Source organism: Aquarana catesbeiana, linkage group LG01, assembly GCF_042186555.1.
Source record: "Aquarana catesbeiana isolate 2022-GZ linkage group LG01, ASM4218655v1, whole genome shotgun sequence".
NCBI classification, from domain to species: domain Eukaryota; kingdom Metazoa; phylum Chordata; class Amphibia; order Anura; family Ranidae; genus Aquarana; species Aquarana catesbeiana.
The window spans coordinates 716,718,722-716,790,810 of NC_133324.1; positions in this window are offsets into that span (position 1 = coordinate 716,718,722).

A 72,089-nucleotide genomic window follows, 5' to 3' on the forward strand; every position below is an offset into this window, starting at 1 on the left:
CACTACTTTAACTGGCAATTGCGCAACATTCAACATTCAACATTCAACATTGTACACAAATTAAATTTATATAATTTTTTCACACAAATATAGCTTTCTTTTGATGGTATTTGTTCACCACTGGCTTTTGTATTTCTTATCACATAAACGAAAAAGCCCAAAATTTTGAAAAAAAAAAAAAACAATATTTTTTACTTTCTGCTATAAAACATATTCAATTAAATCAAATTTCTTCTTAAATTTAGGCCAACATGTATTCTGCTACAAGTCTTTGGTAAAAAAAATCCCAAAAGTGTATATTGATGGGTTTGCGTGAAAGTTATAGCAACTACAAACAATGGTATCCAATATACTGGAATTTTAAAAAAATTTCTTTATTTTATATAGTTGTGGTGGCAATCAGCGACTTATAGTGGAACTTTGATAGTGCACCAACCAATCTGACACTAACTGACACTCTGTGGGAACTTACTAACTGCCACTGATATCAACAGTGACACTAATACAGTGATCAGTGCTAATAATATACACTGCACTGCACTAATTACACTGGCTGGCAAGGGGTTAACATCTAGGGGAAATTAAAGGGTTAATTGTGTGCTTAACAATGTGTAATTTGTGTAATATGTCCTGCTTTTTGCTACAGATCGATTTGTTTATTTTCCCTGCTTTGTAGGGAAAAGAAACAAAGGGATAGTACCCTCCTGTTTGTCACCACAGGGCTCTGGCCTGTAATTCTACACAGCAGATCAGCAGGTCCCAGCCATGAATCATTCACTGAGATCTGCTGACTAGGGATGGGCCAACGGTTCGGCCCGAGCATAAGTTCGGGCCAAACTTTGGTTTGTTCGGATGTTCTGTGAACACCGAACAATATGCGGTATTTGGGGCAAATTCGAAAGCCGCCGGAACACTGTTAAAGTCTATGGGACATTAACATGAAAAATCAAAAGTGTCCATTTTAAAGGCTTATATGCAAGTTATTGTCATAAAAAGTGTTTGGGGACCTGGGTCCTGGCTCAGGGGACATGTTATAATGACATTTTTTTTTTTTTAAATGGACGTTTTTTCGGGAGCAGTGATATTTTTAATGCTTAAAGTGACACAATAAAAATGAAATATTCCTTTAAATATTGTGCCTGGGGGCTGTCTAAAGTATGCCTTTTTCCCATGTTTAGAACAGTACCACAGCAAAATGACATTTCTAAAGGAAAAATTGTCATGTAAAACTGATTACGGCTGTAATAAATTGTCAGGTCTCGGCAATATAGATAAAACTCATTGAAAAACAGAACATGGGACCCCCCCCCCCGTTCATTACCAGGCCCTTTGGGTCTGGTATGAATATTAATAGGAACCCCAAACCAAAATAAATGTAAAAAAAAAGAATTGCATGGGGGTCCCCCTAAAATCCATACTAGGCCCTTCAGGTATGATATGGAAATTAAGGGGAACCCTGCGCCAAATTTTTTTTTAAAAATAGCGTAGGGGTGCCCCAAAAATCCAAAGCAGACCTTATGGGTCTGGTATGGATTTTAAGGGGAACCCTGCACCAAAATGTAAAAAAAATGGTGTAGGGGTCCCCCTCAAAATTCATACCAGACCCTTATCCGAGCACGCAACTGGCAGGCCGCAGGAAAAGAGGGGGGGCGAGAGAGAGCGCTGCCCCTCCTGAACCATACCAGGCCACATGCCCTCAACATGGGGATGGTGCTTTGGGGTAGCCCCCCAAAGCACCTTGTCCCCATGTTGATGGGGACAAGGGCCTGATCCCCACATTTCTTGCCTGGTGGTTGTGGAGGTCTGCGGGCAGGGGGCTTATCGGAATCTTGAAGCCCCCTTTAACAAGGGGACCCCAGATCATGGCCTCACCCCTGTGTGAAATGGTAACGGGGTACAAGTACCCCTACCATTTCACAAAAAAAGTGTCAAAATGTTAAAAACAACAAGACACAGTCCTATTAAAAAAAAAATGTCCTACGATGTCTATTCATCTTCTTCACGCTGTGATGGACTGTAAAACAGGTGACCCCGCCCCCCTCTGACGCCACAGGGAAGCCGTGGGAAAGTGGCATCAGAGGGGGCGGGGTCACCCAGAGACGTCACTGGGTGTCCCTGCCCTTGGTTATATAAGAACTGTCAAAGGCGCTGAAGTGTCACACGGCATGAGCCTCCCATTGAGGTGGATCGGTCTTGGATTTTTTTTTCTTTTTCGGTCCGTCGCAGGGAGATAGAAGGAGATGAATGGACATCGTGGGACATTTTTTTTTTAATAAAGGACCTGTCCCCAAGCTGTGTCTTGTCGTTTTTAACATTTTGACACTTTTTTTGTGAAATGATAGAGGTACATTTGTACCCCGTTACCATTTCACAAGGGGGAGGCCAGGATCTGGGGGTCCCCTTGTTAAAGGGGGCTTCCAGACTCTGATAAGCTCCCTGCCCGCAGACCCCCACAGCCACCGGGAAAGGGTTGTGGGGATGGGGCCCTTGTCCCAATCAACATGGGGACAAGGTGCTTTGGGGGCTACCCCAAAGCACCCTCCCTATGTTGAGGGCATGTGGCCTGGTACGGTTCAGGAGGGGGGCACTCTCTTGTCCCCCCTCTTTTCCTGTGGTCTGCCAGGTTGCGTGCTCGGATAAGGGTCTGGTATGGATTTTGGGGGGGGCCCCATGCAATGTTTTTTAATTTTAGCGCAGGGTTTCCCTTAAAATTCATACCAGGTCTGAAGGGTCTGGTATGGATTTTGGGGGGACCCCTACACCATTTAAAAAAAAATTGGCGCAGGGTTCCCCTTAACCACTTCAGCCCCAGAAGAATTTACCCCCTTCTTGACCAGAGCACTTTTTGCGATTCGGCACTGCGTCGCTTTAACTAATAATTGCGTGGTCGTGCGACGTGGCTCCCAAACAAAATTGACGTCCTTTTTTTCCCACAAATAGAGCTTTCTTTTGGTGGTATTTTATCGCCTCCGTGGTTTTTATTTTTTGCGCTTTAAACAAAAATAGAGCGACAATTTTTAACAAAAACGCATTATTTTTTACTTTTTGCTATAATAAATATCCCCCAAAAATATATAAAAAAAACAATTCTTTTCCTCAGTTTAGGCCGATACATATTCTTCTACTTATTTAAAAAAAATAAGCGATTATTGATCAGTTTGCGCAAAAGTTATAGCGTTTACAAAATAGGGGATAGTTTTATGGCATTTTTATTAATATTTTTTTTTTTTTTTAAATGGCGGTGATCAGCGATTTTTATCGTGACTGCGACATTATGGCGGACACATCAGACATTTTTGACACATTTTTGGGACCATTGTCATTTACACAGCAATCAGTGCTATAAAAATGCACTGATTCCTGTGTAAATGACACTGGCAGTGAAGGGGTTAACCACTAGGTGGCAGTGTAGGGGTTAAGTGTGTCCTAGGGGCATGTTTCTAACTGTCAGGGGGATGGGCTGTGTGTGTGACATCACTGATCTCTGCTCCGATGACAGGGAGAGGAGATCGAGTGACACTGTCACTAAGCAGAACGGGGAGATGCTGTTTACATCAGCATCTCCCCGTTCTTCCTTCCCGTGAGGCGATCGCGGGTATCCCCGCAGCGATTGAGCCCGCGGGACCCGCAACCCGACTTACAGAGCTTGCCGCGGGCGCGCACATGCGCCCGCTGGCCGCCTCTTAAAGGGTACGTGGTTTTGCCTGTACGAGCCCTTCTGCCACAGTATATCTGCGTGAGGCGGTCGGCAAGCGGTTAATTTCCATATCAGATCCAAAGTGCCTTGTATGGATTAGGGGGGCCCCCATGCAATTTTTTGAAAAGAATTTGGTTCGGGGTCCCCCTTAATATTCATACCAGACCCGAAGGGCCTGGTAATGGACTGGGGGGGGATTCCATGCTCTTTTTTTCAATGAGTTTTATCTATATTGCCGAGACCCAAAAGTTCATTATAGCCGTGATCAGGAAAAACAGTGACACGGGAAAAATGCGCCACTTTACAGGCATAATATAAACACTCCCCAGGTACAATATTTAAAGGAATATTTCATTTTTATTGTTTCACTTTAAGCATTAAAAAAATCACTGCTCCCGAAAAAGCGTCTTTTTAAAAAAAAAAAAAAAATGCATTGATACATGTCCCCTGGGGTAGGACCCGGGTCCCCAAACACTATTTATGACAATAACTTGCATATAAGCCTTTAAAATGAGCACTTTTGATTATTCATGTTTGTGTCCCATAGACTTTAATGGTGTTCATGTGTTCTGCCGAAATTTTTGCCTGTTTGGTATGTTCTGATGCGAATCAAACTGGGGGGTGTTCGGCTCATCCCTACTGCTGACAAGCTCCTGCTGTACCAAATCACAGGTGAGCAGGCGGGCTGAGTCGTGTGCGTGCGCCCTAAACCTGGAAACAGGCTGCAATGTACGTCGCTGTGCCTGTAGGAACCACCCCATCACAATATATATGTACTGCAGCGGGTCGGCAAGCGGATAATGATTACAGAGTTGCATTCATTTGTTCTTTTTATATCTGCCTAGAGTTCAACTTTTTAAAAAAAATATATATATATCTCTTGTGTCAGAAATAATTCTGTAATATTTCATTCAACATTGTATGTTGGAGAATATGGTAAATGTAATTTCAATGTAATTATTTTATTACATCTGTTTGGTATCACTTTGAATATTCATTAATGTTAAATATTAATTTAAGTAATAAGACAATGCTGGAACTAATTTTACACCACTGGACAATATTGCATATAATTGCATTATTAATAATTGCGTGTAATATCCTCAAGGAATAGAATTGGAATGTAGATATTTTTGTTTAACATTTATTAAGCAGAGGCAAGATATTAAATAAAATAAGATGAAAGGAGTTGCTCTTATTTTTTGCCTTGGTAAGAATTGTTAACTATTTTGCAATAGGTTATAAGTAGAGGTCATTAAAGGCAAACTTACAGAAGTTATTAGTGTCACTGAAAGATGCTCTATTTATTTCTAATTAACATTTTGTTGTAAATGGCACTGGTTTGTAACCCACAAAAATAATTTTCATAGCTAATTGAAACACAAAAATCAGTTTTTTGGAAGTTAAAATGTTCATTTTATAACTGCTAAATGTTTCCCTTTTCTATGCAGCCAATATATTTTCTGTTACAGAGTATATATGTATCGTAGCTGATTAAAAGTGTAAAATACAAAACATTTATTTTTTATTTTTACATGGAGTAGTTATGTGCTTGAACCCTGTCAGGTTTTTACTGTGGCCAGTGCCCTCACAGTATAGAGATTTCCTGTCACTTCCTGTTTCATTCCTAGGACAGGAAGTGAAGGCAAACAGTACACGGACAGCAAATACAAAGGTTTTAAGCCTTCCCTGCTCCATTCAATACAAAACAAACAATGTTTGTGCTACATATAAACTTTAACTACTTCCCGCCCGCCGTATAGTAAATTGACGGCGGGCAGGATGCAGTCTCGTTCTGGGACAATGTCATATGACGACACCCCAGAATGGCCACTCTTGCGTGCCCACTGGTGCACGCAGCATGGTGATCATGGCTATGCCATGTTCCTAGAACACGGCGTGACCCCAATCTCAGTTAAGAGCCGATTACGTGGCTCTTTACCCATGTGAAGATGCTTCTGATTGGCTCACCTCGCTTCACACTCTGTCAGTGTGAGCTGAGAAGAGCCGATAAAGGGCACTTCTTTGTTTACGTGTGACCAGCTGTGATTGGACACAGCCGGTCACACATAAACAAAGAAGTGCCCTTTATTGGCTCTTCTCACCTCACACTGACAGAGTGTGAAGCGAGGTGAGCCAATCAGAAGCATCTTTACGCAGGGGAGACATGTATAGGTAATCAGGGTACCGATCATCAGTGCCCGATTACAGTACAGCCCCATCAGTGCCCATCAGTGACACCAGTCAGTGCCCATCAGTGACACCAATCAGTGCCCATCAGTGCTGCCAGTCAGTGCTGCCTTTCAGTGCCCATCAATGCCTAGTTATCAGTGCTGCCCATCAATCCCCATCAGCGCCATCTATCAGTGCTGCCCATCAGTGCCGCCCATCAGTGCTGCCTATCCATGCTGCCTATCAATGCCCACCAGTGCCACCTATCAGTGCCCATCAGTGCCACCTATTAGTGCTCATCAGTGCCACCTATCAGTTCCCATCAGTGCTACCTATCAGTGCTCATCTGTGCCAACTATCAGTGCCCATCAGTGCAGCATATTATTGCCTCCTCATCAGTGCCACCTAATCAGTGCTCTCAGTGCCGCCTCAGGGGTGTCCATAAGTGCTGCCTTATCAGCGCACATCAATGAAGGAGAAAAAATACTTATTTACAAAATTTACTGACAGAGACAAACTTTTTTTTTTTTTTTTTTTAATTTTCTGACTTTTTTCTTTTTATTTAGCAAAGAATAAAAACCCAGCAGTGAAATAAATATGACCAAAAGAAAGCTCTATTTGTGTGAAAAAAAATTAATTTGGGTACAGTGAGTGGCGGCCCGTACATAGTGGGCACACGGCCGCCGCCCCCCCAACCCCCTTTGCCGCCCTCCCTATCCATGTGCCTGGCCCCTTTCAGGACGCCGGACACATGAATTACTATGGCGGGGATAGGTGGGGGTGCGTATTTTGAAGTACGTGTTAGAGCCAGAGGCTCTAATAGGCTTCAAAATAGGGTGGGCTCGGGGCACAAAGCACTGCGTCCCGATCCCACCCTGTTGTGTGATGATAGCGAATGCATTTTCACTATTTTCACACAAACATTCCTCCCCGCCAATCAGGAGGCAGGTCTGTAAGACCTGTTTCCCGATTGGCCATCTGTATACCCTGATCTGTATACCCTAATCTGTGAGGCTGTGCTGTATACCCTGATCTGTATACCCTAATCTGTGAGGCTGTGCTGTATACCCTGAGCTGTAAGGCTGTGCTGTATACCCTTAACTGCGAGGCTGAGCTGTATACCCTGATCTGTGAGGCTGAGCTGTATATCCTGAGCTGTATACCCTGAGCTGTATACCCTGATCTGTGAGGCTGAGCTGTATACCCTGATCTGTGAGGCTGAGCTATATACTCTGTCCTGTGATGCTGAGCAATATACTCTGTCCTTTGATGCTGGGGCTGTATACTCTGTCCTGTGCTGCTGGGGCTGTATACTCCTGACACTATGGGTGGAAGCAAGTGAAATTCAGGGGACAGATTGGGTGGATAATATAAGGGGTCGGGCTTATGAGAAGTGGGAGGGGTCAAAAAGGAAGGGCGGTATAGATACCAGTCAGTGGATTGTGTTTTGTTACAGTGGTGTGAGCTAAAGTTCTCAAAGGCAAAAATAAGGACCTAGAAATAGCAACAGATATATGTTTTTATGCTAATTGTAGCATGCTCAATAATAAGTAATTAATAACATTTACAAAAATGTATTTCCTCCCACAAAAATCACAGTACTCCCCTGACAATACCTTCATCTGCTTTTTTTTTTTTTTCAGAAGGCAGGAGTAGGGATGAGCCGAACACCCACCTGTTCAGTTCGCAGCAAAACATGCGAACAGGCAAAAAATTTGGCAGAACACACGAACACCGTTAAAGTCTATGGGGCACGAACATGAATAATCAAAAGTGCTAATTTTAAAGGCTTATATGCAAGTTATTGTCATAAAAAGTGTTTGGGGACCCGGGTCCTGCTCCAGGGGACATGTATCAATGCAAATTTTTTTTTTTAAATTGGACGTTTTTCGGGAGCAGTGATTTTTTTTTAAATTTAAAGTGAAACAATAAAAATGAAATATTCCTTTAAATATCGTGCCTGGGGGGTGTCTATAGTATGCCTGTAAAGTGGTGCATTTTTCCCGTGTTTACAATAGTACCACAGCAAAAGGAAAAATTGTCATTTAAAACTGATCGCGGCTGTAATGAATTGTCGGGTCTCGGCAATACAGATAAAACTCATTGAGAAAAAAAGCATAGGATCCCCCCTAGTCCATTACCAGGCCCTTTGAGTCTGTAATGAATATTAAGGGGAACCCCGAGCCAAAATTTTAAAAAACTGCGTGGGGGGCCACCTAAAATCCATGCCAGGCCCTTCAGGTTTGATATACAAATTAAGGGGAATCCTGCGCCAAATTTTTTTTAAAAAATGGCGTAGAGGTCCCCCCAAAATCCATACCAGACCCTTATCCGAGCACGCAACCTGGTAGGCTGCAGGAAAGAGGGGGGATGAGAGAGCGCCCCCCCTAATGAACCATACCAGGCCACATGCCCTCAACATGGGGAGGGTGCTTTGGAGTAGCCCCCCAAGCACCTTGTCCCCATGTTGATGGAGACAAGGGCCCTTTGGTTGTGGGGGGTATGCGGGCAGGGGGCTTATCAGAATCTGGAAGCCCCCTTTAACAAGGGGACCCCCAGATCCCGGCCTCCCCCCCTGTGTGAATTGGTACCGGGGTACAAAAAATGTCAAAATGGTAAAAAAGACAAGAGACAGCTCGGGACAAGTCCTTTATTAAAAAATAAAATAATAAAAATGTCCCCCGATGTAAGTTCATGCTGCCTGATGGACCAAAAAAGAAATTTAAAAAAAAATTCAAGCGATCTGCCTCCATGTGAGGCTCTCGCCGACTGACGCGTCTTCGCTGTGACAGCTCTTATATAACTGAGGGCGGGGCCACCCAGCTTCCCCATGGGTTCCCCATGGCATCAGAGGGGGCGGGGCCACCCGGCTTCCCCATGGCTTCCCCATGGCGGGGTCAACTGTTTACATCAACGGGTGGCCCCACCCCCTCTGACGCCATGGGGAAGCCATGGGGAAGCCCCTGTGGCATCAGAGGGGGCGGGGTCACCCGGTTACCTCACCGGGTGGCCCTGCCCCCTCTGACACCATGGGGAAGCCCCCGTGGCATCAGAGGGGGCAGGGTCATCTGGTTACATCACCGGGTGGCCCCGCCCTCAGTTTTATAAGAGCTGTCACAGCAAAGACGCGTCAGTCGGCGGGAGCCTCCCATGGATGCGGGTCGGTTGTGGCTTCCTTTTTCTTCTTTTTTCTTTTTTTTTCTTCTTTATTTCTTTTTCTACCCAAAAGCACCCTCCCTATGTTGAAGGCATGTGGCCTGGTACGGTTCAGGAGGGGGGGCTCTCTCTTGTTCCCCCCTCATTTCCTGCAGCCTGCCAGGTTGCGTGCTCAGATAAGGGTCTGGTATGTTTTTTTGGGGGGACCCCTACACCATATTTTTTTTTAATTTTGGCGCAGGGTTCCCTTTAAAATCCATACCAGACCCTTCAGGTCTGGTATGGATTTTGGGGGGACCCCTACGCCACTTTTTAAAAAAAATTTGGCGCAGGGTTCCCCTAAATTTCCATATCAGACCCAAAGAGCCTGGTATGGATTTTAGGTGGACCCCCACATAATTTTTTTTATTTTGGTTCAGGGTTCCCCTTAATATTCATACCAGACCCAAAGGGCCTGGTAATGGACTAGGGGGGGATCCCATGCTCTTCTTTTCAGTGAGTTTTATCTATATTGCTGAGACCCAACAATTCATTACAGCCGCGATCAGTTTTAAATGACTTTTTAGAAATGTCATTTTGCTGTGGTACTGTTCTAAACACGGAAAAACTGCACCACTTTACAGGCATACTATTAACACCCCCCAGGCACAATATTTAAAGGAATATTTCATTTTTATTGTTTCACTTTAACCACTTGCCGACCGCCTCACGCAGATATACTGCGGCAGAATGGCACGGGCAGGCAAAGTAACGTATGGGTACGATACTTACCTCCCGCGGGCAGGGGGTCAGGAGCTTTTTTGCCTGTGAGTCTCACTAGTGTACCACTAAATTTAGAGCCCAAAATGGCAAATCGAAGGTACACTAGTGAAGAGGCCTACACATTTCTGAGTATGACAGATAGTGAAGAGGAAGTCACTCATCTGTCAGATTCAGGCTCAGAATACGATCCTGTAGAGGACAGTGGTCCATGACAGATAGCTCTGACGACAGGGTTGTGGTCCCTGCCAAGGTCAGGCGTACCAGACCCTGATCTTCTTCTGCTCTTGTTGAGGTGCAAGAATCACAGGTCCCTCGTATGGAGCAGAGCAGTACTAGCGCCGCTATTCCTTCTGGTGAACTGGCAAGCACCAGCGGCCTAGTACACCCTGGTGTACATCCAGCACTGCAGTAACACTTGGTGATGTCCCATAAGTGCAGTTCAAGCTGGCGAGGTGGCAAGCACAAGTAGTTTCCCGCTGCCACCAAGAAGACGAATACAGGCCCGTCGTGCCCATAGTGCCCTTCCTGCTGCATTCGCCAATCCTAATTGGGAACCCACCACTTCTGCAGCACCCGTACTTCCCCCATTCACTGGCCAACCCGGCATTCAGGTGGAAACAGTTGATTTTATGTCACTTGATTTTTATTTGCTGTTTTTCACCGAAGAGCTCTATAGATCTATTGTGGACCAAAGCAATTTGAATGCTGGTCAACACATCACCACTATTCCCCAGTCCTCCCTTGCCAGAGATTGGAAACCAATTACGGTTTCCGAATTTAAGATCTTTCCGGGCCTTTCCCTCAACATGGGCATAACTAAAAAGAGTGAGTTGCGGTCATATTGGTCCACTGACCCATTTCACCATATGCCCTTGTTCTCTGCCTCCATGACCAGGGCACGATACAAGCAGATTTTGCGGTTCATGCACTTCAACAACAATGAACTCTGTCGTCCTCGTGGAGACCCTGGATACGATCGGTTCTACAAAATTCGGCCCCTCGTAAACCACTTCAACCAACGTTTTGCAGACTTGTTTACTCCACATCAAGTTGTCTGCGTTGATGAGTCCCTGATTAAGTTTTCTGGCCGCTTGTCATTCAAACAGTACTTTCCCAGCAAGCGTGCCAGATATGGGGTCAAGATGTATAAGCTCTGTGACAGGGCCACAGGCTATACATGTAGTTTTATGGTTTACGAGGGCAAAGATAGTCACGTAGAGCAGACAAACTGCCCTGACTACATAGGAAGCGCTGGCAAGATTGTGTGGGACTTGGTGTCACCCTTATTCAGAAAGGGGTACCACTTGTACGTGGACAATTATTACACGAGAGTGCCACTTTTTAGTCACCTTTTTGATCAACAGATTGGAGCATGTGGCACCGTGCGAAGTAATCACCGGGGCTTTCCCCAGCAGCTTGTAGATTCCCATCTTAGGCCGGGGGAGAGAGCCTGCTATGAAGTGAAGGGATGATAAGAATGTTTTCGTTCTTACCTCCCTTCATGCAGACATGACGGTCCAAATTCCTGCAGCGACTGGTGTTATGAAGAAACCCCTCTGTGTCCACGAATATAACCTTAACATGGGAGGGGTGGACCTCAACGACCAGTTGTTGGCGCCATACCTAGTTGCCCATAAGGACAGACGCTGGTACAAAAAAGTGTCTGTTTATTTATTTCAATTGGCTTTGCTGAACGCTCATGTGTTATACAGAGCTTCAGGATGGACTGGATCCTTCCTTAAATTCCAGAAAGAGATCGTCAGAGCCCTTTTGTTTCCAGACGGTGCTCCACCTCACCTTCCCCAAACAAATGCAGTAAGCCGACTGCATGAGAGGCATTTTCCGTATGTCCTCCCGAGTACCCCTACCCAACGAGCCCCCCAAAGAAGATGTCGTGTCTGCAGCAAGCACGGATATAGGCGTGACACCTGGTATTATTGTCCCTCCTGTCCTGACAATCCTGGTCTTTGCATTGGTGAATGTTTTGAATGCTACCATTCACTAGTTGAGAATTAGCGTAGGGTACAGCACTGCACAGACTAGGCACACTAACACAGGGTATCCCAAGATGCCATCGCATTTTGAGAGACCCGAACCTGGTACCAGTTACAAAAGTTATAGTTACAAAAAAAAGTGTAAAAAAAAAAAAGTAAAAAAAAATAAAAACTCAAAAAAATATATAAAATAAAAAAAACAAAAATAGTTGTTGTTTTATTGTTCTCTCTCTCTATATTCTCTCTCTATTGTTTTGCTCTTTTTTACTGTATTCTATTCTGCAATGTTTTATTGTTATTATGTTTTACCATGTTTGCTTTTCAGATATGCAATTTTTTTATACTTTACTGTTTACTGTGTTTTATTGTTAACCATTTTTTTGTTTTCAGGTACACCATTCAGCTGCAGAGCGGATTTATTTATCTTGACAGCAACAGCGTTTGTCCCCACGATACATAAAGCTGTGACTCCAGCGCTGTCGGAAGTGATTTCACCAGCACAGTTACATACTTCAGCATATATGCCGAAGCGTGGGGGCAGCAGAGGGTGAAGGAGCGATTTGCTCCTACCTTTTGCGGGAGGATGCCCCCATGCTTCAGCATATATATATTTTAGGCACAGATTGTGTTAAATGTTTTATTTTTTGCTATGTTCTTTTTGTATTTTCTTTGCATGTATGGTAAGTCTTATTGTTATACTGTAATGTTGCTTTGTTTTATTGTTAACCATCATTTGCTTAGCAGGTAGGCCATTCAGTTGCAGCGTGGATTTATTTATCTTGACAGCAACAGCGTTTGCTCCCACAATACATAAAGCCGTGACTCCAGCGCTGTCGGAGGTGATTTCACCACCACAGTTACATACTTCAGCATATATGCCGAAGCATGGGGGTAGCAGAGGGCGGAGGAGCGATTTGCTCCTAACTTTTGCGGGAGGATGCCCCCATGCTTCGGCATATATATACGGTGCATGTATGCCCATCATTAGAAGTGGGTGGATGAAGGGAGGTATTCTAATGGTGGGCATACCCACCGATCAATCTCTTTTTTTCGTTCAGCCCACAGGCTGCATGAAAAAAAAGTTTACAATATATGCCCAACAAGGACCACCAACGTACTGGTATGTTGCTGGACTTTGAGTGGTTATACCTGAATGATGCCTGCAGGTTTAGGTATCATCTTGGTATCATTCTTTTCAGCCAGCGGTCGACTTTCATGTAAAAGCAATCCTAGCAGCTAATTAGCCTCTAGACTGCTTTTACAAGCAGTGGGAGGGAATGCCCCCCCACTGTCTTCCATGTTTTTCTCTGGCTCTCCTGTCCCAACAGGGAACCTGAGAATGCAGCCGGTGATTCAGCCAGCTGACCTTAGAGCTGATCAGAGACCAGAGTGGCTCCAAACATCTCTATGGCCTAAGAAACCGGAAGCTACGAGCATTTCATGACTTAGATTTCGCCAGATGTAAACAGCGCCATTGGGAATTTGGGAAAGCCTTTTTATCACATCGATCTTGGTGTGGTCAGATGCTTTGAGGGCAGAGGAGAGATCTAGGTTCTAATAGACCTCAATTTTTTCAAAAAAGAGTACCTGTCACTACCTATTGCTATCATAGGGGATATTTACATTCCCTGAGATAACAATAAAAATGATTAAAAAAAAATGAAAGGAACAGTTTAAAAATAAGATAAAAAAGCAAAAAAAAAAAAAAAAGAAAAAGAAAAAAAGCACCCCTGTCCCCCCTCTGCTCTCACACAAAGGCGAACACAAGCGTCGGTCTGGCGTCAAATGTAAACAGCAATTGCACCATGCATGTGAGGTATCATCGCAAAGGTCAGATTGGGGGCAGTCATTTTAGCAGTAGACCTCCTCTGTAAATCTAAAGTGGTAACCTGGCTTTTAAAGGCTTTTAAAAATGTATTTAGTTTGTCACCACTGCACTTTTAAAGCATGTCATGTTTGGTATGCATGTACTCGGCCTAAGATCATCTTTTTTATTTCATCAAACATTTGGGCAATATAGTGTGTTTTAGTGCATTAAAATTTTAAAAAGCAAATACTGTGTGAAAAAAAAATGAAACACCCACCATTTTAATCTGTAGGGCATTTGCTTTAAAAAAATATATAATGTTTGGGGGTTCAAAGTAATTTTCTTGCAAAAAAAATAATTTTTTCATGTAAAAAAAAAGTGTCAGAAAGGGCTTTGTCTTCAAGTGGTTAGAAGAGTGGGTGATGTGTGACATAAGCTTCTAAAAGTTGTGCATAAAATGCCAGGACAGTTCAACCCCCCCCCTCCCCAAATGACCCCATTTTGGAAAGTAGACACCCCAAGCTATTTGCTGAGAGGCATGTCGAGTCCATGGAATATTTTATATTGTGACACAAGTTGTGGGAAAAAGACACTTTTTTTTTTTTTTTTGCACAAAGTTGTCACTAAATGATATATTGCTCAAACATGCCATGGGAATATGTGGAATTGCACCCCAAAATACATTCTGTTGCTTCTCCTGAGTACGGGGATACTACATGTGTGAGACTTTTTGGGAGCCTAGCCGCGTACGGGACCACAAAACCCCCCAAATTACCCTATTTTGGAAAGTAGACACCCCAAGCTATTTGCTGAGAGGTATAGTGAGTATTTTGCAGACCTCACTTTTTGTCACAAAGTTTTGAAAATTGAAAAAAGAAAAAAAAAATGTTTTTCTTGTCTTTCTTCATTTTCAAAAACAAGTGAGAGCTGCAAAATGCTCACCATGCCTCTCAGCAAATAGCTTGGGGTGTCTACTTTCCAAAATGGGGTCATTTGGGGCGGTTTTGTGCCACCTGGGCATTTTATGGCCTTCGAAACTGTGATAGGCAGTGAGGAGTGAATCAAAAATTTATGCCCTTAGAAATCCTGAAGGCGGTGCTTGGTTTTCGGGGCCCCGTACGTGGCTAGGCTCCCAAAATGTCCCACACATATGGTATTTCCATACTCAGGAGAAGCAGCTAAATGTATTTTGGGGTGCAATTCCACATATTTCCATGGCCTGTGTGAGCAATATATCATTTAGTGACAACTTTTTGTAATTTTTTAATTTTTTTTGTCATTATTCAATCACTTGGGACAAAAAAAATTAATATTCAATGGGCTCAACATGCCTCTCAGCAATTTCCTTGGGGTGTCTACTTTCCAAAATTGGGTCATTTGGGGGGGTTTGTACTGCCCTGCCATTTTAGCACCTCAAGAAATGACATAGGCAGTCATAAACTAAAAGCTGTGTAAATTCCAGAAAATGTACCCTAGTTTGTAGACGCTATAACTTTTGCGCAAACCAATAAATATACGCTTATTGACATTTATTTAAAATTGAGTTTATTGGATTTTTTTTTATAACAAAAAGTAGAAAATATCATTTTTTTTTCAAAAAAACCGCAGAGGTGATCAAATACCATAAAAAGAAAGCTCTATTTGTGGGAAGACAAGGACGCAAATTTTGTTTGGGTACAGAATGGCATGACCGCGCAATTAGCAGTTAAAGAGACGCAGTGCCAAATTGTAAAAAGTGCTCTGGTCAGGAAGGGGGTAAATCCTTCCGGGGCTGAAGTGGTTAAGCATTAAAAAAAATCACTGCTCCCGAAAAAAACGTCCGTTTTAAAAAAAAAAAATTTGCATTGATACATGTCCCCTGGGGCAGGACCGGGGTTCCCAAACACTTTTTATGAGAATAACTTGCATATAAGCCTTTAAAATTAGCACTTTTGATTTTTCATGTTAGTGTCCCATAGACTTTAACAGTGTTCTGGCAGCTTTCGAATTTGCCACAAACACCGCATATTGTTCGCTGTTTGGCAAACAGGCGAGCACCCGATGTTCGAGCCGAACTTACGTTCGACTCAAACATCGGGCTCATCCCTAGACAGGAGTTATCTTTACTGAGACATCATTCAGGGTCAACATCTACTTCCTGGACAGAGATGCTGAACCAGAGATGACATTCATGTACTGTAAATCCAGATGCCTGTGAAATTTTTGGCTGTGATCACAAATATCTGAGACAGATTGGTCTCTGCTTCGGCCTCTTAGTTCATGATTTGCTACAGTAATGCAGTCTGATCAGTGGAGAAAAGCAGACTCTGGAAATGATTTCTCCTGTCTGCAGCAGACTGATAACATCATCTCAGCCTAGGCAAAGTCACTGAATTAAGCACAAGGGTGCAGCTTTTCTGCAAAATAAAACTGCTGTTGTATATTATTATATATTGAAAATGTATTCATGCAGGTTTGTAAACATCTACTTCCAAAAACATATCCCAGATTAACAATTGTTTAACCACTTGCCTACTGGGCACTTTTTCACCCTTCATGCCCAGGCCAATTTTCAGCTTTCAGCGCTGTCACACTTTGCATGAGCACTGATGGGCACTGATGTGGTGGCACTGATGGACACTGATGAGACGGCATCGGTGGGGACTGATGAGGCTGCACTGATAGGTGGCACTGATGGGCACTGTTAGATGGCACTGATTGGTACTGATAGGCAGCACTAATGGGAACTGATTCGCAATGATAGGCGGAACGTATGGGCACTGATAGGCAGCACTGATAGGTGACACTGATGAGGAGGCACTGATGGGCACTGTTCTGCCCATATTGTTCATAATAATATGTGCTATGTATTGTTACAGTTTATACTGTAATGTTAGTTTATGTTGTTGCCATCTAGTGGTCAGAGATGGTTATTACTTTGCCAGAACTTGACAGGAAGTAGGATTCTCCTAATAGTAAAAGGCAGTAACCTTTAACCTGGAACTGTATTTCCTTCATTTCATTACTGCTCCTGACAAACTCCTAACAGACTGCATGTAGAAGAGCTCTTAAACCATTCCTGGACTAATGATGGAATTGTCTGTGAGTACTCTCACTGATAGAGTGAGGCTGCTGTATAATATTTAATGTACTGACACATATGTTTTGTTTATGCTTATGTTGTAGTTTTACAGAGTTATTCGGGATAAAGAATACATACAGATCTGATGTCTCACGTTTCTTGACTTCTGAATTATTGTTAAGCTGTCTGACTAGTGTTATACAACAGTTCAATAACGCGAAGCAGAACAGTAAAAAGACAACCACGTGGCAGTCTGGAATAAACTGAGACACCATTACTGCAGCATGAGTCTCAGATCAGGAACAAAGTACCAGGCTGATGACATGCTACCGCCGACACAGCAAGGCAGGGAGAACATTCCCAGTGCCCAGCAAGACGATGCACAATTGCAGGTGTCCAGATCTTCACGGGCTAGCAAGATGTCCTCAGCAGTTAAAGCTCGTGCCAAGGCAGAAGCTGCCCGAATCCAGCTACAGTACGCAGAAAAAGAAGCCATGATGATGCAGGAGTTAGCAGCAAAGAAAGCTGCCATAGCACAAGAAGAAGAGGAATTATGCCGCGTACACACGGTCGGACTTTTCATCTACAAAAGTCCAACGGACGCTGACGGACTAAAGCTGGCTGGTAATCCGATCGTGTGTGGGCTTCTCCGGACTTTCAGCAGACTTTTTCAGCCTCAAATCCGACGGACTTTAGATTTGAAACATGCTTCAAATCTTTACGTCGTAACTACGACGGACCCCGAAATCCGCTCGTCTGTGTGCTAGTCCGACGGACAAAAACCCATGCTAGGGCAGCTATTGGCTACTGGCTATGAACTTCCTTATTTTAGTCCGGTGTACGTCATCACGTACGAATCCGTCGGACTTTTGTGTGGTCGTGTGTAGGCAAGTCCGTTCGTTAGAAAGTCTGCTGCAAGTCCGCCGAAAGTCCGCCGGAAGTCCGCCGGAAGTCTGTCGGACAGGCTGTCGGACTTTTGTAGACGAAAAGTCCGACCGTGTGTACGCGGCATTAGAATCAAAATTGCTCATCCTGCAGCGACAGATTGCTGCTGCAGCAGCTGAAGCAGAGGCCACTGCCTACATGGGAACAAGTCGTTCTGGAAGTGAAAAATCATATAAAGACTCAGAGGTTCCAGGAAATCCTCTATTCTCTGCAGATCCTACAAGTGAGTACATCCAGAACCTTACTACTGCGCATGCAAAGGAACAGTCTCTTAAACCTGAAGCAAAGGAATTCAGGCCGAAATCAACAAGCCCCCTGAGCAGGCCCAATCAACCACATGAGGTCAGCGGCTGCCAGCAAATCAAGAATGACGCACCAGAAACCCCTAAGAACAAAAAACAAGTGTTCCCATCACCTCAACCTATAGATTACATGTGCGAACAACAATGTGCAGTGGATGTCACCAAATATCTCATCCGCAAAGAAATGGTAAGCTCAGGATTTCTCCAATTTGATGACTGTCCTGAAAACTATTGGGCATGGAAATCTTCCTTTCTGAATGCCACTGAAGGTCTGAACTTTTCACCAGCAGAAATTCTTAATTTAATGATAAAATGGCTTGGTACAGAGTCAGCAGAGCATGCTAAGAGGATGAGAAGAGCAAACCTGTTCAACCCTACAGCAGGACTCAACATGACCTGGAAAAGGCTAGAAGAAACGTATGGATCCCCAGAGGTAATAGAAGGAGCACTGCTGAAAAAACTTGAAGTCTTTCCCAAGGTGGGCTACAGAGACAACGTGCGGCTACAAGAACTAAGCGATCTTCTACTAGAGATAGAATGTGCCAAAGAGGATGGCTACTTGCCAGGACTTTCATACCTAGATACAGCTAGAGGCACTAATCCCATAGTAGAGAAACTACCCTCAAATCTGCAAGACAAGTGGATGTCTGTGGGAGGTAAATTCAAAGAAGATTATGGAGTCGCTTTTCCCCCTTTCTCTGTGTTTTCTAGGTTTGTCAGACAGCAAGCGAAAATCCGAAGTGATCCCAGTTTCGCCTTCACCACCAGTGGCAATCAATCGCACAGACCTGAGAAACCTCACAGACCTCATGGTAAGATCTCTGTACCCACACACAAAACAGCTGTACCTTCAGAAGTCACAGACTATCAAAGCACCCACAAGGTACACACCATAGAAACCCCTGATAGACATTGCCCAATACACAAAAAACCACATCCACTAAAGAAATGCAAAGGCTTTAGAAGCAAACCTATTGCAGAGCGGATGTCCTTCCTTAAACAGACCGGCATCTGTTTCAAGTGTTGCGGATCTACTTATCACGTTGCTAAAGACTGCAAAATACCAGTAGAATGTACAGAATGTGGCAGTGAGAGACATATTGCAGCTTTGCACCCAGGCCCTGCTCCTGCCCCACTAGAGACTTTAGAACCCAAGAAAGATCAGGGCAGGGAGCAACAAGAGATCCCACTCTCCTCAGTAATGTCTAATTGCACTGAAGTATGTGGACAAGGCAAGAGTGCACGTTCATGCTCTAAAATCTGTTTAGTGACTGTGTATCCCACTGGCAAAAGAGAAAGGGCAGTGAAAATGTATGCAGTGCTAGATGAACAGAGCAACAGATCCCTTGCAAAGTCAGACTTCTTTGATATCTTTAACCTTAAGGCAAGTGCAGTTCCATACACTCTAAGGACATGTGCGGGGACAATTGAAACCACAGGGAGAAGAGCTTCTGACTTTAAAATTGAATCCTTCAATAAGAAAGTGCAGTTTCTACTTCCTACCCTAATAGAGTGTGGCATGATACCTGACGACAAAACTGAGATTCCCTCTCCAGAAGTAGCCCATCACCACCCTCACCTCCACTCAATTACTCACCTTATCCCAGCTGTTGAGCCAGATGTATCTATCCTTCTACTTCTTGGAAGAGACATCCTTCAGGTTCACAAGGTGCGCCAGCAAATCAATGGACCTTTTAATGCCTCCTATGCACAGAGACTGGACCTGGGGTGGGTCATTGTAGGAGAAGTTTGCCTGGGGACAGTGCACAAGCCTGACAATATTACCACTTTGAAGACATCTGTGTTAACAAATGGACGCACGTCCCTTCTCAGTCCCTGTCACAACAGCTTCATTGTCAAGGAAAGCTTTGGCAGGTCGACACAACACTGTGACTCCTCTACTCTATATGGTAAAGAAGAAGTCAATTCCAACATTGAGACAGACAATCTAGGGATTACAGTGTTCCAGAAAACTAAAGATGATGATAAACAGGCCCTCTCTATAGAGGATCAGACCTTCTTGCAGATTATGGATAGAGAGGCTTACCAAGATTACAATCACAGTTGGGTGGCCCCTCTTCCCTTTTGCACACCCAGACGTGTTTTACCTAGTAACAGGGAACAAGCCATGAAGCGTTTGCATTCACTCAGCAAAACTCTGCAGAGGAAGCCAGAAGTGAAAAGAGATTTCACTGAATTCATTAAAGGGATGCTAGACAATGATCACGCTGAAGTTGCAGGACCACTTGAAACAGACAGGGAACACTGGTATCTACCAATGTTCAGTGTTTACCATCCACACAAACTTGACCAAATCAGAATAGTGTTTGATTCCAGCGCAGAGTATAAAGGAGTCTCTTTAAATGACGTACTGTTGAGTGGCCCTGACCTAAACAATACCTTGCTAGGTGTCCTCATGCGCTTCAGAAAAGAGCCTGTTGGTTTCACAGCAGATGTGCGCCAAATGTTTTAATGCTTTCTCGTCAGAGAAGACCACAGAGACTTTTTACGTTTTCTCTGGTACAAAGACAATGACATAGACAAAGAAATTGTCAAGTACAGAATGAAAGTGCACGTATTTGGTAATATCCCCTCTCCTGCTGTCGCTATATACTGCATGCAAAAGGCTGCCCAGAAAAATGCAGAGTGCTATGGACAAGAAGCCAAACACTTCGTATTAAGGCATTTTTATGTAGATGATGGACTCGCTTCTGTTAGCACACCCGAAGAGGCAATTTCCATCCTCAGTAAAGCAAAGCAAATGCTGTCAGAATCCAACCTGCATCTTCATAAAATCGCTTCCAACAGCCAAAAAGTAATGGAAGCCTTCCCTGTAGCAGACAGAGCTAAGGACCTTAAAGATCTTTGCCTAGGTACAGACACCCTTCCCCTGCAGAAAAGCCTAGGCCTAAGTTGGGATCTAGAAACAGATAGTTTTGTCTTCAGAGTTTCCTCAAATGAAAAGCCTTTTACACGTAGAGGCATTCTATCTACCGTAAGTAGCCTCTATGACCCCCTAGGGTTTGTATCACCTGTGACAATAAAAGGCAAGGTCTTAGTTCGAGAACTGTCATCTGGGAAAAGTGAATGGGATGCATTGCTTCCACAGGAGAGACTAAGCGAGTGGGTTCAATGGACAAAATCCTTGCAAGCCTTAGATCACCTAAAGATAGACAGATGCTACGTGCCCGTATCTCTATCATCAGCTTGCAGGAAAGAGCTGTGCATCTTCTCAGACGCATCCACCACAGCTATAGGTGCGGTAGCTTACTTGAAAGTAATTGATGCAGAAAATGTGTGTCATGTTGGATTTGTCATGGGAAAGTCCAAATTAAGCCCTAAACCAGCCCACACGATTCCTCGTTTAGAGTTGTGTGCTGCTGTACTTGCAGTCGAAATGTATGAGCTAATCACAGATGAACTAGACACTGACTTTGATGCTGTGAAATTCTTCACTGATAGCAAGACTGTCCTAGGGTACATTTGCAGCACCACTAGGAGGTTCCATCTGTATGTCTCCAACAGAGTGAATAGAATCAGGCTATCTTCACACCCAGATCAGTGGTTCTATGTATCTACAGAGCAAAACCCTGCAGATTATGCCACTAGACCTACTCAAGCAGCATGCCTTCAGAACTCTATATGGTTCTCAGGCCCATCCTTTCTGTACCAACCACACTGTGAGCAGATAGACACTGCTAATGTTTATCCACTCATAGAGCCTGAAGCTGACCCTGAAATCAGATCATAAATTACGAGTTTCAGTACCAAAGCTTCTGAAGCCACACTTCACTCACATTGCTTTGATAGATTTTCTTGCTGGAAGATATTAGTTAAGACCCTAGCCAGACTCATCCATGTCCCTAAAACCTTCCGGAGAGAAACCAACAGCGATCAGGTCAGGAGGTGGGAAAGTTTCCATGAACGGGTCAATCTAGTAGAACTTGCTCAGGCAAAGTCTGTTATAATTTCTTCTGTTCAAAACAAACATTTCCAGAAGGAAATTGACTGCATCAAAAAACAAAAGGCATTCCCAAAACAAAGCCGTCTTAGGAGGCTTAGCCCCTTTTTAGACAAGAATGGGTTGTTGAGAGTAGGTGGACGTTTGTCTCTTGCTGAACTTTCAGAAGAAGAGAAACAGCCTGTCATTATACCTTATGATCACCACGTTGTGACACTGCTTGTTAGGTACCATCATGAACAAGTATTTCACCAAGGGCGACACATCACAGAAGGTGCAATTAGATCCGCAGGTCTCTGGATTCTTGGTGGCAAACGCTTGGTATCAGCTGTTATACACAAATGTGTCATCTGTCGCAAACTGCGAGGAAAATTACAAAGTCAAAAGATTACAGAGCTACCAGAGGACAGAGTAATTGCTTAACCACCTTTCACAAATGTGGGCCTAGATGTATTTGGTCCATGGTCTGTTTTAACCTGTCGCACTAGAGGAGGCAGCGCGGACAGTAAACAATGGGCAGTCCTTTTCACTTGTTTGTCCACCCGAGCTGTACACATAGAGCTACTTGAAGCCAAGTCAACATCAAGCTTTATTAATGCCTTGAGGAGATTCTTCTCAATTCGTGGCCCAGCAAAACTGCTCCGTTCTGACAGAGGGAAAAACTTTGTGGGAGCCTGCAAAGAACTTAACATTTGTGACAGCGAATCACAATTGCATGACTTTCTCCAAGACAGAGGATGTACATGGGTCTTTAATCCTCCACACTCCTCACATATGGGTGGTGTCTGGGAGAGACTTATAGATATTGCCAGGCGAATCTTGGACGCTATGTTGCTACAAACCAAACCTGCTCACTTGACCCATGAGACTTTAAGCACCTTTATGGCAGAGGTTACGGCTATTATGAATGCCAGGCCTATAGTTCCTGTGTCCTCAGACCCAGATAAACCTATGGTCCTTACCCCAGCAATGTTATTGACTCAAAAGGTGAACTCTTTGTCTGCTCCATCTGGGACCATAAGTACAACACAAGTTCATACGAAACAATGGAAGCAAGTACAATGCTTGGCAGACACCTTTTGGAAAAGATGGAAGAGAGAGTATCTGTCAAATCTGCAACGCCGTAGGAAATGGACTGAGGATCGCCCAAACGTAAAAGTCGGTGATGTTGTTCTGTTGAAGGACAGCCAAGGAACGAATGGCCCGTAGGACTTATTGTCAATGCTCTACCAAGCAGGGATGGCAAGGTTAGAAAGGTGGAGGTCAAAACTGTAAAAAATGAGCCAGAATTTATCTCAGACCTATAACTGACATTATAGTTTTGATCTCGGACTAGCTAGGATTCTATTTTCCTGTTTATATGTTTTTTCTGCATAGCAGTAGTTATGTAGGTAATGACATAATAAATTATGCCAGACAGGGAGTGTTCTGCCCATATTGTTCATAATAATATGTGCTATGTACTGTTACAGTTTATACTGTAATGTTAGTTTATGTTGTTGCCATCTAGTGGTCAGAGATGGTTATTACTTTGCCAGAACTTGACAGGAAGTAGGATTCTCCTCATAGTAAAAGGCAGTAACCTTTAACCTGGAACTGTATTTCCTTCATTTCATTACTGCTCCTGACAGACTCCTAACAGACTGCATGTAGAAGAGCTCTTAAACCATTCCTGGACTAATGATGGAATTGTCTATGAGTACTCTCACTGATATAGTGAGGCTGCTGTATAATATTTAATGTACTGACACATATGTTTTGTTTATGCTTATGTTGTAGTTTTACAAAGTTATTCGGGATAAAGAATACATACAGATCTGATGTCTCACGTTTCTTGACTTCTGAATTATTGTTAAGCTGTCTGACTAGTGTTATACAACAGTTCAATAACGCGAAGCAGAACAGGCACTGATTGGCAGCACTGATGAGCACTGATTGGCAGCACTGTTGGGCATGGATTGGTAGCACTGGTGGGCACTGATTGACAGCACTAGTGGGCACTGATAGGCAGCCCTGGTGGGCACTGTTGGGACTGCACTGATAATCAGGACACTGATAATCAGTGTAGATGTCCATTTTACACAAGCTGGTGTTTTCATCATGATCAGCTGTGATTAAGCACATCTGATCACGTGGGAAAAGGCCGCTGTGATTGGCTCTTTTCCCTGATCTGTGATCAGCTGTGTCCTAGCGATCACAGAGTGCGCCGTCCGCACTCCGCAGTGGGTACATGGCGGGCACGATCACGGGAGGACGTCATATGACGCCCTCCCAAAACTGTCGGCAAATTGTTAAAGGGGACAAATAATCAAATGACTACAACTTAGGCTGGCCATACACAGTGCAAATTTCTTCAAAATTTGCATGATTCCCCCATCAACACAGAGAGTGTTGACAGGGGAATCTCTCCTGCCAAGTAATTGTCTTGCCCCGGCAGGGGGGCAGGGGCGGGTGGCGGAAGCTGCCCCCTACTGGGAGAAGACAGTGATTATTGCTAGTGGCTATAGCAACTGCTAGCGATAATTACAAGAGAATCTGACAGGCTGGTTGTATCTAAGTTGATCGATCGATCAACTTGGTACATTCAGCCTCCTGCCCATTAACGGTTCAAATCTCTTGTGGTTCAGAAGGAACTATGTATGGCCGGCCTTTAATGAAATATTTAACTGCAAATTTCTCTTAGGTACAAATAACTCAACACATTCAACTACCTTTACATCAGACAAAGTAATTTAATTTGAACAAACAAAACAAACATGTTTCTTTTTCCAACAAACATCTTTTCCATTTTACCAGCTAGCCAGCAAAGAAAAAAAAGTACACTGTTGTCATGTTAAAAACAGGGGTTTTAGTTACATGACATTTGCAAATAAATGTGGAAGTTACACTGCATCACCAAGCCCCTCTGTATAGTGTGGAATAAAACACTAGTAATAATACGCAGTAATAAAGTTTTTTAGTTCACTTTGCAAAATAGTTTTGGTGCATAATTTATAGTAAATTTGCAAATTCATTTTGAGGTGATTTGCAATCAGAGTGATCAATGAAACAAATATGTTGTCCATTGTTTTTTCTGTATCTGTTTAAAAGATAGATATCCCTTGGGAGATACATTGGCAGAGAACAGTGGATTTCCAATGCTAGTGTAGTCATCATTTCTTCAATTAATATTTATGTATTCTTACTACCCTAATGAATGCAGTTACCACTACTTAAAAAATATCAAATATTGCACTTATTTTGTGTGCTAGCATTCTACATATAGGTCAAGACATTGATAATTATTTCAGTGTTTAAGAAACAGTAAGGGTTTTACCGAGGTGTGACAACCATTAGTAATCATTACTGGAAAGCGACACCACATTAATCCCTTTCACTAAGGTCGAGTGACAATGAATAACCCATTGGGATTATGAACATGTAGAAACACTGAAGCTTTGCACAGGAGGGAAATCAAATAAGATTGCTCAGGATTATCCTAAAACTATCCTTGTTCGGTCTACTGTATGTTTTTGTAATTTCTTATGGTAGATGTGTGCTTGCCATTGAAGTGATTATTATCTTTCTAAGTGTTTAAGATCACAGTGTATACATACAGGAAATACATTTCAAAGAATTTAGTATTGGAAAACAGGATTCCCGAATGTATGGTATATTTTTACATGGCAGATACAGAGAACATAAAAAGGGTAAATATAATTATAGCTTGATCAAAGCACTTGTTTTTTATACTGCTATATCAAAAACTGGTCATGTAATCTTATTAGAAAAGAAAGTGCACATGGCAAGCATATATACTGTATATACAAAGGAGCATGGGGGAGCTTATGTCCATAATGGCGATGGTATGGACACAGCCCCAAATGATCCACAATGGTTTAAAAGTGATATGGTCCAGAAATATTTAGACAGAATAAAGGTGGATAAAGGACCTTGACCAGATGGCATCCACCCAAGGATCCTAAAAGAATTGAGCTCTGTCATTTCAAAGCCATTGTTTCTAATTTTTACGGACTTGTTAATGACTGGAATGATACCACTGAATTGTCATAGATCCAATGTGGTGCCCATATTTAAAAAGGGATCAAAGTCTTTACCGAGTAACTATAGACCTGTAAGATACTGGAGAATTTAATAAAAGGCCACATAGATGAGTTCTTGCTGGAAAAATATATTTTAAGCAACAGACAGCATGGATTCATGAAAGACAGAAGTTGTCAAACAAACCTGATTTCTTTTTATAAGAAGGTAAATAAAACCTTGGACAAAGGGGTGGCTGTGGACGGGGTATACTTGGATTTTGCAAAAGCATTTGACGCAGTTCCCTACACACGGCTCAAGTGTAAGGTAAAGTCTACAGGCTTGGAAAGATAAATTTGTAAATGGATAGAAAACTGACTAAAAGACAGAATTCAGAGAGTACTGGTTAATGATTCTTACTCTGAATGGTCTAAGGTTATCAGTGGTGTACCCCAAGGTTCAGTGTTGGAACCCCTACTTTTTAATATTTTTATAAATGATATAGGGTCTGGGATTAAAAGTACCATTTCACTGTTTGCAGATGACACCAAGCTATGCAGTGAAATAACGTCCATACAGGATGTCTTCAATTTACAAGCAAACTCAATGCACTGTTTAATTGGGCAATGGGTAATGTTGATAAATGTAAATGTATGCACTTGGGGACTAAGAATATGCATGCATCATACATACTAGGGGGAGTACAACTGGGGAATCCATAGTGGAGAAGGATCTGGGGGTTTTGGTAGATCATAAGCTTAATAATAGCATGCAATGCTAAGCTGTGGTTTCCAAAGCAAGAAAAGTCCTTTCTAGTATTAGAAGAGGTATGGACTCCAGAGAGAGAGAGATATCATTTTGCCCCTGTTCAAATCATTACTAAGACCTCATCTGGAATATGCAGTTCAGTTTTGGGCATCGGTTCTTTAAAAGGATATCAGGGACCTGGAGAAAGTGCAGAGAAGGGCAACTAAACTGATAAGAGGCATGGAGGAATACAGTTATGAGGAACTGAATTTATTCTCTCTTGAGAAGAGGGGATTAAGTGGGATCAACATGTATAAATACATAAGTGGTCCATATGGTGAACTTGGTGTTAAGTCATTCACTTTTAGGTCATCAGAGAGGACAAGGGGGCACTATATACGTCTATTAACATTCATAATATAACTGGGTACTAACATTTATAGGTAAGGTTGATCCAGGGAAAATCCAATTGCCTCTAGGAGGATCAGGAAGGATTTTTCCCCTGCTGTAGCAAATTGGATCATGCTTAACCACTTGCCGACCGCCACATGCCGATGTACGTCCAAACTTTGACGGCGGATATCGTTGTTATGGCAGCAGCTAGCTGCCATAACCCCGGTATCCCTGTTTTCGTGCGGCGGTCGGCTTTCTGATAAAAGTGGTCTCTGTTGTGGTGGCGGGAGAGGGGCCCCCCTCCTGCCACGATCCGGTGCCCTCCGCCGCTTACTGGAGCCGTCAGTAGCGGTGGAGGCAATCGCATCCTTCTCCCTTCTGTGCCTGGAGACGAGTGAGGCTAAGATGGTGCCCACTCACCTCCATGACACTGCTGGGCAGAAGCGACGTCAAAACGTCACTTCCGCCTTCGCCTCTTAAAGGCATATTTTTTTCAATGTCATTTTTTAAATGACTTTTTTTTTTATTGCATTTTAGTGTAAATATGAGATCTGAGGTCTTTTTGACCATAGATCTCATATTTAAGAGGTCCTGTCATGCTTTTTTCTATTACAAGGGATGTTTACATTCCTTGTAATTTGAATAAAAGTGACACTTTTTTTTTTTTTTAACAGTGTAAAAATAAATAAAATAATGTAAAATAAATAATAAAAATAAATAAAAAAAAAAAAAAAAACCCATCCCGACGAGCTCGCACACAGAAGCGAATGCATACGCGAGTAGTGCCGCATATGAAAACGGTTGTCAAACCACACATGCGAGGTATTGCCGTGACCGGTAGAGTGAGAGCAATAATTCTAGCCCTAGACCTCCTCTGTAACGCAAAATATGCAACTTGTAGAATTTTTTAAACGTCGCCTATCGAGATTTTTGAGGGTAAAAGTTTGACGCCATTCCACGAGCGGGCGCAATTTTGAAGCGTGACATGTTGGGTATCAATTTACTTGGTGTAACATTATATTTCACAATATAAAAAAAATGGGCTAACTTTACTGTTGTCTTATTTTTTTATTCAAAAAAGTGCGCTTTTAAGACCACTGCGCAAATACGGTGCAAAAAAAAAGTATTGCAATGACCGCCATTTTATTCTCTAGGGTGTTAGGAAAAAAACATATATAATGTTTGGGGGTTCTAAGTAATTTTCTAGGAAAAAAGCCTGTTTTAAACATGTAAACACCTAAAATCCAAAACGAGGCTGGTGCTTAAGTGGTTAAAAAGTACAAAATAGTCAATATCAGATGATACATATAGTGCCCAGTTTTCTTCCTTCAGTGTAGGCAGCTTCAGTGTGACAACATAAAGGCAAATGGTATACTTCTACCCGATAGTGGCACCTCAGTGCTCCCAGTATTCTCACCTTAATGAGTAATCAAATAGGCTTTTGATTAAATTTAGAAATCACCCTCTATCGATGCTAGCCCACTTGTAGTCCTTCTCAGTTCATTTGGATATCCTATGTTGGTGGTTCCATTTAATCAACGCAGAAGACTCCCTCTCGTACGCTTATCCATATGTTAGGCTAGAAACAAAGAAGCCTCCCATAGTGTAATATTGCTAATAAAATTTATTTTTAATAAAGGAATAACACTTACATTAAAAAAAAAACTGCAAAAACAACTTTGGTATCAAATACTCAGCATGAAAGTGCTCTCCAAGCATCACTTTTGGTCCGAGATGTCCTACAAGTTGAGTCACCCCCACGTGACTTAATCGGGGAAGGTAGCGCAGAGGTATTTTTTTATTTATCTATTTTGAGTGATTCTTTAGGCATATTGGTCATTACTCTACTGGTACGATCTGATTTAAAGTGAATGGACAGCGTTTTTGTATATATTTTGTTTCTCCATTATGCACTTCAAAAATACAATTTGAAATGTTTCCTTTTTAAATCTCTGTCCATACAGCACCACAGAGCTGTAATTAGAGAGAGAGAGTCTGAAAGAAAACCAACTGCAGTGCTCTGTGATTGGAAAAGCATAGCATTCTGTGACCCCAGTATTATAAGTTCACTTATGTAGTAAACGTCAATTTGTAAAAAAAAAAGATATTACATAAACAGAAACAAAAATACACAGTAGTGATATTTTTAAAGCGACCGTTTAAAATTTATACCATTTAGATAATGTAAAAAAAAAAGTTTGACTACAGACCATTATAGATTGTCTTTTAATTAAAAATTGCACTCCTCTTTCTGACTTGTCCTATGTAGTAATAAAAGACAACTCCATCTATATTTTACCCTGTTAGCAGCAGTAGTCAGAGCTTTTACTTTTACTTCTACCTTAAATATCACTGCATTCCTTGCTGCTGTAAATCATCTAAATGCTACTGCAGAAGAGCAGTTGAAAGTATATTCTAAACATGACAGTGTCCCAAATGCTTAAAAAAAATACACATATAACAGTAATCAAACTTTTCTTTATATATTTAGACATATAGTTGGCTGTACCTGCCTTTTACCTAGACTTTCTGCGAAAGCATTGAAGTGAATTGAATTGATTTGAAAGCATGCTATATTCTCTACACTCCATTATGCTTCACTAACATTACTCACGATTGCCTAAATATAATCCTTTACCCCTCTCTCATTGTAAAATTGTACATGTATTCCTTTTCATTCTGTCATTAAGACAAAGCTACATCAAGATGGCAAACAATCCATTAAGGAAAATGTTACATCGCCTAATAATGTCAGCTAGAAAAGTAACCATGAACCTTTCTTCTTTGCAATATGATGATCATGAAGTTTGGTTTCCAAGCTAATCTTATTCTGTAAAGAAAAGCAGAACGCAGATTCTAGTAGATATGAACAAGTCCAGATTGCTGTAAGTTCAGACATGGGCTAAAAGATTGTACTGGTTTGTCAACACAAAACTTGCAGATATATGCTTTTGCATAAAGCGAGAACAGGAGATGAACAATAGATTAGTAAAAAAGTGTTTTTACCTTGAGAAATACTCAGCTATGGAAGATCAGTGGTTTTGACCCTCCCCTTTTCAACCCTATATTAGAAAGCATGGAGTCAGATGTTATTGGCATATGTTCTGTTTCAAATGCTGCTCTATGCATTGATGTACCTCCTTAGACTCAGTGAGGTTGATTTACTAAAACTGGAGAGTGCAAAATCTGGTGCAGCTCTGCTTAACCGCTTGCTGTCCAGCCACCGTCATTTTATTGCGGCAGGCCGGCACGATCCTGCGAGCCATCGCAGCTATACGTCGGCCCGTGGGATCGGGATAGCAGGCGCGTGCCCACTGCACAGCCACGAGCGTTCTCGAGCAGGAGAGACAGAACAGGGATGAGTGTGTGTAAACTGTTCTGTTCTGAGAGGAGTGACAGATCGTGTGTTCCTATTAACTAGGAACCATGATCCGTCACTTCCTCTAGTCAGTCCCCTCCCCCTTCAGTTAGAAACACGTACTAGGGAACACAGTTAACCCCTTGATCGCCCCCTAATGTTAACCCCTTCCCTGCCAGTGACATTTTACAGTAATCAGTGCATTATTATAGCACTGATCGCTGTATAAATGCCAATGGTCCCAAAAATGTGTCAAAAGTGTCCGATGTGTCCACCATAATGTCGTAGTCCCGATAAAAATCACAGATCGCCGCCATTACTAGTAAAAAAAAAATAATAATAAAAATGCTATAAATCTATCCCCTATTTTGTAGACGCTATAACTTTTGTGCAAACCAATCAATATACGCTTATTGTGATTTTTTTTTACCAAAAATATGTAGAAGAATACATAGTGGCCTAAACTGAGAAAAAATTTGCTTTTTAAAAAAAAATTGGGGATATTTATTATAGCAAAAAGTACATAATATTGTGTTTTTTTCAAAATTGTCGCACTTTTTTGTTTATAGCGCAAAAAATAAAAACCGCAGAGGCGATCAAATACCACCAAAAGAAAGCTCTATTTGTGGGCAAAAAAGGACATCAATTTTGTTTGGGTGCAGCGTCGCACGACGGCGCAACTGTCAGTTAAAGCGACGCAGTGCCGAATAGCAAAAAATGGCCCGGTCATTCAGCAGCTAAATCTTCGGGGGCTGAAGTGGATAAAGACCAATATGTTTCCAGGTTTTTTTTTCATCAAAGTTTAATTGAACAAGCTGAAATCAGAAGCTGATTGGCTGCACCAGTCTTTGCACTTTCCAGTTTTAGTAAATCAACCCCCATCACTATCCACAGAGCTTAACTCTTCAATAAGACACAGAATTTTACTTTACCTAATTAGAGTACTGAGGATATTTTTTTCCAGTCTTTTGAAGTGTAAGAAGACAATGACTTTCCTGAGCTCCATCTCTGTGAATAACTATCACTGACTGAGGGAACATTGAAGAAGTAGGAAGGGCCTAGCCAGGACTAAACCAACTAGGAGTCAGAAGTTTTTGGCATTTGTTCTGTTTCAAATGCTGCTTTGTGCATTGACATACCTACTTAGACTCAGTGGGGTTAATTTACTAAAACTAGAGAGTGCAAGTTCTGGTGCAGCTCTACGTAGAGACCAATCAGCTTCCTGTTTTTTTTGGTCAAAGTCTAATTAAACAAGCTGAAGTTAGAAGCTGATTGGCTGCACCAGTATTTGCACATTCCAGTTTTAGTAAATCAACCCCAATCTGTCCAGAGAGTATGGTCATCTGCTGACTTGGCACTATTCACAGAGAGCTTAACTCTTCAATAAGACACAGAATTTTACTTTACCTAATTAGAGTACTGAAGATATTTTTCCAGTCTTTTGAAGTGTAAGAAGACAATGACTTTCCTGAGCTACATCTCTGTGAATAACTATCACTGACTGAGGGAACATTGAAGAAGTAGGAAGGGCCTAGCCAGGACTAAACCAACTAGGAGTAAATGGCAGGAGAGGACAGAGGAAGATATAAAAATCACATTAGTAAGCAAGTTGCAATGGCCTCAAATCACCACTAGATGGCAGCAGGCTGCAGAAAAATGATAACCTTATGCAGTTCAATGCTGGACATAAAAATTACATTAATGTGGGACAGAACAGCATTGATCTATGTGTGAACGCTGTAGATAATTACTGAAAATTGCAGTGTCTTCAATAAATATCAAAGTACATTATCATAGATTTTAAGTGTTCTTTAAATCATTTAAGCTTCACTAATGACAAGTCTACTACATGTCCACCTATCTATAACTAAAAAAAGCAAAGCTGTAAAGCATGGATCAGATCAAAAAGTTCTAGGTATAATAATACCCAATGGAAGACATTGGTGAAATAAGCATGTATGAAAATGATCTAAAATACCAGAAACTGTATTTAAAGAGCAATAAAGTATTGCTTAGTTCTCTGCAACCCTGTTACTGCTTCTCATATGCTGCTGTGTGCCTAAGATCTCTTTTCTCAGAGAGTTCAGTTTCATGTACAAAGCCTGAAGGAAAGAAGAAAAATGAAGCAATATTATTAAAACCTTTAAATATGTAAAGGGTGTTAAAAAAGGAGGAAGTAAAATGAGTTGCAAAGACAGTACAAGGAAAAAGCTAAAGGAAAGAGCTAAAGTAAAATTTGAAAACATTGTTTTAGGAAATGGAATTAGTTTTAAAGTAGCCAATATATGTAGTAAATATAGCAATAGTGTATTTAAGCATATATAAGATAAAAATACAACTTTCTTTAAAGAGGAAGTTTAGTCAAATTTGAAAATTATCAGTGCAGCCTCATCAGTGCCCACAATTGCCTCCTCATCAGTGCCCATCCATGCAACCTATCAGTGCCCATCAATGCCCATCAGTGGCCATCAGTCGCCATCAGTGCAACTTATCAGTGCCCATCAATGCCCATCAGTGCCGCCTCATCAGTGCCCATCAGTGCAGCCTATCAGTGCTCATCATTGCAGCCTCATCAGCGCACATTAGTGAAGGAGAAAAATTACCTGTATTCAAAATGTTATAACAAAGTATGAAACATTTTTGGAGTTTTTTTTCAAATTTTTCAGTGTTAAAAATTTTTTTTCAGTGTTAAAAAAGGAGGAAGTAAAATGAGTTACAAAGACACTACAAGGAAAAAGCTAAAGGAAAGAGCTAAAGTAACATTTGAAAACATTGTTTTAGGAAATGGAATTAGTTTTAAAGTAACCAACTACTTGTAGATGTAGTAAATATAGCAATAGTATTTTTAGGCATATATAAGATAAAAATACAACTTTCTTTAAAGTGGAAGTTTAGTCAAATTTTAAAATTATCAGGGCAGCCTCATCAGTGTCCACAATTGCCTCCTCATCAGTGCCCATCAGTGCAACCTATCAGTGCCCATCAATGCCAATCAGTGCCCATCAGTGCAACTTATCAGTGCCCATCAATGCCCATCAGTGCCGCCTCATCAGTGCCCATCAGTGCAGCCTATCAGTGCTCATCAATGCAGCCTCATCAGCGCACATTAGTGAAGGAGACAAATTACCTGTTTTCAAAATGTTATAACAAACTATGAAACTTTTTTTTTTTTCAAATTTTTCAGTGTTTATTCATTTATTTAGCAAATAATAAAAAAGAAAAAAAAAGTGGTGATTAAATACCACCAAAAGAAAGCTCTATGTGAAAATAATGGTAACAATTTGGTATGGGTACAGTGTTGCATGTCATTCAAAGTGCAATAGAGCTGAAAACTGAAAATCAGCCTGGTCAGGAAGGGGGTAAGGGTGCCCAGTAGGCAAATGGTTAATATACAAAGGTCATATATATTTGGCTGACAGTTTTATTAAAGCTTGGTTTAAAAAGATGGTGAAGAACTGCTTTAAGCGCTGAGCACAGGGACTTACATGTGAATTTTTGCTTTGCAAAGCGGATTTTACTACTTGTAAATGAGGTGAAACAAAGTGAAAACCTAATCGAGTGAAAGGAAAAAAAAAAAAAACACAGCACCTTTGTTCACACATGGGGAAAATCCTTTTGATAAGCAAAATTCTCTTAACTTAGTAAATGAGGTTAAGTTGTGTGAATTCAATCATCCAATCACATGCAAGCAAAATTCCTGTGTTTTTTCTTCCTTGCACATTAATAAATTCTTTGCAAAGTTAAAAAGAACAAAAGCAGAAGTGGAAAAATGAGTGGATATTCATTCTGAAAAGTGAATTAGCCATTTGACTCACTTTTAGTGTTAAAAAAAAAAAAAAAAACACCAAGAATGACTTCAAATTTGCACAAACCCTTTAGCCCAAAAAAAAAAAAAAAAGGCAGAGAAATCAAGAAGCAAAATGAATGGTCAATACACAGGGATCAACCTGGTCTTCAAATGCCATCAAAATCCCACGGATATATTTTCCCTTGAACTGCGCTAAAACATTCTATTGCTGCTCTTGCACCCAGACCCCCTGTCAGTAAAATGTCATTTTTATCCAGCCGAAGTCCCATTTATTCAAAACTCCAGACAATACTCATTTCCACATTTCACAATTCATTAAAGTGACTTCTTTATCATAAACCTTTAAAACTCTTCAGACCAGTGAGTCAGGCCTGGCAGATAGGTTGAACAATAATACAAGAAGGTCACATTTTGACTAACGCAGCTCACTGCTGTTAATTATTGCTGGCCTACAGCAATTTAACAAAGCTGCTTCTGGCTGAAAATGATTTATATTCGTCGAGTATATTAACTTTTGCTCTGAAAGTTGAAAGTATTGGATTCTCGGCTGCTATGTCCTAAGGGTACATCAATATGGCTCAGCTGTCCAAGGTGAGCCATTTGCCTCATTGTAATGCTGGAGAGAAAGTGCGCTACATTACATTCATTTTCTACAACACCTATTCATTTTCTCAAAATCTAGTGAAGCTCGTGTAATAAAGCTCCATTCCAGCTTTAGACATGTTTCTTAGACCAGTGCCCCTCCTCAGCCATTCTGTGCTATGAATGTATTCTAGATCCCAGGCCGGAATATGCTAAGAAGGCAAGGAAAACGTGTGGAGCAGTATCAATAAGGCCTAGCCACCGCCGCCACACGTAAAGTAAAATATAACAAGAGCGCATAGAATTTAACATATGACAGAAGAGCAGAAGATTTCCTGAGGGAAATACCAGCACAGGTTAAAATCATAAATTGCCACGGCAGCTCTAAGATATTAAAGGTGTGTACAGAACATGACAGTTATAAATGTACAACCTAGAGAAAAACACTTTATTTACAAACTGGATTTGACAGCAGAAGTTTGTTTATGACGCTGTAGAGAGCGGCCTGCACCCTGTGTAACTGAGAGAAGCTAGATTAATACTTTGATGCAAGATAATCTATAGAGACCAGTGAAAGAGAAGAGATGGATGAAGTCACGCCAGACCTCATTCCCAGAGTGGCCTTGAGTCTATCTAGTTATCTGTCACCCGGCCGCTGCTGTCAGGGGGAGCGCATTGAGCACAGCTGGAGATAACCTTATTCAAATCATCAGCTGAGATGAGAGTGTATCTTATACAGATTAATTGTGAACTTGTCATTATATTTCCATTTCTTGTATGACAACTTGTGTAATTGCTTTAACGCTATTTACTTACATGTACATAGACTAGCAGCAAAGAACTTGAAAAAGGTAAAAAAAAATATATATATCAAACATAAAAGATGTTCATGATGTCTGTAATGAGTCTTAAAAGAGGAACACTGTCGCTCACCAGGTTTCAAGGGGGAGGGCTGTAGAACATTTTTTTTTTCATTTTACTGTTAAACCGGTCCAGATAAAATCATATACACTGAGCAAAATTATAAATGCAACGCTTTTGCCTCTATTTATCATGAGCTGAACTTAAAGATCTATGACTTTTTCTATATACACAAATGGCCCTATTTCTCTCAAAATATTGTTCACAAATCTGTCTAAATCTGTGTTAGTGAGCGCTTCTCCTTTGCCGAGATAATCCATCCACCTCACAGGTGTGGCGTATCAAGATGCTGATTAGACAGCATGATTATTGCACAGGTGTGCCTTAGGCTGGCCACAATAAAAGGCCACTCTAAAATGTGCAGTTTTATCACACAGCACAATGCCACGGATGTCGCAAGTTTTGAGAGAGCGTGCAATTGGCATGCTGACTGCAGGAATGTCCACCAGAGCTGTTGCCCTTGAATTGAATGTTCATTTCTCTACCATAAGCTGTCTCCAAAGGAATTTTTAGATCCAAGATCGTCTGAGACCAGCCACCAGGACAGCTGCTGCAACAATCGGTTTGCATAACCAAAGAATTTCTGCACAAACTGTCAGAAACCATCTAAGGGAAGCTCATCTGCATGCTTGTCTTCATCGGGGTCTCGAACGAATGGGAAGGCGGCGATCCATGGCCTTACCTTATCCTTGCTGTCAAGCTGGGTGTCCTCCTTTCACTGTTGCTGCGGTAGAGTTGTGGGGAGGAGGACGATGATGAGGTGGGGGTGTTGGCGCACTGCTGCATCCAGGGTGGGGCTCCTGGAAGATGCTGTTGTTGCCCCTCCACCTGCTGCTCCTCGCTGCACATGGCTCACAGCTTGCGGAGGGAAGAGCCGGGGTCATTGCTTCTCCTAAGACTCCCTGGCCAATCGGGTCTCAGGACCCGCTTCCTGATTGGCCAGGAGGAGAAGCAGGAAGACATTAGTGAATATTAATTTGCTAATGTCACACAAGTGGGTGGACTCGGAGAGCAGTGCTGTGCACCCCGAGCTAAACCAATTAGAGCCCCAGGCTCTAATCATGTGCGTCAACATTGGAATCCATGCGTCCAGCGCCCTGCATGTAAATTAGGGGCCCGGCGAATGAATTAGGGGGGCGGCGCCCCTGTGCCCTGCATGAGAGGCCACCACTGCTCCTAGTGTGTTTCAGAATTAGTCTAGACTTCACTATCCAGTTGTCAACAGCTGTTTCTTCAAAGCATTTTTTACTCTAAGGCAGTGTTTCTCAATTTCAGTCCTCAAGATGCACCAACAGGTCATGTTTTCAGGCTATCCATTATTTTGATCAGTTTCACTGCCTTAGTAGTTACCACAACCGTTTCATCTGAGGGAAATCCTGGAAACATGACCTGTTGGTGCACCTTGAGGACTGGAATTGAGAAACACTGGCTAAAGGGGTCATTCACACCATACTCAGTGACCCTCATTTTTTTGCACTGGATAAATGCAGGTCTGTGCAGGAGCACGTAGAAAACGTTAACACCAAAACACACAGGGGGAGATTTACTAAAACTGGTGCACTAAGTCATCTGGTTCAGCTGTGTATGGTAGCCAATCAGCTTCTAACTTCAGCTTGTTCAATTAGCTTGTTCAATTATGCTTTGACAATAAAACCTGGAAGCTGTTAAAGCTTGTAGGAGGAGTTTTCATTCTGCTCTGACTGTCCTATAAGGCTGCAGTACCCCTGACCCTTTGTCTGGACAGTGCTGATTGGCCCTGTGCTGATGACTCTCCCAAAAAAAAATAACTCTCTAACAATACACACCAAACTGAGAATGTGCAGCTTGCCCCCAAGGCTCTGTTCTATCAGGAGATAGATTGGGGACTGTGGAAGATGGGGAGGATCAGATGAGACGGGACTTTTTACACAATGCAAAGGATTACCCCCTTAGGTTCAACAGTGAGTATAACAAGCATCCTTTACTGCATGTACAGACTGATTTTACTGTTGTGGGTTTAGTAACACTTTAATTACATTGGTGGCACTGTTAGGAGCAACCTGAATCTGCCACAATAAAGAAATGTTTAGCAGGGTGTTTTGAATCTGGCACAGGCCATTTTAATGGGTCATACCACCAGAAAAATGTTGCTAGGGGTTTATTGAATTTCCCTGATTTTGTATGCTGTATGTAGTCTGTTCTTGCAGACTTTATGTTTCCTTTCTTTCGTTCTGATTTGCCTGGTGTACTGCTGATTTAATTTGCTTTATATGCTTTTGCTTGAATTTTTAATGTGTTTTTTTTTTTTTAGCAAATTGTTAATTTCCTCCCAGTGTTAGCACAAAAGCGTTATCCTGGTTTCCGTGGAAAGACTACCAGGGAGGAACCATTACAGGTATGTTTAAAAACATCATCATGCACCAATGTATAAGCACAATCACGTAAAGATGCCCTGCTATTGCTTAACCACTTGACCTCTGGAAGAGTTTACCCCCTTCATGACCAAGGCATGTTTTGCTATTCAGCACTGTGCTACTGTGCTAGGGTGAGTACATGGATTGAAAACTGGCTACAAGGGCGAGTTCAGAGGGTGGTGATAAATGGGGAGTACTCGGAATGGTCAGGGGTGGAAAGTGGGGTCCCCCAGGGTTCTGTGCTGGGACCAATCCTGTTTAATTTGTTCATAAACGACCTGGAGGATGGGGTAAACAGTTCAATCTCTGTATTTGCTGACGATACTAAGCTAAGCAGAGCAATAACTTCTCCGCAGGATGTGGAAACCTTGCAAAAAGATCTGAACAAATTAATGGGGTGGGCAACTACATGGAAAATGAGGTTCAATGTAGAAAAATGTAAAATAATGCATATGGGTGGCAAAAATATGAATGCAATCTATACATTGGGGGAAGAACCTCTGGAGGAATCTAGGATGGAAAAGGACCTGGGGGTCCTAGTAGATGATAGGCTCAGCAATGCCATGCAATGCCAAGCTGCTGCTAACAAAGCAAACAGAATATTGGCATGCATTAAAAAGGGGATTAATTCCAGAAATAAAACGATAATTCTCCCACTCTACAAGACTCTGGTCCGGCCGTACCTAGAGTATGCTGTCCAGTTCTGGACACCAGTCCTCAGAAAGGATGTACTGGAAATGGAACGAGTACAAAGAAGGGCAACAAAGCTAATAAAGGGTCTGGAGGATATTAGTTATGAGGAAAGGTTGCGAGTAGGGATGAGCCGAACACCCCCCAGTTCGGTTTGCAGCAAAACATGCGAACAGGCAAATTTGTTCGAACACGCAAACACTGTTAAAGTCTATGGGACACGAACATGAATAATCAAAAGTCCTGATTTTAAAGGCTTATATGCAAGTTATTGTCATAAAAAGTGTTTGGGGACCCGGTTCCTGCCCCAAGGGACATGTATCGATGCAAAAAAAAAGTTGTAAAAATGGCCGTTTTTTCGGGAGCAGTGATTTTAATAATGCTTAAAGTGAAACAATAAAAGTGAAAAATTCCTTTAAACTTCCTTCCTGGGGGTGTCTATAGTATGCCTGTAAAGTGGCACATGTTTCCCGTGTTTAGAACAGTCCCTGCACAAAATGACATTTCTAAAGGAAAAAAAAGTCATTTAAAACTACTCGCAGCTATAATGAATTGTCGGTCCCGACAACACAGATAAAAGAAGTCATTGAAAAAAATGGCATGGGATCCCGCCAGTCCATTACCAGTCCCTTGGGGTCTGGTATGAATATTAAGGGGAACCCCGAACCAAATAAAAAAAAAAATGCGCGGGGGTCCCCCCAAATTCCATACCAGGCCCTTCAGGTCCCAGTTACGTAAACGAGTGGCCCCGCCCCCTCTGACACCCGGTAAAGCCATAGGGAAGTCCCCGTGTGTCAGAGGGGGCGGGGTCACCCAGGAATGTCACGGTGTGGCCCCGCCCTAAGTTATAAAAGAACCGTCAAAGCAAAGACGCGTCATATGGCGGGAGCCTCCCATGGAGGCGGGTCGGTGCTGCTTTTTTTTTCTTTTTCGGTCCGTCAGCGGAGTGAGAGAAGAAGAATGGACTTTGTGGGACATTTTTATTTTTTTATTTTTTAATAAAGGACTTGTCCCAAGCCGTGTCTTGTCATTTTTACTATTTTAACACTTTTTTGTGAAATGGTAGGGGTACATTTGTACCCCGTTACCATTTCACACAGGGGGAGGCCGGGATCTGGGGGTCTCCTTGTTAAAGGGTGCTTCCAGATTCCGATAAGCCCCCATCTGCAGACCCCCACAACCACCGGGCAAGGGTTGTGGGGATGAGGCCCTTGTCCCCATCAACATGGGGGCAAGTTGCTTTGGGGGGCTACCCCAAAGCACCCTCCCCATGTTGAGGGCATGTGGCCTGGTATGGTTCAGGAAGGGGGGCGCTCTCTCGTCCCCCCCTTTTCTTGTGGCCTGCAGGTTGCGTGCTTGGATAAGGGTCTGGTATGGATTTTTGGGGGGACCCCATGCCATTTTTTTTTAATTTTGGCGTAGGGTTCCCCTTAATATCCATACCAGATATGAAGGGCCTGGTATGGAACTTGGGGGCACCCCCACACTGTTTTTTTTTAAATTTTGGTTCGGGGTTCCCCTTAATATTCATACCAGACCCAAAGGGACTGGTAATGGACTGGGGGGATCCCATGCCATTTTTTTCAATGACTTCTTTTATCTGTATTGCCAGGACCAACAATTCATTATAGCCGCTAGTAGTTTTAAATTAATTTTTTCCTTTAGAAATGTCATTTTGTGCAGGGACTGTTCCAAACATGGGAAAAATGCGTCACTTTACAGGCATACTATAGGCACACCCCAGGTACGAAATTTAAAGGAATATTTCACTTTTATTGTTTCACTTTAAGCATTACTAAAATCACTGCTCCCGAAAGAACGTCCGTTTTTAAAACTTTTTTTGCATTGATACATGTCCCCTGGGGCAGGACCCAGGTCCCCAAACACTTTTTATGACAATACTATGCATATAAGCCTTTAAAATTAGCACTTTTGATTTCTCCCATAGACTTTTAAAGGGTGTTCTGCGGCTTTCGAATTTGCCGCGAACACCCCAAATTTTTCGCTATTCGACGAACAGGCGAACACTCGATGTTCGAGTCGAACTTACGTTCGACTCAAACATCGGGCTCATCCCTAGTTGCGAGCACTGAACTTATTCTCTCTGGAGAAGAGACGATTGAGAGGGGATATGATTTCAATATACAAATACCATACTGGTGACCCCACAATAGGGATAAAACTTTTTCACAGAAGGGAGCTTAACAAGACTTGTGGCCACTCATTAAAATTAGAAGAAAAGAGGTTTAACCTTAACCACTTGATATCTGCGCTATAGCTGAATGACGGCTACAGCGCGGACCTGAAATTCCGGGAGGCCGTCATATGACGGCCTCCCCTGTGCATGAGTCCTACAGGGTGCACGCTGAGCGCGTTGCGATCACCGAGTCACTGAGACTCGGGACACGGGTGATCACCGATCCGAGTAAGGGGCCAGTCTTGGCCCTATACCATGTGATCAGCTGTCAGCCAATGACAGCTGATCACATGATCAAAACAAAAGCTCTGTGATCGTTTTTTTTTCTGACAGCGCAAGGAGAAAAAAAAGCCAATCACCGGCTTATCAGCAAGGGACATCGGTCCTGAAGAGGAAAAGGCAATTCTGCCTCATATGTGCCACCAGTACCCCCTGCCAGTGCCACCTGCCATTGCCACCTGACAGTGCCCACAGTGCCCACCAGTGCCACCTATCAATGCCCATGAGTGCCACCTATCAATGCCTACAAATGCCACCTATCAATGCCCACAAGTACCACCTATCAATGGCCACCAGTGGTACCAATCAGTGCCACCTAGCAGTGCTGCCTATCAGTGTAACCGATCAGTGCCCATTATTGCCACCCATCAGTGCCCATCACTGCCACCCACTACCACCCATCAATGCCCATCACTGCCACCTATCGGTGCCCATCAGTGCCGCCTCATCAGCGTACATCAATAAAGGAGAGAAATTACCTTTTTTAAAATTTTATAACAAAATATTAACATTTTTTTTTTTTTTTTTAAGTTCGGTCTTTTTACATTTTTTTAACAAAAAATAAAAACCGCAAAGGTGATCAAATACCACCAAAAGAAAGCTCTATTTGTGGGAAAAAAATGATAAAAATCTTCATTTGGGTACAGTGTTGTATGACCGCGAAATTGTCATTCAAAGTGCGCTAGCGCTGAAAGCTGAAAATTGGTCTGGATAGGAGGGGGGTTTGTAACTATGTAACTATGCTACTTTAACTGGCAATTGTGTGGTCGTGCAACACTACCCAAATGAAATGTATATAATTTTTTTCTCATACAAATAGAGCTTTCTTTTTGTGGTATGTGATCATCACTGGGTTTTTCTTTTTTGCTAAATAAACAAAAAAAGACCAAAAAAAAAATGTTTTTCTTAGTTTCTGTTTTGAAAATTTTACAAAACAAATAATCTTTCTTCATAAGTTTTGGACAAAATGTAGTCTGCTACCATTCTTTGGTAAAAAATAACCCAAATCAGTGTATATTATTTAATCAGTGTGAAAGTTATAGAGTCTACAAACTATGCTACAGTATATATATATATATATATATATATATATATATATATATATATATATATATATTTGAAAATTGATCCATCCTAATGTACTAATGGCCTCTCATTTCCTGCGGCTCTAAAATGCCAGGACAGTACAAATACCCCCCCAAATGACTTCTTTTTGGAAAGTAGGTAATCCAAGGTATTTAGTAAGAGGCAAGGTAATTTTTTGTCATAATGTTTTTGAAAATTAAGGAATTAAATACAATGTGTTTTTTTTTTACATGTTGTCATAACAGTATCACAGTACAGTATCATGTTATAACTGGTGTGGCGGTGATCAGGGATACTGACTGGTGACAGTATCTAAAAAACAAAATAAATAAATAAATAATTTTTTATTACATTTTTTAAACTTTGCTTTTTTTTTTCCTTTTAATCATCACAGTCATCCACTGTACTACTTTGGGGGGCTCGGGTGCCCCCATAGCAAGCTGCTTGCTGTATGGGCACTCAGCAGGAGGGAGGTGCCAGGAGCACCAGTGAGGGACCCGAGAAGAGGAGGATCAGGGCTGCTCTGGGCAAAACCACTGCACACAGCAGGTAAGTATAACATGTTTGTTATTTTTAAACAAAAAAAAACAAGACTTTAGGATAACTTTAAGGATGCCATCTGGACTGGCTCCTTCACAACCTTGTTGTTAGGGATGCTGGCAGGTGGTTATTAAGGAGCTGTAACCCACCAGCATCCTCAACAACCAGAGATAATGCCTCTCCTGTGGTCAGAATCATCCAGCTCAAGAACAATGCAACCACTGAAGGGGAGAGGAGGTGGAGAGACAACAGGTGGTACAGCAGGGAGCATTGGCTCCCAGAATCTGAGGGGAGGAGGTGGCAAAAGGACTGACTGAGCTACTGCTGACCACCAAGGGGGAAGTAAGCTATGTTTACATCCCCGCTGATTGTTTAAAAGTGCACCAAGATGCAGCATGTAGGACATTTCCAAATGCAGTGCAGCAATGTGAAAAGACTCAAATAAGGCAAATATTAGTAGTGCTTTTGTCCTACTGAAAAGGTGCGTTCCAAGGAGGCAAAAGCACATCAGTGGGAAAGGGGTCTAACTTCTTGCCTTGAAGATATAACAGGAAAGAAGAGGAAATCTTTCTAAAGTAGATGGAATTTCCATCTTGGAGGCTTTTCACAGGATCAGGTGCTCCCATAGGAGGATATCCCGTATATTATTAATCGTGATTACTGATAACAACTTGTTAATTTTGGATTTCCGCTGACTTTCTGCTTTGTGACAATGGTCACCACCAGGACAAATATAGAAGGAGACTCTCTATAGCAGGAGCACAGACTAAAAAAATTAAAAAAGGTATAACCCTTTCTTACTCCATCCAAAACTAAAAGACATTTGCCGTGACGCACACATTGATAACCTGTATCCTAGGTTAATAACAAGAACACGTTGCCAAAAGCCATACCAGTTTCCAAGCGATTTTTTTTTCTTTGAATGAAGCATGCTACACCTACCAATCAGCTCTTTATTTCAATTGTACACCTACAGAATGCAGATCAGTAATTGAAGTCACAATAAACTGTTAATTAAACAGAAATTTTTGTGAAAGGCAAATCTGTTCTGCCAAGGGAGATCACACAGATCCTGTCTTTCTGCTAAGCAGGAAGATGAATCTTTGTATTTCCCCAGTCACACAGTCCCCCATACAGTTAGTAAACACACCCGGGGAACACATTTAACCCCTTGATTGCCCCTGATGTTAACCAGGCGTGACTCCCTGCCAGTGTCATTAGTACAATAACAGTGCATATTTTTAGCACTGATTACTGTAATAATGTCACTGGTTCCCAAAATAGGTGTCAAAAATGTCAGTTAGGTGTCCGATTTGGCCGCCGCAATGTCGCAGTTCCACTAAAAATTACTGATCGCTGCCATTACTAGTACAAAATAAATAAATAAATAAAAATGCCATATGCAGACTCTAAAACTTTTGCGCAAACCAATCAATATATGCTTATTGCAATTTTTTGGGGGGGGTTATTTAGTATAGCAAAAAGTAAAAAATATTGTTTTTTCTTCAAAATTGTCGCTATTTTTTTGTTTATAGCGCAAAAAATAAAAGCCGCAGAGGTGACCAAATACCACCAAAAGAAAGCTCTATTTGTGGGTAAAAAAAGAACATCAATTTTATTTGTGTACAGCAACGCACGACCACGCAATTGTCAGTTAAATTGACGCAATGCCATATCGCATAAAATGGCCTTGTCATTAAGGGGGAAAATATTCCAGTTCTTAAGTGGTTAACATTTGTGGCCATCTTGAGTAAGGGAAAATGATTCATGTAGCATTTACTTCCTGGAATATATCTGCTCTTAGCTTAATGCATGCAGGAGAGCATGCTTAGCTGAAAAAAAACAGCCTCCTCTCCTCCAAGAAACCAGAAAGTACTAGAAGAACTATATATAAAAAAAAAAAAACAAGTAAATATGACATACTTTCCTACCTACAGTATTTACTAATACTAGCAGCATGAGGGTTAAAAATAATCAATGTTGATTGGGAGAGTGAATTTTCATGCAACCTTCAGTCAATAACTGCATCAGACAAAGTATCAGACAATTTGTATTAGACAATGGGCATGCTTGAGCCTATAGAAAGAGGATGTGTACTGCTAACAAACGTCCCTGGCACTGGACTGGTAAGCTTTTTACAATAATGCATACTTGATACACAATTATGCATACTTTGTTCAATAATTTCACTATTGTTAGTAGCAAAGCAGAAAGGTATTTTCAAAGTCAGGGTACGAATGTGTTTAGATGTTTTTTTCCATCTTTACTAACAAACAATGTTTTATTATCTGTCAGGATACCTAAATAACATTTAATTTACTTGGGATCTTAGGAATTGTGCAATGAAACTGCAGGTAACTGCCAATAATACCATTTTTTTCTGAGCAAGATAATCTCCACAGAGATGATACAGATATATGTATTTGCTGAGTTAGAGTAAAGTGATAAGGCAGGAGATACAAATTATAATAATGGTATATTCTTTAAGTCATAGAGCATGATATTGCATTCACTTAATCATGTTTTAGCTGTATTTCCAATCAATTCCAGTAACAAAATGGTTCAATCAGTGCTACAAGTCTTCTAAATCCTAATCAGAGTTTGCTAGTGTTGTCTCTGTTTCTGATTCTTTCACTGGTGAATGTTCTGTAAAGGTTGGGACTTTAGTACATTGCTTGTCTAATATGTCTACGTACATATTGGCAAAATCTAATATACAGGTGCATCTCAAAAAATTTGAATACCATCAAAAAGTTATTATTTATTTATTTTTTTTTTTTTATGACTGAGGGACCTGCAGAATGCAGAGGCTCCAATTATCTATAAACATTCCCAACACGATCCCAACACTTGACCCATCCCCCCTTCCAAAATGACCAAACGACACATTTTATTTGGAGTCGAATTGCCATAGCAGCCTTTTATTACAAACCATTAAATACAACATTCACAAGAAAACAAGTTTAATGCATATAATAGAGTCAATGCATAACAAATAAACCAACCTCAGCTTATGCCTGGTCTAAGGTCTTTGAAGGCCTATAAACTCACAATTAACCGGTTGTACCTGACACCCAATCAAAGGCCCCCAGCCGTAACTACACTGGCTCAGGGACAATTAACCACTTACGTACTAAAAGATACAACCTAATTAATACCCAGATGTTACCACCGTATTGTTAGGAAGGGACCCACAATTTTCCACAATTATTTAACCAGCATCGCCTTCAAAGACCCAATTGACCCCCTGCCACAGCACACGAGCAATAGACCCCCTGCTACAGCTTACACACGTGTTGTCCCCCAAACTGGAAGGCCCGCTGAATACCCTCCTGCAATCCCAGATGTCATAAATCAATGCTGAAGGCATTCAGATGCATACCATCTTTTCTCAGATATCACCAGGTCTACTTCACCTTTATCCTGGCTTTGTTAATCTTTTCAATAGAGCGAGCCATACGCCACGAAGACCTGGCAACCATATCGGACCAGACAACTTAACCCGACCCAACATATAGCAAACCTTATAAGTTATAATAAATGAGGGCGCACATATTACCAAAATCTGACTAATTCCCACTGCTCAAAGCACTGAATGACCTGATCATTAAGTCCCCATCGGACCGCCTCCATTGTCGTCCCAATCAGAATGTAATGAGAAGAACAATTGTCTGCACTCCAACCAGTGGACAACAGGCATTTCCTGGACATCGCCCTAAATTGTAATCTAGACATTGCTGTCCCATCCACATGCATAAAGAAAACTCCCGGAAGATTTTGCCAAAACCGTGAAAAAAACCCCACAGCCCGGACAGGGCAAACTGGAGAAGAGGAAATCACCACAACACAATCCAAGAACCCCTCCTCGACTGATCAGTGTTAGATTTTCTTAACAGAATACCCAATGTAGTGTCCCGTAGCCACACATCCCGTACACTCAAATCACCCTCACCATGTATGTTACGGCTTACCAATTCCCCCACCGGAAAAGCCCCAAAAAAAGGCCAGCACAAAGATGGCCCAGAAAAGGGCAACCTCATAGGAGGAAGAACCACGTGTACATCATCATCCTTACAAGAATACCCCCATCCTCATTCATCAGATCGCTCCATTCCTGACACACTCTGCAGTATGAGGACCAAGTTGACGCACATACTGAATGACGAATTGAGAACTTGGAAGCGGCAATGCAATGCTCCACAGCTGCTTGGGGCATGGAATTCCGTGCTGCTCTGCTTCCAGTGCAAACTGACGGAATCTGTCTGACTGGAAACGAGACAAAGCATCAGCCAGGAGTTATCAACTCCTGGAACATGCACAATTCTATAGAGAGTACAATGGGAAAACAGTTCCCGAACAACCAAATTACACACTAAACCAACCAACTCTCAGCACTTCAACGACCCTGACAGTAGGTTCTATAACCAGCAGTGCCCGCCGCATCAGTGAACAGTTATAGATCAAAATTGGAAATCACCTGCTCCAGGTGAGAAACCATTGTAAGAAACCAGAAATGAATCCCACACTTGCAAGTCCTCACACTGATGCTGCCCCAGCCCAATATAAGGATGTGGAGCCTTAATGGTAGCTGTAGCAGCTGTTGCATCTGCCAGTAGTCTACAAAAAAGGCGGCCCTTAGGCATACCGCAATAAGCAAAATTCAACTTGCCCAAGAGAGATTGCAGAGCATGAAGTTGAATTTTTTTTTGCATTGCCCGGTGGCAGAAACTGTCCCTTTTAGATCTTCAAGTTTGTCCAAAGGAAAATGACATTCCATCGCCACGGTGTCGATAGCAATACCCAGAAACCACAACTCAGTGGCTGGGCCCTCCATCTTGTCAGGGGCCAATGACACACCAGAAAACTGGAAAACATGATGTACCATGGCCAAAAGTGGGGCATAGATAGTACTTCCAGCAAGCCTTATGCACAAAAAATCATGGATGACTGAATTAAGCCTGGAAGCATCCCGAACCGCCCATTCCAAAAAGGTACTAAACATTTCAAACAACAAACAAGAAATGGCACAGTCCATTGGTAAACATCTATCAACAAAATTCTGCCCTTGCCATTTGCACCCCAGCAGATGGCAACAACTAGGATGTATCGGTAACCAATGGGGAAATACTGGCGGTGAATCAAAAGGGGCCAGCCATGCAACCTAAAGCAACTACTTTGAAAAGTTTTCCTGAAAACGACAACTAGATGTAAACGAGATGACTGCAAGTTGCTGGTTGTTCTACCATAGGAGGAACAACCAGCAACTTGCAGGGTATCAGAAAAACTCTACGAGAAACCCAGCTGCAACACACAAGCTGTCTCCCTGTTAGAATAATGCTTTAGAAAAGGCTCCATCTTTTCTACCTTCACTTCCCTCTTTCCAGCATTACCTCCTCTTCCTTTTCCTTGCTTGAAGCATCTGGACAGTGCATGAGATCCTCCACACCCTGAACAGTCATGACGAACTTACAAGATCCGGCATTGAATTGCTAACATAACCCCCTTCAGTTTGCGGCCGGTTGTGAAGATACTCCCTGAAAAGGAGGAACCAAACTCTGTGGAGATGACACCAGTTTCATCCAGAGAATTACGTTTTTGTGGTTCCACCGTAAAGTGGGCCGGACTGCCTTGCGCTGACAAAATTGCTCGTCATAGCAAAACCAAGCAACCCCACTATAGACTTGCTGAGCTTCTCCGATACAGTCCAGATAACAAAATAAAAAAGGGAGAGCAATTCTCAGGGGCCTTTTCCCCAATGATACTAGCTAAAATTGCACATGCCTGCAACCAGTTTGAGAACGTATGGATAATCAACCAATACCCCTATTTTCTTCCTCCTTCTTACTTCCATCTAGTCTAACTTTAAAATAAAATTTCTCCAATGGTAACAAAGAAATACATTTTCACATACTCACCCTTCCATATATGCTCCTTCACTTCCGGTTTTAAATGCGCACCCAAAGGCCCTTCAAAACACACATACTCATCGCATTTTTGCAGCATTTGCCAGACATACCCTATCAACTCCGGTGACTCCTTTGTCATCCGCTTTGTTGTCCGAAGTCTTACCGGCAGTTACTGCAGACGCCGCCAGCCATTGAGCGGAGGAATCCTATGGTCCCGCACCCGATCCCTGCTGAGCTGTCAACTAAGCCCCCTGGAGTCCCCTTGAATAGAGAGAGAATAAGAACAAGAAAGAGGACATGAAACAAAAGGCTCATCTGGCTGCCTCTGTCTCTCAGGACATCCAGCCACAGATCCAGATCCCCGTGCAGCGCACGGGAGTTCACCATCTTCAGAGCTGCAGAGCACCCCTTCAGACTGTTCACCAAGCCGTACTGTTGCTTTCTCCCCTCAGCAGGCTCCAGGGTGCAGTTGCCAGCGCCAGAGTCCATCGGGTGCCCGCTGATGATGTCAGCAGCCGCTGCTGCCACACCAGAACCCCTGGGCACTCCCTCTCCTACTCCCGCGCTTGGCTTTGTGAGAGGTGGAGGAAGCCTCACCAGCCGACGCCCACCTCCTTTCATCTGCAGCGCACTCACTACGATGCCTGAACACAGGGGGAAGCTGTTACCTGCGTCTTCTGCCACTGGGGCCCTGGATGATCCCAGGACCTGGCCGACACCCGCTGCTCTGCCACTTCCACGCCAAGCTGCACTAGACACAGGCAGGGAGCCTGTATAGCCAGCCGCACCATCCACACTGCGAAGGTGTGAGGGCAGGTGAGTGGGTGCCAGATGAAAACACTCCCACCCTGGGTTTGCCGTAGATGGGGATTCCTCCTGACTCGCACACCAGGGGAAGCAGGCATGCACTTGGCTGGTGGGGTCAGAGGGTCCCTTGAGGGGCTCCCTGACTTAGGAATAAAGCGCTCAGAAGGTCTAGACCTCCTAGCACATGGGCGACAAGAAGAGGGCCCAGGAAAGACCTGTCTGGGCTTCTGCAATAAGTCTGATAGTTTGTTTTGTAGCCAATCAGGGCATCTGGCCACAGTCATGGCTCTAAGCTGGGACAACATGTTGTCACAAGTCACCAACCTTTTGTTCTTCCTACAGGTGAAGTCCAGGAACAAAGAAGAAAGTGTCTGATGCTGTGATGAGCTCTGACTGAGCTGTGACATGAACCCCCCGAAATCATGCTGGAAGCTTGTTGTATACAGTAATACGGCTTTACTTTCTTGGAGAAATATCAATGCATGTCTTTACAGAATGGAGAAACATGAACACAGGAACAAGGAGCGTCCGAGTACATAGAGAGAGGATAGACAAACATCCTGTTATATCATAGATAACATAACTATACACTATAATAATACAACGCCACCTGCACGTAGACAGGCATAATGCATATGCTGTATATAGTCAGTTTATAAACAACTTTGCTGTTGCACTTTTCCCACCCCCCCCCCCTCCTCTCTATCCCCTACAGGACACACCCTCTGCCTTGAACTCTTCAATCTGCTAAGCAGCCTGCATCATATCAAAATCACCCACTAATACTCCGTCTCTTCTGCAGGCCCCCATCATGCTGGCCCTCTTCTTAGTTTCTCTAAGCTCCAGGTAATATTCTGTAATTCAATTCAAAATTGAAACTCATATATTTTATATCGATGCGTTTCACACGGAGCGATATATTTCAAGCATTTCTTTATTTTTTATTTTAATGAATATGGCTTGCAGCTACTGAAAATCCAAATTCGGTATCCCAGAAAATTTGAGTATTACATAGGACCAATAAAAAAAAGGATTTTAAATACAGAAATGTTGGCTCACTGAAAATTATCTCCATGTACTGTATTGTATGCACTATACCAATACTTGGTCGGGGCTCCTTTTGCATGAATTAATGCATGAATGCTGCATGGCATGGAGGTGATGAGGTATTATGGAAGCCCAGGTTGCTTGGATAGCAGCCTTCAGCTTATCTGCATTGTTGGGTCTGGTTTCTCTCATCTTTCTCTTAACAATACCCCACAGATTCTCTATGGGGTTTAGGTCAGACGAGTTTGCTGGCCAATAAAGCACAGTGATACCATGATCATTAAACCAGGTATTGGTACTTTTGGCAGTGTGGGCTGGTGCCAAATCCTGCTGGAAAATTAAGTCAGCATTAGGGATGAGCTTCGTGTTCGAGTCGAACTCATGTTCGAGTCGAACATTGTCTGTTCGGCCGTTCACCAAATTTCGAACATTATGGGCCGTTCGCGTCAAATTCGAGAGGCGGCATCGCAGTGCATTGCTGGCAGATGATTGGCCAAGCATGCACTATGACCCGCATGCTTTAGCCAATCACAGCGCCGTCAGCACAGAGAGCCATCATTGGCCAAAGGAAGGGTGCCTTTGGCCAATCATGGCTCAGGGGAGTAGGTACACGCCCCACACTATAAAAGGCCGCCTGCGTGTCGGCCTTGTGTAGTGTGTTGCGGCATGTGAGAGAGATAGAGAGAGTCAGAGTGTAATTTCATTTCAGTTAGATAGAGCAGGCAGGCGATTCAGGTAGCTGCAGTGTATTTAGTATATATATGCATCCCAGGAGTTGTGTATATATATATATATATATATATATATATATATATATATATATATATATATATATATATAAACTTTATTCAGTTTAACTAGATCTCACTTCAGCGTGTTCCTGTTATTCTCGCTGCAGTTTATTAAGTCAGTGTACTGTATACTGGGCTCAGTGTGCAGGTAAAGCTGACTGCAGACTATTCCTGTTCTATTCCTAATAATACAGGCAGTTGATTGAGCTAAGCTGCAGTTTATTAAGTCAGTGTACTGTATACTGGGCTCAGTGTGCAGGTAAAGCTGACTGCAGACTATTCCTGTTCTATTCCTAATAATACAGGCAGTTGATTGAGCTAAGCTGCAGTTTATTAAGTCAGTGTACTGTATACTGGGCACAGTGTGCAGCTAAAGCTGACTGCAGAAAATTCCTGTTCTATTCCTAATAATACAGGCAGTTGATTGAGCTAAGCTGCAGTTTATTAAGTCAGTGTACTGTATACTGGGCTCAGTGTGCAGGTAAAGTTGACTTCAGACTATTCCTGTTCTATTCCTAATAATACAGGCAGTTGATTGAGCTAAGCTGCAGTTTATTAAGTCAGTGTACTGTATACTGGGCGCAGTGTGCAGCTAAAGCTGACTGCAGACAATTCCTGTTCTATTCCTAATAATACAGGGAGTTGATTGAGCTAAGCTGCAGTTTATTAAGTCAGTGTACTGTATACTGGGTGCAGTGTGCAGGTAAAGCTGACTGCAGACTATTCCTTGTGTACCTATTCCAATACATCAAAGACAGTATGTCTGGAAGGCCAACAAGGAGAGGCAGACACACACAGGCCAATAAAAGAGGGCAAGCAGGCCCTGTGTCTAGAGACAACAGTGCTGGTCGTGGACATGGTGCATCCTCATCAGCACGTGGCCGTGGGGCACGCTTGTCCTTTTTTTTGGCAGCTGGCCGTGTTGAGCTGCAACATGCAGAAGAGGTGGTAGAGTGGATGACCAAGCCGTCCTCATCCTCTCTCACCCAGGCTCAGGGTACTTTGTCTGCCAAAGCAGCTGCCAAAGCGACCTCTTCCCTCGGCTCAATGGCATCAGTCACTGCTTTCCTAGCCCTACCATGTTCTGAGGAGTCCCCCGAACTGTTTGATCACAGTGTTGGGTACATGCTGCATGAGGATGCACAGCTTTTTGAGGGCTCCAATGATGGTACCCATCTTGAGGAAGGCAGTTACGTGAGTCCAGAGAGAGGGGGTGCCCAAGAAGGACAGCAAACTGGCAGTCATGTTCCCCCAGCAGCAGCATACTGCCAGGTTTGCTCCAGTGATGAGGAGGGAGGGGATGATGAGGTCACTGACTCTACATGGGTGCCTGATAGGAGAGAGGAGGAGGAGGCACATCTCCAACGAGGCAGGATGCCCTCCTGGGGCCAGCTTAAGGGCAGCCAACCGACTGCATCACACCGCAGAGCTCTGCATGTGCAGGCGCTGCTGTCTCTGCCATTTATTCCAAAAGTTCTTTGGTGTGGGCCTTTTTGGAGACGTGTGCAGCAGATTGCACCCTTGCCATTTAAACATATGTCTCAAGCGTATGACGCGTGGCCAAAACAGCAGCCGCTAGGACACCACATGCTTGACCAGACATATGTCGACCTGCCATGCAGTCGGTTGGCAAGCATACATAAAAGACCCACAGCAAAGAACAAAGCGGACCTCTCCTTGCTCCTCATCAGCTGGGATCTCCAACCCCACTATACCTTCAGTCCTCTCAGAAACCTGCACTGAGAGGAATGAAGGTGTAGAATTAGGTGTGTCACTGCCAAGTATTTGTGGGCAATCTGCTATCCGTACACCAACGTCCGATTGTACCAGCTAAAAGAAGTTCGCTCCCAGCCATCCACATGCCCAGCGGTTGAATGCTAGCTTGGATAAATTGCTACCACTTCAACTGCTGCCTTTTCAGTTGGTAGACTCTGTCCCCTTCCGTGAGTTTGTGGAATGTGTGGTTCCTTAGTGGCAGGTTCCCAAATGCCACTTTTTTTCATGGAAGGCGATTCCGGCTCTCTACCAGCATGTGGAAGGCAATGTCTTGGCCTCGCTGGACAGGGCGGTCAGTGGTAAGGTGCGTATTACTGCTGACTCATGGTCCAGCAGGCATGGACATGGACGTTACCTATCTTTCACGGCCCACTGGGTGACTCTGCTGGCAGCTGGGAAGTATGCAGGACAGGGTGCAGTAGTGTTGGAGGTTGTTCGGCCACCACGCCTCCAAAATTCTACTAGTGGTGATTCTGACACACCTCTCTCCTCCACCCCCTCCTCTTCTTCTTCCTCCATGGCCTCTTCCTGTGCTGATTTGTCCTTGGAACCAGCGGTACTCCGTAGGCGTTCAAGAGGCTACGCAAGTACGCAGGCAAAAAGATGCCATGCGGTGCTTGAGTTGGTGTGCTTGGGGGACAGGAGCCATACTGGGGCAGAGATTCTGTCAACTCTGCAGGGGCAGGCTCAGAGGTGGTTGACGCCACACCGGCTTATGCCAGGAATGGTGGTTTGCAACAATGGAACCAACCTCCTCTCTGCCCTCTGACAGGGACACCTGACCCATGTGCCCTGTTTGGCTCACATCCTTAACTTGGTGGTGCAGCAGTTCTTGGGCAGGTACCCGGGCTTACAGGATCTCCTGAGGCAGGCCAGGAAAGTCTGTGTGCATTTCCACCGGTCATATAATGCCAGTGCTCGGCTGGCTGACCTCCAAAAGCAATTTAACCTGCCCAAGAACTGCCCAATCTGTGACATGCCCACCAAGTGGAACTCAACGTTGGCCATGCTGCAGCGGCCGCACACACAGCAGAGGGCCATCAATGAGTACCTGTGTGACTATGGCACCAGGACAGGGTTAGGGGAGCTTGTTTTTTTTACCCACGCCAGTGGGTCATGAGCAGGGATGCATGCACTGTCCTGTCACCATTTGAGGAGGCCACGAGGATGGTGAGCAGTGACAGTGCATGCATCAGTGACACTGTCCCTCTTGTCCACCTGTTGGAGCACACGCTGCATGGAATAATGGACAGGGCACTTGAGGCATAACAGAGGGAGGAAGAGGAGGACTTCCTTACCTCTAAAGGCCCCCTTTATCCAGACAGTGTTCCTGCTGGCCAGCCGATCAGACAGGAAGAGGACAAGGAGGAGGAGGATTTTGTTAGCATGGAGGTGGAGCCTAGCACTCAGCATCAGCAGCAGTCTTTAAGGGATCATTTACAGTCCCAAGAAACCCATGGACTTGTACGTGGCTGGAAGGAGGTGGCTGCGGATCATGTCGTCCTTAGTGACCCAGAGGACTCCGGACCGAATGCCTTAGCAAACCTACGCTGCATGGCCTCCCTGATCCTGCAAAGCCTGCGGAAGGATCCTCGTATACCTGGTATAAAGAAAAAATGAATCAGTCTTGGATCACCAGCTACCAAGCACCTGATGCTGATGTAACCAAATCATTTTTTTTTTAATCTGCCTATGCTAATGCTGAGTGACTATCCTGTTATGCTGAGTGACTATCCTCTTCCTCCTAAATTTTCATGCTGATAGCTTGTAAGAACATTTTTGGTTCTGGGCACCTCCACCAGTGGCTAAGGCCCAATTTTTCTGCCCCTGTTCAACAGGGGCGTGTAATTACAATTTTTGATGCAATACTTTGCGGCAGGGCTCATTCCTGCGCTCCAACTAGAGTATCTGTGAGGGGTTGCAGTGTTGTGGCACCAGCACCAGTGCCTGAGGCCCAATTTTTCAGCCCCTGTTTAACAGGGGCGTGTAATTACAATTTTATTTTCTTTCCCTTCTTTTCCTTTTTTTAAAAAAAAAAAAAAAAAGGAAATTTTAATGATAAACAGAAAACATAATAAGTGAAGTCTCACATGGAATCATAGTATCTCTTTTCAGATTTTAAAGCTGTTTTTATCAAGTAGAGTATATATACTCCAACGGCGCTAAATTTTTGAAATTAATAGATTTCCAAATGAGTTTTTAAATGTAATCCAGGTCTGCCACACCCCATTAAACTTCTGTATAGTATCCTTATTTTCAGCTACCAGTTTCTCCATATGCATAATACTATTAAGAATCTCAAGCCACTCTAAGATTGTGGGAACTGTAGAAGATTTCCAGTATCTTGGTATTAATTGTCTAAATGCTGATAAAAAAAACAAAGAAGGGATTTTTTGGCTTTAGGTAATAGTTGAGGTAGGAAGGAGAAAAGAACCAATTCGGCAGAATTATTAATCAATTCACCATAACAGTATTATATAGAATAATTATTTGATCCCATAGTTTATAAATAGGAGGGCAGGCCCACCATAAATGGGATAAATTACCTATAGCGATATTACAGCGCCAAAATCGATCTGATTGCGCTGGGAACATTCGGTTTAAGTTAACCGTAGTGCGATCTAGAAAGCAATTTAAAATTGCATTCTTGGGTGTCACAAGCTATTGATAACTTATGAGTATTATTAAAAATTTGAACCCATTCTTCCACTTGTATTGACCGGCTTAGTTCTAGCTCCCATTTAACCGCGTATGGTGGTAAACCTGGTGACTTGAGAGTAGATAGTAGCGTATATATTTTTGATATAGTGTGTGCTGGTGGATCCAAAGATAAGCATAACTGCTCGAAGTCTGTAAGTGGTCGATGAATAGAATGTTTCGGGGTAAGAGAAGAATAAAAGCTTTGCAGTTGTAAGTAAACAAACATATACCTTTCTTCTGATCATGTAAAGTTTGGAAGTTTATGAATGGCATAAAGATACCCTCCAGAATCGTATGTCTAATCTGGGGTCAATAAGATTTGTCCCAGCTTAATATAGCGTTTGAATGCATGCCAATAGGAAGAGAGGGATTATCTATTAAAGTGGAGTGGAGATAGAAGACAGAGGAAATATTTTTAAATAATGATGCCAGCACTCCAAAACCGTATAGGTAAGTAAAGGCCAAGAGGAACCTATTTCTAATTGAACCCATTTCCGTTTATCAACGGAATGATGGAACCAATCCAAAACATGAGAAAATATCACTGCTTTATAGTAGCAATCAAAATCTGGCAAACCTGCTCCTCCACGATCTTTGGATCGACAGAGTGTCTTCAGGTTAATTCGAGGTTTATTATTCCTCCAAATAAATTGCAATAATAATTTATTCAGTTTTTTTAAAAAATGTTTTAGGAAGTTTAATAGGTAAGGTTTGGAATAAATAGAAATATTTTGGAAGAATATCCATCTTAATGAAGTTAATACGTCCAAACCACAATAGAGAGAGCTTCGTCCATGACATCAATTCAGCTTGTGTTTTAAGCAGAAGTGGAAGGAAGCTTAGATCGTAAACAAGAGTCTGATCTGTTGGGATCTTAACTCCTAGATATTCCACTGCAACTTCTTGCAAATAAAAAGGAAATAACGTTGCCAGTGAAGAAACCTCATCTCTGGGCATTGAAATCTCTGGACTTCTATATATAGTGAGGAATAATAATTACGGAAAGTCTCTACAATATCAGAGTTAGTATACACCAATCCTTTACCGGGTGCCAATATTTTTAAAACAGATGATGATGAAGTTTTAGAATAAAGAGAGTGCGCCAAAAAGGAGCCGTTCTTATTACTATATTCATAAGAAATTCTAAGTGTTTTATCCCAAGCTCTTAAAGATTGCTGGTCGAGTAAATACAAGAGTTGACTTCTAGTATTAGAAAGTTAAATTCTAATTTCTTTGCTATTACTCTTTTTATGACTAGATTCTAAGTTAGATATTTTCTCTAATAAGGCAGAGTATTCTTTAATTCTAATTTTTTTCATTCTAGATCCATGTGATATAAATATTCCCCTCAAAACACATTTTAAAGCCTCCCATTTATTTGGTGGTGCAGTGTCATCCAATTTATGATCTTCTACAAAGTGTGCTATTGTTTTCTTGATATCAGTTACACACAATGGGTCTGCTAATAAATTATCGTTTAATTGCCAAAGTCTCTCTCTCAGAGGGGTGTAAAATACGCCATAGATCAAACAATTTCATTGAGGATAATTTCTGCTTTAATCTACGAAGATCAGAATATGAAATATGAGTTTTCCCCGAAGATGAGTCCATTCGGGGATCAAAAACTAGATTGAAATCACCTCCAAGAATAATATCTCCCTCTACAAAACTTTCAAGAATACGTATATATTTAAGGCCTTCAGAAATTTGAGAAGTGTTTGGGAAATATACATTGGCTATAGTATATACTTTGTTCTCATTTTTAATTCTTAAGAACAAGTATCTGCCTTGAGGGTCTGATTTAGAATCTAAGATTTGAAACCTCACATTTTTATGCATAGCAATTGAAACTCCTTTTGATTTTGCATATGGATTTGTACTATGAAACCAAGTAGTATAATATTTATTTTTACATGAAGAATTTGTAAGCATTTATTTGGGTGGTTAAGACCCTTCACATTAAAGGAGCATATTGAAAATGACATAAAGAATTAATGTTTTTTTTAATCATTCCTATGTATTCACTACGTGAGAGCAACTCCAAAAATAAATAAGAAAAGAAAAACAAAAAAAAAAGAAAAAAAAGAAGAAAAAAAAAAACAGTTTAAAATTAGACACATCACAGTCTCAAGACATGCATTGTGTCTTAGATGTCTCTGAATATTATCAGAGTACAAAAAATCTAACAGGCAATATAGCCAGTTCCCAAAACAAAAATTAGGAAGCCTACCGTAGGGCATAGGCAAACTAGGCGGGAGAAGAGCTACTCTATCAATGGACAAACAGGTCAGCATAAACCGAGGGAAGGTGGGACAGGAGAAAAGGGGAGAGAGAAGAAAGAAAAAAAAAAAAAAGAGAGAGAAGGAAGAAGGAGGGGCTTTCAGCCCACAATTGCCACTTCTATGTATACCAACCTTTAATTCTAAAACCTAAACTTAAAGTATTGTTTATATCTTCTCTTAAATAGTTAATAGAAGAGTAAAAAAAAAAGGGGAGGGAAAAAGGTGGAGAAAAATCCATCTTCCCCCCTTTTACTGTCGTCATTTTATCTTAAATTCTGAGTGCCATTGACATTTATTTTAGACAGCAAATTATCCAAGAAAAAATATATAGAAGGACCTGTGAGTTAAAGCAAATATCAAACCTAAAGCTTGTTTCTACTGCAACTTTCCTTACTCAAAAGGGGGGCGTACACATACATTTTCTATATATACCCACATATATATATATATATATATATATATATATATATATATATATATATATATATATATATATATACATGTCCGTACATATGCACAATTACATGTATACACACATACATACATGCAGAAAAAAAAAATTTATAGGGACTCAGTCCCATTCCTTCCACTCCCTCCCTCTCCTTCCCCTTTCCCCTCCTCTCCCTTCCACACCTTCTTTTTATTGATTTATTAACTTCCACCTCACCCATCTCTTACATATCATATTTATTTCCTTTCTATAATATATAACCAAGTCAACTCTTGGGTCAGAGCATAATAATTCTTATTAATCAAAAACACTTAAATTTTTTACTTTGAAATATATCCATACTGCTTTTGTCCTTAGGGTTCATGTTAGTTCAATTCAAGTGTAAGAAACTTTCTCCATTTTCTTTTAAGACGGAATTGAGTAGTAAAGATTTGAAAGGCCAATCTGGTAGCTGTACCTTGGGTAGCTTAAATGTTAGCAACATTTTCGGTAAGTCACCTGGGTGTTTAAACACCAATGTTTTCCCATCTTTTGAAACGATCAATTTAAACGGAAATCCCCATCTATAATGAACTGCATTAGCGTTTAGTAATTCCAAAAGAGGTTTAAATGATCTCGTCAATTGTAATGTGCGTTTAAAAAGATCAGCCAAGAGCATTATAGGGAAGCCTTCATACTGAACACCTTTAGATTTCCTGGCAGCTGAGATAATAGCTTCTTTTACCGCAAAAAAGTGGATGCGGCAAATTATGTCTCTTGTTTTCCCTGGTTCTAAGTTTCTCGCACCTGCAATTCTGTGCGCTCTATCAATTTCAATGACCGTTGCTGAGTCTTTATTTAATATGTTATTGAACATTCGTTGGAGAACGGATACAAAATTTTTATGTTCTATAGTCTCTGGTAATCCTCAAACTCTTATATTGTTTTGTCTTGCTCTATTTTCTTGATCATCTAATTGCAGAATCATCTCCTGTATTTCTAATGTATGTTCATTTAAAACGTCATGATGCTTATCTATGCGTTCATTAGAAGAGTTGACTGCAATTTCTATATCATTCACTCAAGATCCAATATGAGAGATTTCAGTTTTAAGAACGGAGATCTCGGTTTTACACATTGCTTCAAGTCGAGAAAAATAATTTTCCATATCTGTTCTCGTTGGTAGTGAACGAATATAAGATGAAAGATCTATATCCTCCCTTGACAATTCAGACACAGGATCTGGCAAAGGATTCCTCAAGCTTAAGCTCTTGTTTCGCAATTTTAAGTTAGTGTTAGTGTCAGTGTGTGGCACCTCTGAACCTGGCAGTATATCAAACATTTTATCGATTTTATCATTTTTGTTGAACAATGTATCAGACAATGTATCCAGTGATATATCACAGGAAGCAGAGAGAGTGCTAGATTCATCAAAAACAAGAAGAGCTGGGATTGCTGGTTCAGCAGAAATATTACCTGACAAATGCTTAGGGATATCTGCGCCCTTAGTAGTGCATCCTCCTGCAGTACTTTTAGTGTTTAATAGAGTATCCTGTTGATCCTGAGAAATCGATCGAGTTCCAATAGTGTTAACATCATCTTCAGAAGCATCCCTTTGTGTTAGTCTTTGCTCACCCATAGTAGAATTTTGTTTAATCGGCGTGGTATAGCCGGGAGCAGAGACTGGACCTGGAACAGTAGAGTAATTAGTAACAATATCAGCATTAGTATTGGCAGTTGTATTAACACTAGTAATGTCTTTGGCTGACATCGGAGAATTCAATGGATTCAAAGGATTCATACGGGGACCAGATCTTATTTGTCGAGTTAAATCTTAAGTATGCGAATCTAGCATAATATCTGATTTCTCTTTTGAATCCTGTTTTTGATGTTGCTTTTTCACCATATTTAGTCTAAGCTACAGTTAAACTGAGACTGTAGGTCTCAAAGTGCAACAATGTACCAAAGCACCAAAAAAAAAAAAAAAAAACGTGAGGGGCCGGCAAAGAAACTTAGTAACTTAATAGTAACTTAATGGCTTAATACCAGTATAGCATTTAAAAAAGATATAAAGCTGTTATGCCAGAAAGCAGGTAGGTAGATAGCATTATGCAGCGTTATTCAGCGTCTTATGCAGTTCTCCCTTAGAATCCAACTACTAAGAAAAAAAGTAACAAGTGGGTAGATAATAAGTAGATCAGTAGGATGGATTATAATACAGCGTTATTCAGCATTTGTACAGCACTTTTATACAGTTCTATTGTTATATAGCTATATAGTTATACTGATCTGCTTGAGAGTGCTGCTACCTGGAACCAGCCGGGAGCCGAGAGCTAGGAGTCAAGATGATGAGAGCCGCTGAGTTTAGAAGCCGCTAAGCTTGCGAGCTGTAGAGCCTGCAGAGAAACCATGCAGATAAGCGGACTGGGAAATCAAAGAAGCCATGGAACCCTGGTACTGTTAAACCGTGGATTTGTAGTACCATATAGTCTTAGAATCGCAGAACCGGAATACAAATAGCTGGTGCTAGAGCTGAAAAGCCGGTAATAAGGTAAGAGAAACCAACAGACACGGTCTTATCAGTCTTATCAGACTTCAGACTTCCCAGGTGTTAATGCTGCTTCGTGCTTCTGATCAGCGTGTAAGCTTACAGACTTCACAGACTTCGGACCTCCCCGACCTCCCAGGTGCAATGCTGCTCTACGATTCTGGTTGATACAGAACAGTTCAGTATACCAATGTTCCAACAGTTCAATGAATCAGCGGGGTATTTAAAAAAAAAAAAAATTTTAGAAGCTATCCAGTCAGCGACATTGATATGTGAGAGCAAGCTGGCGGCAAGCAGGAAGAAATGTACGAGAACTGCAAAAGTGCCAGGGAGTGCCGGGGAGAAAAGCCGTAGAAAAACAGGCAAATTCCTTTTTTTTGCTTTTCCTTTTCACAGACGGTCAAACATTCAGGTGCTTCTCAGGTGCTGCATAGGCATAGGCATGGCAGTATACACTATCCTTAGTGCTCTTGGTGCTCTGTGCTCAGTATTTTGAACAGGCTCCTATGATTCAGAGAAGAGCGTGTAGAGTGTGTACAGTGATGAGGCTCAAGAGATCCCAGATCAGGGGATCGAAAATCAGACAGCTAAGAGGTGAAAACAAGCTTCTTCTGCCGATCTGTCCGCCAAGGTAGAGAGCTCAGGTGAGACATGTCTCACATCATCCCCACCCTTGCTTGATTGCCCTTTCAAATAATTACAATTTTTGATGCAATACTTTGCAGCAGGGCTCATCCCTGCGCTCCAACTAGAGGATCTGTGAGGGGTTGCAGTGTTGGGGCACATATGTTCCTGTTCAACAGGGGCATGCAATTCTTCATCTAATATTTTACAGCAGGGCCCATTCCTGTGCCCACCAAGAGTAATTTTAAGGCCTTACAGTGTTGTGGCAACACCACCACACCGTCCACCACCAAAGGCCCAATTTTACGACCCTGTTCAAAAGGGGCATGTAATTACAATTCTTCATCTAATATTTCACAGCAGGGCCCATTCCTGCGCCCACCAAGAGTAACTGTGAGGCCTTACAGTGTTGTGGCAACACCAACACCTGATCCCAAATTTCTGTAGAGTATATAGGGCAGGCCCCTACTTTCAAACATCCATCTTACAAACGACTCCTACTTTTAAACAGCAGGAGACAACAGGAAACGAGAGGAAGTCTACCCCTAGGAAGGGAAATGCTCTCCTGTAAGACTTCCTTGTTTCACTAAAAACCCCAAATTTTCAAAAACCAACTGTCATTGGGACAGAAAGTGAGGTGAAATCTTCTGAACAGGTGCACAGACAGCAAAACAAAGGTTACATGGGTGATAACCCTTCCCTATGTTTTCCAAAAAACTTAAAAATAGATTTTTTGGCTGGAGCTACACTTTAAAAATGTACCAGTTCAAAATTACAAACAGATTCTACTTGAGAACAAAACTACAGTGCCTGTCTTGTTTGGACCGCCTGTATACTGCTGTTCAGAGTATATAGGGCCTGGGGGCCCTACGCCTTTCTTTTTTTTAGTTTGGGTGTGGGGTTCCCCTTAATATCCATACAAGACCCAAAGGGGCTGGTAATTGGCTGGGGGGGGGGGTACTCATGCCTTTTTACTCAATGATTTTCATCCATATTGCCGGGACCAGACATTACATTAAAGCTGCAAGCAGTTTTAAATGACTTTTATTCCTTTAGAAATGTCATTTTGTGCAGGGACAGTTCTAAACACAGGAAACACGTGCCAATTTACAGGCATACTATAAACACCCCTCAGGCACGATATTTAAAGGAATATTTCACTTTTATTTTTTCACTTTAAGCATCATTAAAATCACTGCTCCTGAAAAAACAGACATTTTTAAAACTTTTTTTTGCATTAATACATGTACCCTGGGGCAGGACCCGGGTCCCCAAACCCTTTTTAGGACAATAGCTTGCATGTTAGCCTTTAAAATTCGCACTTTTGATTTCTCACGTTCAAGTCCCATAGACTTTAACGGGGTTCGAAAGTTTGCGCAAACTATCGGTCCGTTCGCAAGTTCTGGTGTGAACCGAACCGGGGGGGTGTTCGACTTATCCCTAGTCAGCATCTTCAAATAGCTTGTCAGCCGAGAAAAGCATGAAGTGCTCTAGAATTTCCTGGTAGAGGGCTGAGCTGACTTTGGACGTGATAAAACACAGTGGACCAACACCAGCAACCAGCAGGTTGTATCATGCAAAAAGACAGAAGCAGAGGCGCCCCTTAAGTAAAACTGTATGGGATTTATTGTAACAAAGTTTAAAAACACTTCCATCTTAGTAAGTGGAGGTAGGCACATCAGGGATTCCGGTAATGGTGAGTCTCTGTGCTCACTGGTAAGCTGCTGTGTATGCCAGGGTCCCGCCTTGTCTCCTGTGAATGCCGTCGGTCGGCTTCTGTGTCTGGAATGGAACAGGATGGAGGGCTGGATCACACGTGGATCACAGCGGCAGATGTATCAAGGTGAAAATAAAAGGAAGAAAGCCTAAAAAATGAATGCAGCCATCATATCCTGCAATATAATAAATGTTTGTTTTTGAGTTTAAAAGCACTTTAAAGTCGACTCAGACATAATGTTAGCATTTTGTCCATATTCTGTTTTATTTTTTAAAGATGATCCTATAGGTTTATGTGTGTCTACTGTGGTACTATAGTTAAGGGATATTTTGTGAGTACAAGGACTGCAACTCATGTATACAATGTGTACTGCAAGTAGGCTTAGACTATAATTAACCACGCTCCCCTAGGCAGGGGACAAAAAATAGGCCTGGGCATTTTAGACTGAGCAGCCGGGGGTGGGGGGGTGGCGTTTGCAGGCCAGAGTCACATATCCTGGTGTGATTCATGAGAGGGTCAGTAGGAGATCTAGGAAAGTTGAGCACAATGGCGGTGACCGTCGGCTGCGGAGCGCTTGCGTGAACATGGACTTCCTGTTCAGCGGTGGCCTGGGTTACCATGGATCGGCTTGGTAGGTGGGGAATGAGGAGACTCTTTCCGCTCCTCTCACCACCACCCAGCATATGCAGAAGATCAGTAGCCGGCCCTGCATGTCGGAACCTGTGGCCCCCTCTGCATGTCACACCCGGACATGCAGCCTGGCGGCCTTAGCCACTGGTGCCAGTCCAGGCCTGCCCCTAGGCCAAACTTATTATCCAGCCATTTAGCTTCATACATTTTTTCGCCATGTCTTCTCCTTTCCAGGTTGTCCCCCTTTCTCATCTTGTGATATTGGGAGATATGGATGTGAATCTTTGAACGTTGCAGCATATCTTAAGGACATCTGTCAATAAAGGTACCGCTGAGTTTAAAAATTCTTGTCTCATCTGTTGTCTCCAAAATATCAGAGTGGATATTTTCGTAAACATACTGTACATGCTAGGATGCAAGCTAGGCTGCATACAGTTATTTGTGGAGAAAAATATCTTGGACCTTAAAGTGGAACTGCACTGCATCTGGGCACCATAAACCAAAAATGCTATTTAATTCATTTTTAATATGGAAAGCAATCTCCTCCATCCATCCACGCCGCCATGCTTTATTTTGCTGAGAAACTACTTTGAAAAACACCCCCTAGCATTTCTGGCAGTGGCCATCTTGAGTAAGGGCAGATGATTCATGTATCATTTACTTCCTGGAATCCATATACCATTAGCTCAGGCATAGGTTGAGCTGGGAACCCTCCCTCCTCTCCTGAAGCCTGCTGAGATGTATGACATCATTTACCCAGGCATGGAAACCAGGAAGTAACTGAAAAAATGTAAAGTAAATATGATATACTTGCCTATCTATTTAATAATGCTAGCAGCATAAGGATTAAAAATAGTCTGTGATGATTGAGAGAGTGAAGTTCTGCTTGTGCGGGTGGTTGTGGGTGCCAGACAGCAGGTAAATTGCATCTATTTCTGCACCCGCAACCACCCACAGCCTAAACCTGCTGCTCCTTTGCAGACACTGGGGCCTGCCATTCATTCTTTTTTTTCCAAATGATTTATTGAGATTTTTAAAGTAAGGGACAGAAATATTGGCAAATAAGCAGTACAGTCGATTACATGCAATGTACATTCTAGAAGTCCATGCCAACTATAATAACTACAACAATCAATAAGAACCTTGGAGGGGAATTGAGGGAAAGGGGAGAAGAGGGGGAGGGGTACAAGTGGCACAAACAGTTAAATTTTGATATCATTTGTTAGGTTGATACTACTCTGCATTTCAAGTGTTTGGAAGAGGTTGAAGACTGTACCTACCCCACCACCCCAGATGGGAACATACTGTGGCAGAGTAGGAGCCACCCATCACAGAGGTATATGCAGCAGAGTGAGTGAATAAGGTATGTTGTAAATTGTTGTTTGGTATGTGTATAGGTGGTTTTATATGTTGCTATATAACTCGGCTTGAGGGGTAAGTCACAAATGCAGAGTAGTACTCTCATGAGGTGGTGGATTTTTCATGCCCCATCAGGTTATGCAGATGTGAAGTCAGGGTATTTTCCTTTTGATACCTTTGTTCCCAAGGGTCAAGCTCTCATTGATTATTATCACTTTGGGCGTTTAGCAGTTTGTGACCTTAGTTACATAGTAGGTGAGGTCGAAAAAAGACACAAGTTCATCAAGTCCAACCTATGTTTGTGATTATATGTCAGTATTACCTTGTATATCCCTGTATGCTGTGGTCGTTCGGGTGCTTATCTAATAGTTTTTTGAAACTATCGATGCCCCCCGCTGAGACCACCGCCTGTGAGTCAATGAAGTTCATCCAGCAAGCACAGATTTTATAAAATTTGCCTGGGGTTTCTTTGGCTTGATGTACCTGGTCTTCCATTTTCTGCCATTCATTCTTAATGACATCCCCATGCATCTGAAACTGCGGCGCATTTTCAGATGCAGGAAATGGCAAGATGCAAAAGCACTATGCAATTTCCTTCCAGCTGTGGTTTAAAAATGGTGCAAAAACCTCTTTCCTGCATTTAACCCAGGTACAACAATCCATACAAACGCGGCTCCCAGAGCCACATAGATGTAAACCAAGTTTCACACTCTACTCTACTTAATTTTTCCATAGTATTAACCTTAAACAAAAGCAGATAAACTAAGTATAGAGTTTAAAGCATCATGAAGATAAACTAGAACAATATATCAAAAGAAAGGAAAGACTCTAGAATACATTTTTTAAGGCAGCTTAAAATGTGCATATTTTACGCATATAAATAGTTACACATTTTACTGGCCATTTATCAGTGATATGTAAATTAGAAAATACAAAAACCCAGTACTTTGGCTTATACTTGATTTCCTTGAACAAGGTGACCACTTAATAGATAAAACTTTTGTTTCAAAATAAGTGCTAAGTATTTTAAAGAGCCCCTCGTTTGTCCTTTCCTTTACAACCCTGGTATTGATTGGACATTTCTATAATTCTGTTCATAAAGCTTTGCCTCATTCATTAATAAATTACACTTTTACACCTGCTAGAGTATTACTGCCACTTCTATTCCAAGCCACTTAAGTCATCAGATTTATAGCAGCCAATGTGGCCATTTGATGTAGACATCTGTTAAGTTATTCAGAAGTCTCCTAGAAGGATGAACAGGAATTTCAGGGTGAAGAAGTTTCTCGGAGAAGCTTAGCAAAGGGTATAGATATATTGTTTTCTGGCATAAACCTGCATACCTTCCACAGCAATACAAATTTCTTTAGCTGTTCTGGGACTAGCTCATCAATTCCTGTCATTCTCCAATGATTGTAGGCATCACAGGGGATATTTAAGAGGTGAACACTTACAGCCATTCATGCAGAGCAATGATTTAAAACAAAATGCCTTTAACAGATATTTTCCCTTAGGTATTCAATGAGAAAAATATCATTCTGTTAGAATCTCTATATTATTGTTATTTACTGGTATCACTTGCAGAGTAAATGGAGAAAGGTTACCAAAGCTCCAGGATAGCTTACTAATAATATGTTTCCTATAAACATTGTAAATCCAGATTTAGCATTTTTCACAAAACTGACTGTCTATTACAGCAGGTGACTATTTCAAATTTTTTTTTTTTTTGGGGGGGGGGGTTATTTTAGCATTTAAAATGACACATGATAGAAATAATAATTCAATTTATATCTTAATACAAAAAAAATGTAGTCAAAGTAGAGTTCCAGACGTTTTTGTGTTTTTTAAAAGTCAGCAGCTACAAAAAGTGTAGCTCCTAACTTTTAATAAACACACACTCACCTTTCCCATGTTCCAGCGATGCGGCCAGCCGAACCCTCGCTTCTCTCCCATTACAAGTGTGAGCACCCGGCTGTGACAGCTTGCGACTTCACAGCCGGATGCGCACAGTGTGAATGCGCAAGTCGCGCTGCGACTCCTCAATGGCCGGGCAATCTTCTGGGACCTGTGATGTGACCCAGAAGATTGCAGGGAGAGAGGGAGAGAGGAGAACTTCTGCTTGAGTTGCCTGCGGAAGTGGGAGAAGGTACCTGTCAAAACTAGATACCTGCTCCCCCCCCCCCAAAAAAAATGACATGACAAATGTGGGGGGGGGGGGGGGTGGGGGCGGAGGGAATGCTTAAAGTGAAACTTCCCATTTTGGGTGGAGCTCCGCTTTAAACTGGAGAATTCAAAATCTGGTGAAGCTCTGCATAGAAACCAATCAGCTTCCAGGTTTTTTTTTTTCTCAAAGCCTATTTGAACAAGCTGAAGTTAGAAGCTATACGTTGTATCACATTTATGGGCACAGACTTTGTGTTTTAATATCAATAATCACATAGACACCAATTTATTCTTTGAAAAGTTTATTGGATCTGTATACACATTAATTTGATATTTTTCTTATGAGTGCTTAATCAATATTGTTATGTATGCACCAGTCATTTTATTTCAAATCAGTTTCTCTATATTGAGGGGCAACACTTTGCATCTAGTACCATTGTTGTGTATGCACTAGTCACTTTATAACATTTACTTTTGGTATCATATCAAGTCACATTGTTTTGCACCCCTTATATATTTTCTTTTTTTGACTTAATTCCTGATCTTCAGTGGCAGCTGTTCCATCATTTCAGACCAGCGCAGAGATTTTTACATTTAACCACTTGCCTACCAGCAACTTACACCTCCTTCCTGCCCAAGCCATTTTTCAGCTTTCAGCGCTGTCGCACTTTGAATGATAATTGCGCGGTCATGCAACACTGTACCCAAACAAATTTTTTATCATATCCTTCACACAAATAGAGCTTTCTTTTGGTGGTATTTAATCACTGCTGTGTTTTTTATTTTTTACAAAAAAAAAGACCAAAAATAAAAAAAATAAAAAAATGTTTTTTACTTTTTTTCTGTCAGTAAATTTTGTAACTAAGTAATTTTTCACCTTCACTGATGTGCGTTGATGAGGCGGCACTGATGGGAACTGATAGGCTGAACTGGTGGGCATTGATGAGGTGGCACTTATGGGCACTGATGAGGCAGCACTGATGAGGAGGCACTAATATACCACACTTATGGGCACTGATAGGTGGCACTGATATGTGGCACTGATGAGCACTGAGAGGCAGCACTGATGGGCACTGTTGGGTGGCACTAATAGGCGGCACTGGTGTGTACTGATAGATGGCACTGGTGGGCACAGATAGGTGGTACAGATGGGCACTGATGGGCATTGATGGGTGGCACTGATGGGCCACACTGATTGGCATTGATCGACAGAAGTGGTGGGCATTGATGGGCAGCACTGATAGGCGGCACTGATTGCCAGCACTGACTGGCATCGCTAATGGGCACTGATTGGTGGCAGTTGTGGGCAGTGGTGGGCACTGATTGCTGCCACTGGTGGGCACTGTATGCTGGCATTGGTGGGCACTTTTTTGTGACACTGTATTTATTTATTGTAATCAGGGCACTGATGATCAGTGCCCTGATTACATCCCTAGATGTCCCCACTCTGTCAGTGTGAGGCGAGGAGAGCCTATTACGGGCATCTCTTTGTTTACATGTGACTGGCTGTGATTGGAGACAGCCGATCACATGGTTAAAGAGCGGCTCTTTACAGAGATCGGGGTTGCGCCGTGTCCTAGCAACACAGCCACGATCGCTGCTCTGCGCGCCCCCGCGGGCACGCGAGAATGGCCGGCATCCCAGAACAAGAGTTGCACCGTCCTGCCGTCATTTGACAGTGGGGGGGGCAGCAAGCAGTTAAACATATGAAGTTGGAAACTGATTGGCTACCATGCACAGCTGTACCAGATTTTGCAGATTTTTTAGTAAATCAGCCCTATAGTGTAAAAAAAATCAATAATGTACCAATCTACAACATATCGGTGAACAGTCCTCCTCAAAAACTGCATCTTTCTGTATTTCCTAATCCCATTCTGGTGAACAAACTATTCATCCACCTTAATTTGAAAATTCACTCACCCTTTTTTATTGCTGTTCTATCACAAAAAGGAAAAAACACTTATATATCTTCATTGCTGAATCTTCCAATTATTTATGCTACCTTTTTATAACAGATCTTCTTAGGTTAATTTCCTTTTAGAATAAAAAATGGAAACACTGGTAGTGAAAAGCCTTTTAGTGTTACTAAACCCACAACAGTAAAATCAGTCTGTATATGCAGCAAAGCATGCTTGTTATACTCACTGTGGAACCTAAGGGCATAGCCTATTGCATTAGGGTGTGCAACCCAAAGCTCAAACACATATGCAGTGTCAGTAGAGCAGTGGACAGTGTCATAAGGTCAGAGATTGGTGTCTGTAGGGCAGTGGGCAGTGTCAGTAGTTTTTATTTTGATTATTTTATTTTTGTTATTTTTTACATTTTTTTATTATTTATTTTGTTTTTTGCTATTTTTTTTTTTTTTTTGGAACCCTGTTTTGGTGAAATGTCAGGGGTCTAAACAGGGGGAATCTGCACCACATGGTGTGATTAGGGTGTGCCCAGGCACACCTGGCACACCCTGTGCGCACGCCTATGCTTAAGGGGTTATTCTTCCGCATTGTGTAAAAAGGCTATTTGATCCTGTCTTCATTGATCCTCCCCTTCTTTTATTGTCCCCAATCCATTTGCTGATAACACAGAGCCCTAGGAGGCACTCTGCACATGCTCAGTTTGGCGTGTATTGCTAGAGAGTTTTTTTTTCTTTTTTGGCAGGATGTATGTGATCAGCACAGGGCCAATCAGCACTGTCTAGACAGAGGGCCAGGGGTCATGCAGCCTCATAGGACAGTCAGAGGAGTATGAAAACTCTTCCTACAAGCTTTAACCAGTGCTCGGCTGGACACTGATAGAAATTACAAGACTGCTATATACTGCTGATGAAAAGAGGTGTTTAGCAGTTTATACAGGTATTTGCTAAAATAATTGTATTTCCATGTTCTTTGTACTGTGGAAGACCAGACATAGTGAATGCAGGGACCTGGGTTTAAAAACACTTTAATAGCATTTAAACATAACAGGTAGTGACATGATCCTAGTGCATGCCAGAATTCCTGCAGACACATATTTCCCATGCCGTATCTACTCTCAGTCTCAGTCACTTGTAGCTTCAACCTGACGTCTACAAGTGACTTGCCCACATTCATGAATTTTAATACCATATGTCCACTTATTTTTTACAGATTGAGACATTATTGAGTTTATATACTTACAGTGCATCCAGAAAGTATTCACAGTGCTTCACTTTTTTTCGCATTTTGTTATGTTACAGCCTTATTTCAAAATGGATTCAATTAATTATTTTCCCCAAAATTCTACAAACAATTCCCCATAATGACAATGTGAAAGTAGTTTGTTTGAAATCTGCAAATTTATTAAAAAACGAAACAAAAAAAACAAAAAAAAACCACATGTACATAAGTATTCATAGCCCTTGTTCAATACTTTGTTGAAGCACCTTTGACACCAAATTACAGCCTCAAGTCTTTTTGAGTATAATGCTACAAGCTTGGCACACCTTTTTTGGGTGGTTTCTCCCATTCTTCTTTGCAGAACCTCTCAAGCTCCATCAGGTTGGATGGGGAGCGTTGATGCACAGCCATTTTTAGATCTCTTCAGAGATGTTCAATCGGGTTCAAGCCTGGGCTCTGGCTGGGCCACTCAAGGACATTCCTTTGTTAAATTGGTCGTGTGATTAGGGTCATTGCCCTGTTGGAAGATGAACCTTTGCCCCAGTCTGAGGTCCAGAGTGTTCTGGAGCAGGTTTTCATCAAGGTTGTCTCTGTACATTACTGTATTAAACTTTCTGGATCCTGACTAGTCTCCCAGTTCCTGCTGCTGAAAAACGTCCTCATAGCATAATGCTGCCACCACCATGCTTCACTAAAGGGATGGTATTGGCCAGGTGATGAGCAGTTCCTTGTTTCCTCCAGACATGATGCTTGCCATTCAGGCTAAAGAGTTTCATCTTTGTTTCATCAGACCAGAGAATTTTGTTTCTCAAGGTCTGAGAATACTTCAGGTGCTCCAGGCAGGCTGTAATGTGTCTTTTCCTGAGAAGTGGCTTCCGTCTGGACACTCTACCATACAGGCCTCTCTCCACAGAGAAACACTGGAGCTCTGTCAGAGTGACCATCGGGTTCTTGGTCTAAGGCCTGGTAGTTCCAAACGTCTTTCATTTATGGATGATGGTGGCCACTCTGCTCATTGGGACCTTGAATGCTGCAGAAATTTTTCTGTACCCTTCCCCAGATCTGTGCCTTGATACAATCCTGATTTTGAGGTCTACAGACAATTCCTTGAACTTCCTGGCTTGGTTTGTGCTCTGACATGCACTGTTAACTGTGAGATCTCACAAAAACAGGTGTGTGCCTTTCCAAATCATGTCAACTGACTTTACCACAGGTGAACTGCAATCAAATTGTAGAAACATCTCAAGGATGATCAGTGGAAAAAGGATGCACCTGAGCTCAATTTTGAGTGTCATGGCAAAGGCTGT